Source organism: Coenobita brevimanus, chromosome 43 (genome assembly GCF_032717465.1).
Source record: "Coenobita brevimanus isolate Jiangsu-jjx chromosome 43, ASM3271746v2, whole genome shotgun sequence".
NCBI classification, from domain to species: Eukaryota; Metazoa; Arthropoda; class Malacostraca; order Decapoda; family Coenobitidae; genus Coenobita; species Coenobita brevimanus.
The window spans coordinates 18,122,697-18,194,785 of record NC_136996.1 but is presented as its reverse complement, the minus strand read 5'-3'; positions in this window follow the sequence as shown (position 1 = coordinate 18,194,785).

The following is a 72,089-nucleotide window of genomic DNA, read 5'->3' as shown; positions in this document are numbered from 1 at the left end:
AATCAGGACTGGCTAATAAGGATTCGCACAGTGATGCAGTATCTCCTTCAGAGGTTCAAGGAGGTTTACACCCTGGCCGAACATCTTAGCCTGGATGAGGGATCTCTGGCTTGGAAGGGGCGGCTCTCCTTCCGTGTAAATAACCCCATGAAGCCCCAAAAGTATGCCATAAAACTATACATCTTGGCTGAGGCAAGGAATGGTTACATTTGGAATTTTGAAGTATACACAGGGGAGAAGAAGTCTCTATAGAATACAGTGTGAGGCCTCATTGAACATTTAAAGGGCAAAGGATACAAGTTGTATATGGACAATTATTACAACTCTGTATCACTGTGCAAACGCCTCTTCACAGAGAGAGTATATGTGTGTGGCACAGTATGACTGGCAAGGGGAGCACCGAGGGAGCTGCAGGACATCAGCAGTGCTAAATGCCTTCTTGATGATGGACTGGAAGCTAGGCACAAGGGAAATGTAATGGTGTTGCTGTGGAAGGACACACATATTGTAAGTATGGAGTCCACCTTCCACAGTGACACCACTGTCCCTAAGCAGGTGCATGGGAAGGTCAAGGGTCCAGACGGGAGATTTCACCACATTCTGAAAACAGTGAACAAGCCCGGCATGGTGGAAGACTATAATAGGCACATGAGCGGGGTGGATCATTTTAACACGTCACGTTCCGACCACTTTCGCACCTCCGACACTCCCCAGTCCCAACTATTTTTGGAAAAAAAAATTTTTGGCTAAAACCTCCGCTTTTGGTGAGAAACATCCAAAATTCATAGAGAAATCGCTCACCTGAGGTTTAAAATACTCGATACAGGTAGGAGTACCTCCTTACCTTACAGGGTTTTCTATGAGGCTGGCTGCAAAGAAAACGAGTTCTATGGAAGGATAACTATTCCACACCACTCCTAAACGGTATTTATTTATTTATTTGGTACGAATTTATATGTAGTATGAGAGTATATTGGTTTTCAAACAGTAATATAGGCATTATAAGCATTGTTTCACTCACTAACTCATCACCATTCCTGACCTTTTGCCACATTACCTGATCATCATTTTCTGACTGTTTCTTCCTCTAATGCTATGTAAACTTTGTCCTCCACATTGTCGTCGATTGGGGAATCACTCTACCCCTGAATGTCTTTATTGGCCAAGTCACTGGTAACAGGTGAATTGCCGAGACAATGGTGTGCAGGGGGGGGAGGTTATGCAGTGTAAGGCATTGTCCCTGCTTGGCATCTTGTAGAGGAATAGAGGAAGGTGTCCCGTGTATACGTACGAAAAATCATGCGCAAAAATTGAAAACTTTGCAAATTAGGGACCTTGCAATTGCAAAACGTACCAGTACATCGACGGGACTGGCAAATGCAAAATGTTGCAACGTACCCATACGTCGACGGAACATCTCAGGTTAATCATATGATCCAATACTACCCCACCCAAAGGATGATGGTCAAGTGGACCAAGAAACTGACCTTTTATTTCATCCACATGGCCCTATTCAATGCTTACACCCTCTACAAAGAGAACACCAACAACCCTATGACTCTCCTGAAATTCCAGGAGCACATATGCCACAAACTCCTGGTATTCCGGGGGGAGGAGTGGCCGGCATCGGGTCATGCCCTTCATCATGCCCCTGACCTTCCCTCACGACAACATCCACCTGTACCTGCAGCAACCAGTCCATCAACTGCAGCCTCCACTCTACTTGCAACTATCGCTCCACCTCCTGCAACCACCACTCCACCTCCCACAGTAGCTGGACCATCAGGAATTACTCGGCCCAGTTACTGACATGACCGCTCCACATCCCGCAGAAGCTGGCCCGTCAGAAGTTACTCGGCCAGCTTCTGCCATTGCACCTCCAGCTGGAGTACGGAGGCAAGTAGATGGGGAAGCACCGCCATCCAAGCTCCGTCAATATGTGTACGACAGGACACACTTGGACGCATCACTACACCATACCCTGGAGAGAATCCCCGACAGGAAAAGGCTGCGTGTGTGTTGTGCTATTTGAACAAGAGGAGAAGGGACACCAGCTATATATGTACTGTTTGCGATGTGCTGCTCTGCACAGGACTGTGCTTTCTTCAGTATCATACTGCTGAAAGCATACAGCAGTGAATCACATCGCAAAAACACACACACACACACACACACACACACACACACACACACACACACACACATACACACACACACACACACACACACACACACCGAGGAACGATTCAACCGAGGAGGACGTGCGACATCGGCGCTCCGTACCAAACCAACACGGCCAGTGGCATTACCTAAATTAGTATCTTTGCATGAGTCAAGCTCTGTACTAGGTTAGACTAAATGATTTTTCATTATTAAAAGGAAAAAAATAAGTTTAAACAAGACTTGTTCAAACAGGAAAGAAAAACAAGACGAAAGAATATGCTGCGTCATCTGAGGTTTCTTTAGACTACAACAACACTGGGATTGTAAGTATATACTTTCCACTTTTAGTATTGCAAAATGGAGACATACTTTAGTAAAGCAAATTTGGAAAAGAAAAGGGATAAAAGTAAAAAGCAAAATGATGATTTCTACCAAGAACTGGTTGAAGTGGAGACTCACAATAGACTGGTTGAACGTGTAAACAAACTAGAAATGGCTTTCAAAAATGAAATTGATGAAATAAAGAAGCAGTTGCACTTGCAAAAGGAAGAAATAGAAAAACTAGGAAGGGAGGCCAATAAGAAAGACACAACCATCAGTGAACTAACAGTGGAATTGAGTACACTTAGGAAGAAAATGAGTGAGATGGCAAGTACAGTAGTCAATCACGAGATTGTTATGGAAGAGTTAAAAAATGACAGAGACAATTAGGCAAGTAAGCAGTCTTATTGACCAGAGCAGTGATATTGAGGAGAAGATAACACAGGTGAATGAAGCTGTGCAAAGCTACAAAAATGATGTGGAAACCACGTATGCTGAAATGGTGAAAGTAAAGAAAGACTTAGAAACAAGGGTGGAGGAAAAAAGCATTAAAAAGGAAGTGAAAAGAATCCAAAGTTAGTCAGAGATTCAGTAGATATAAACAAATCTATAGTAATCACTGATATAGAAGAGGAAGAAGTAAAAAACAAGATCACAAGAGACAAAAAGGAGATGGCAAAGGTAATGAGCTTATTGAAAGAAGTATCACAGGAAATCTGTAGTAAAGACATAGAGGAACACAAAAGGTTAGGGAAATATGAGAAAAACAAGACAAGACCTCTAAAGGTGACTTTCCAGAGTGTAAACACTGTGGAAGAGATACTAAAAAATGCAAAGAATCTTATGGAAAAAGAGGAGTTCAAAAATGTATGGATAAAAAGATGCCTAACACAAGAGGAACTGGAATTACTGAAAGAGAAAAGAGAGGAAGCAAAAACAAAAAATGAGGGAAGATCAGAAGAGCAGAAGAAGAAATTTTTTTACAAAGTAATAGGATTGCAGGTACGAAAGTGGTACACAAACAGGATGGAATAAAAAGGAGGAAGGTAGTAGAACCATGTCATGACAAGTATATAAACAAGATGATAAAGTTGATATACTCAAATGTGGATGGAATGGTATCTAAACTACTAGAGATGAATGATTCTGTCAGAGAAAATGAACCACAAATAATATGCCTAACTGAAACAAAATTAACACCAAGGATATCCAATGACATACTAAACTTAGAGGAATACAATATATGGAGAAGAGACAGAAATTTAAAAGAAGGAGGAGGAATTATAATATTAACTAAGAAAAATCTAAAAGTCAATGAAATAAAACTAGATATACCATCACAAGTAGAACTGATTGCAGTAGAGATCAACACATCTGAAGGTAAAGTAATTGTAGCCAATTTGTACATGCCACCCAGATCAAACACATGGGAAAGAGATGAATATGAGGACCTGGCAGAGAGTACAATTCTGAGTTTAAGATCATTACTACATAAAATGGAAGAGAAATCGGAAAGAATTATACTAACTGGGGACTTCAATACAAATATAAATTGGAATACTCTAGATATAATTAGCCAAGAAAGCTGTTGGGACCAAAAGCTCCTGGATCTCGTACAAGAGTTCTTCCTAACGCAACATGTGAGGGAAACCACCAGAAAACGAGGACTTGATGTACCTTCAATGCTAGATCTAATATTTACTAGGCAAGAAAATAATATTGACAGTTTAATATATCACCCTCCACTCGGCAAAAGCGATCATGCAGTACTAAATTATAACTTCAGGATAGCATATGACATAGTAAACAGCAATGACAGTTACAAAAAGAGCCTAAACCATAAAAAGGGAAATTATCAAGACCTAAAGAAGTATTACTTAGAAGTTGATTGGGAAAATGAGCTTAGAAGACAAGATTTAAATGCTGTATATAAAAATTTCTGTGAATATTATGAAATAGGAGTCCAGAAGTACATCCCACAGCACAAAGAAGCAGATAAGAAAATAGAGAAATGGTTCAATTCAGAATGTAAAAAATCAAAAGAAACAAGAGATTTGTTGTGGAATAGATACAGAAGACATAATAGTGAAAGGGCATATAAAAATTACAAACAGGCAAGAAACGATTATACAACAAAAAAGGAGGGAAGCCCAAAAACAGTTTGAGGAGGACATAATAAATAAAAGTAGTGATCAACCAAAGCTGTTTTACAGCTATATCAGAAGCAACACCAAAGTAAAAGATATAATACAATCCATTACGGACGAGGGAATCACTTATACACAAGAGAGGGATATTTGTGAAGCACTAAATAAGAATTTCCAATTAGTTTTTACGGAAGAAAAAAATTTTAAGAGGGACTATGTGGAACATACATGTCCACACATACTACCAGATATACAAATAGCAGAAAAAGTAATACAGGAGGAGTTAAGTAGATTAGACAGAGGAAAAGCAAGTGGTCCTGATGAAATTTCATGTTGGGTACTACGAGAATATGCAAAGGAGTTAAGTAAACCATTATTTTTAATTTTCAAGAAATCCTGGAGTCAACGTAAACTACCTGATATTTGGAAAAAAGCATATATTATCCCCTTATTCAAGAAAGGAAATAGACAAAATCCACTCAACTACCGACCAGTATCACTGACCAGTGTTGTAAGCAAGGTATTAGAAAAACTTATAAGAAAAGCTTGGGTAAATCATCTAGAAGAACACAGTATGATAACAGAAAGACAGTTTGGTTTCAGAAAAGGAAAATCATGTGTTATTAATCTGTTGAGCTACTATGACAGAGTAACAAACACAATACAGGAAAGGGAAGGATGGGTGGACAGTATCTATTTAGATTACAAGAAAGCTTTTGACACAGTACCACACCAAAGACTTTTATGGAAACTGTACCATCAAGGAAGAATTCGAGGCAAACTGTTTTGTTGGATGCAAGACTTTCTCATAAAAAGAGAAATGAGAACAGTACTAAGAGGAAACTACTCATCATGGAAAGAAGTGACTAGTGGAGTACCACAGGGTTCAGTGCTGGCACCAATCATGTTTTTAGTGTATATAAATGATATAAACAGTAACACTGGAAATGAGAGCTATCTGAATATGTTTGCAGATGATGCAAAAATACAAAGGAGAATTACTAACACAGACTCTTGTAAAGAGCTACAAGAAGAATTAAATAAACTTCATGAATGGAGTAGTGCATGGCAAATGGAATTCAATGTGGACAAGTGTCATGTAATCAAGTTTGGTAAAAGTGGAAAACGATCTGATTGGGATTATAAGTTAGGAAATAAAACTCTTTACACATCAGAAAGAGAGAAAGACCTAGGTGCGATCATCAATAACAGACTATCTCCGGCTGACCACATCAGAGAGAAGGTAAGGAACATGTAGACACTCCTTGTACATATGAGAATAGCATTCACATACATAAATGAAGACATCCTAAGAAGGATAATAACATCATTCATTAGACCAACCCTGGAATATGCATCAGTAGTCTGGAGTCCTCATCTCAAAATGCACATAGACAAGATTGAAAAAGTTCAAAGGGCCGCTACAAGATGGATACCAAGCTTAAGGAACCTAAGCTACAAAGAAAGACTAAATAAACTGAATCTACCAACACTACAGGAGAGAAGGAAAAGAGGTGGCATGATAATGCTATATAAGTGCATATCAGGGAAGGAGAAAATAGACATAAATGATTACTTAACATATGGAGAAGCATCAGCAAGAGGACACTGCAAAAAACTGCATAAGAAGAGAGGTGATAGAGACGTAAGGAAATTCAGTTTCCCAAACAGAGCAATTGATCAATGGAATGCACTACCGAATGAAATAGTGTGTGCCAAAACAATTCACAAATTTAAGGATATGTACGATAAATATGGTTTAAGACACGGGACAGTACGAGCTTGACTCATTCCTGTAAAGATACAATTAGGTAAGTACACACCAATTTGTACATGCCACCCAGATCAAAGACATGGGAAAGAGATGAATATGAGGACCTGGCAGAGAGTACAATTCAGAGTTTAAGATCATTACTACATAAAATGGAAGAGAAATCGGAAAGAATTATACAAACTGGGGATTTTAATACAAATATAAATTGGAATACTCTAGATATAATTAGCCAAGAAAGCTGTTGGGACCAAAAGCTCCTGGATCTCGTGCAAGAGTTTTTCCTAACGCAATATGTGAGGGAAACCACCAGAAAAAGAGGACTTGATGTACCTTCAGTGCTAGATCTAATATTTACTAGGCAAGAAAATGATATTGACAGTTTAATATATCACCCTCCACTCGGCAAAAGCGATCATGCAATACTAAATTATAACTTCAGGATAGCATATGACATAGTTAACAGCAATGACAGTTACAAAAAGAGCCTAAAGTATAAAAAGGGAAATTATCAAGACCTAAGGAAGTATTTCTTAGAAGTTGATTAAGAAAATGAGCTTAGAGGCCAAGATTTAAATGCTGTATATAAAAAATTCTGTGAATTTTATGAAATAGGAGTCCAGAAGTACATCCCACAGCACAAAGAAGCAGATAAGAAAATACAGAAATGGTTCAATACAGAATGTAAAAAATCAAAAGAAACAAGAGATTTGTTGTGGAATAGATACAGAAGACACAATAGTGAAAGGGCGTATAATAATTACAAAGAGGCAAGAAACGATTATACAAGAATAAGGAGGGAAGGCCAAAAACAGTTTGAGGAGGATGTAATAAACAAAAGTAGTGATCAACCAAAGCTGTTTTACAGCTACATCAGAAGCAAAACCAAAGTAAAAGATATAATACAATCCATTACGGACGAGGGAATCACATATACACAAGAGAAAGATATTTGTGAAGCACTAAATAAGAATTTCCAATTAGTTTTTACAGAAGAAAAAAATTTTGAGAGGGACTATGTGGAACATGCATGTCCACACATACTACCAGATATACAAATAGCAGAAAAAGTAATACAGGAGGATTTAAGTACATTAGACAGAGGATAAGCAAGTGGTCCTGATGAAATTTCATGTTGGGTACTGCGAGAATATGCAAAGGAGTTAAGTAAACCATTATTTTTAATTTTCAAGAAATCCTTGAGTCAGGTAAACTACCTGATATTTGGAAAAAAGCAAATATTATCCCCTTATTCAAGAAACGAAACAGACAAAAACCACTCAACTACCGACCAGTATCACTGACCAGTGTTGTAAGCAAGGTATTAGAAAAACTTATAAGAAAAACTTGGGTAAATCATCTAGAAGAACACAGTATGATAACAGAAAGACAGTTTGGTTTCAGAAAAGGAAAATCATGTGTTATAAATCTGTTGAGCTACTATGACAGAGTAACAAACACAATACGGGAAAGGGAAGGATGGGTGGACAGTATCTATTTAGATTTCAAGAAAGCTTTTGACACAGTACCACACCAAAGACTTTTATGGAAACTGTACCATCAAGGAAGAATTCGAGGCAAACTGTTTTGTTGGATGCAAGACTTTCTCATAAAAAGAGAAATAAGAACAGTACTAAGAGGAAACTACTCATCATGGAAAGAAGTGACTAGTGGAGTACCACAGGGTTCAGTGCTGGCACCAATCATGTTTTTAGTGTATATAAATGATATAAACAGTAACACTGGAAATGAGAGCTATCTGAATATGTTTGCAGATGATGCAAAAATACAAAGGAGAATTCCTAACACAGACTCTTGTAAAGAGCTACAAGAAGAATTAAATAAACTTCATGAATGGAGTAGTGCATGGCAAATGGAATTCAATGTGGACAAGTGTCATGTAATCAAGTTTGGTAAAAGTGGAAAAAGACCTGATTGGGATTATAAGTTAGGAAATAAAACCCTATACACATCAGAAAGAGAGAAAGACCTAGGTGTGATCATCAATAACAGACTATCTCTGGCTGACCACATCAGCGAGAAGGTACGGAACATGTATACACTGCTTGCAAATATGAGAATAGCATTCACATACATAAATGAAGACATGCTAAGAAGGATAATAACATCATTCATTAGACCAACCCTGGAATATGCATCAGTAGTCTGGAGTCCTCATCTCAAAAAGCACATAGACAAGATTGAAAAAGTTCAAAGAGCCGCTACAAGATAGATACCAAGCTTAAGGGACCTAAGCTACAAAGAAAGACTAAATAAACTGAATCTACCAACACTACAGGAGAGAAGGAAAAGAGGTGACATGATAATGCTATATAAGTGCATATCAGGGAAGGAGAAAATAGACATAAATGATTACTTAACATATGGAGAAGCATCAGTAAGAGCACACTGCAAAAAACTGCATAAGAAGAGAGGTGATAGAGACGTAAGGAAATTCAGTTTCCCAAACAGAGCAATTGATCAATGGAATGCACTACCGAATGAAATAGTGTGTGCCAAAACAATTCACAAATTTAAGGATATGTACGATAAATATGGTTTAAGACACGGGACAGTACAAGCTTGACTCATTCCTGTAAAGATACAATTAGGTAAGGACACACCAATTTGTACATGCCACCCAGATCAAAGACATGGGAAAGAGATGAATATGAGGACCTGGCAGAGAGTACAATTCAGAGTTTAAGATCATTACTACATACTGTAAAATGGGAGAGAAATCGGAAAGAATTATACTAACTGGGGATTTTAATACAAATATAAATTGGAATACTCTAGATATAATTAGCCAAGAAAGCTGTTGGGACCAAAAGCTCGTGGATCTCGTGCAAGAGTTTTTCCTAACGCAACATGTGAGGGAAACCACCAGATCTAATATTTACTAGGCAAGTAAATGATATTGACAGTTTAATATATCACCCTCCACTCGGCAAAAGCAATCATGCAATACTAAATTATAACTTCAGGATAGCATATGACATAGTTAACAGCAATGACAGTTACAAAAAGAGCCTAAAGTATTAAAAGGGAAATTATCAAGACCTAAAGAAGTATTTCTTAGAAGTTGATTGGGAAAATGAGCTTAGAGGCCAAGATTTAAATGCTGTATATAAAAAATTCTGTGAATTTTATGAAATAGGAGTCCAGAAGTACATCCCACAGCACAAAGAAGCAGATAAGAAAATACAGAAATGGATCAATACAGAATGTAAAAAATCAAAAGAAACAAGAGATTTGTTGTGGAATAGATACAGAAGACACAATAGTGAAAGGGCGTATAATAATTACAAAGAAGCAAGAAACGATTATACAAGAATAAGGAGGGAAGCCCAAAAACAGTTTGAGGAGGATGTAATAAACAAAAGTAGTGATCAACCAAAGCTGTTTTACAGCTACATCAGAAGCAAAACCAAAGTAAAAGATATAATGCAATCCATTACGGACGAGGGAATCACTTATACACAAGAGAAAGATATTTGTGAAGCACTAAATAAGAATTTCCAATTAGTTTTTACTGAAGAAAAAAATTTTGAGAGGCACTATGTGGAACATGCATGTCCACACATACTACCAGATATACAAATAGCAGAAAAAGTAATACAGGAGGAGTTAAGTAGATTAGACATAGGAAAAGCAAGTGGTCCTGATGAAATTTCGTGTTGAGTACTACGAGAATGTGCAAAGGAGTTAAGTAAACCATTATTTTTAATTTTCAAGAAATCCTTGAGTCAAGGTAAACTACCTGATATCTGAGGAAAAAAAATATATATTGTCCCCTTATTCAAGAAAGGAAATAGACAAAATCCACTCAACTACGGACCAGTATCACTGACCAGTGTTGTAAGCAAGGTATTAGAAAAGCTTATAAGAAAAGCTTGGGTGAATCATCTAGAAGAACACAATATGATAACAGAAAGACAGTTTGGTTTCAGAAAAGGAAAATCATGTGTTACTAATCTGTTGAGCTACTATGACAGAGTAACAAACACAATACAGGAAAGGGAAGGATGGGTGGACAGTATCTATTTAGATTTCAAGAAAGCTTTTGACACAGTACCACACCAAAGACTTTTATGGAAACTGTACCATCAAGGAAGAATTCGAGGCAAACTGTTTTGTTGGATGCAAGACTTTCTCATAAAAAGAGAAATGAGAACAGTACTAAGAGGAAACTACTCATCATGGAAAGAAGTGACTAGTGGAGTACCACAGGGTTCAGTGCTGCCACCAATCTTTTTTTTTGTGTTTATAAATGATATAAACAGTAACACTGGAAATGAGAGCTATCTGAATATGTTTGCAGATGATGCAAAAATACAAAGGAGAATTACTAACACAGACTCTTGTAAAGAGCTACAAGAAGAATTAAATAAACTTTATGAATGGACTAGTACATGGCAAATGGAATTCAATGTGGACAAGTGTCATGTAATCAAGTTTGGTAAAAGTGGAAAAAAACCTGATTGGGATTATAAGTTAGGAAATAAAACCCTATACACATCAGAAGGAGAGAGAGACCTAGGTGTGATTATTAATCACGGTAACCCAACACCACTGATTAATATATTAGCCTGGTACATGTGTGTCACACGTAGCTTTCCCAGATTACCACCTGGCTGGCCGGACAACTGTGATGTAGCAAGGTGTATTACTAAGGTGAACCGCGTAACTACAATAAAAACAATAATGAATGTGGACAAGTGTGGTGTAGCAAAGTTAATTACTCAGGTGAATCGTGGAACTACAGTCAAAATGCAAAAATGTATGTTGGCAGAACACATACTTTGTAAAACGGATAACATATTTACAATTAGGATAACGGATTGACCGAGCAATGACTTGAAAGAGATTGATAGAGCAAGATCGCAACATGCGATTCAGAGATTCCGTGCCACTGGATGCAACAGGCTAACAGCCCGTAGATGGGAGTGGAAAAAAGATGTGAGAGGCCTTCGTCCTACTATGGACTAACTCAGGGTGATGCTGATGATTAGTAAACCCCTTCAAGGCGGGCAGGCTATCCCATATATATCTTATTCGTTCTATCTACACGCAATTTTATTAAGCTTATGAGAAACTTCTCGAATTTGACGGGTTAGATGAAGCTTTCATTAATCTTTTCGGTAACAGAAGTTTTCAGTAAATTGTATATACTTGTCTGAGATATAGGATGAGTACAAGCAAATATATATATATATATATATATATATATATATATATATATATATATATATATATATATATATATATATATATCATCGGAGTGGAGAGTGGAGAATGAGAGCCATATTAAACACGTACAGACATGAAACCTGCATGCATCTGTGTGGATTTTTTGGGCTGTGTGATGATGTCTGGATTTTACAAAGTTTAATGATGTGTGAAGAGGGTTGTAGCCCATTCACCTGGATCGGGTTTTATTATTTCTCACTCTGTCAGGTTTCTTCTTGCTCTCTAGTCACTGCCTCACCCCATCCTGAAGTGAGAAAAAAAAATAGAGGCCATGATGATGATGATGATGATGAATATATACACATACAAATATATACGCCTCTTTTTCTTCACTTTCCATTTTGAACAGAAATTAAAGTGCGCAAATTTCTTAGGTCATACTGTAAAACATATTTTTTTATATGCTTTGTAATTAAAATTAGGCTATACCACTTTCTTTGTGTATCTGCATAAGTATCATAATCGAATTTCCTTTTCCCTTCAGCCGTATTATAACATAGCTTCGACTCGCACCAGAGCTTCCTTTCGTATCCCCTCATCTTACCTTCGTTTACTTCATTCACTCGGTCTCCTGGTCATTGTTCATTTTCATAACCTTAGGGTAAACCACATTCCATCTGCCTGCTACATTCCCTCTGCACAACCATTCTTTATGGACCATATTTTCTTGGTGTTTAGTGTTTGGTGGTCGAGAATTTTTATCCTCATTTATGGAGAAAAAAATGCTCCCTCACAGCATGTAATTAACTGTCTGGCTTTAACCGGAACTGAGTACTGAAGCTGCCGCGACATAAAAAGGTTAATGGCGAAGGGAATAACACTCTTATGATTCACTTTCCGTTGAATTAAATAATCTGGCGTTAGTTGATGTACACTTTTTCAGTTATTCTGGCCATGAAGGTGTCAATACTTTATTTCAAAGGTATCAGCACACTTTATATATTACTTCTGGTCAGCGTCAGGCGATTTTATATAGCAGACGGAAACACGCAGCCGGCAAAGGGATAACAATTGTGGATGATCTTTCTTCCCCAGTCACGTTTAACTAAGCATGATCTGTCGTTGTTTCTTCTATTACTGAGCTGAACTCTTTCCTCATATTATTGACTAACCTTACCTTGGATGATACTGGTGTTGTGTTTTCCACGTATGCTCATCTATTACCCATACATGCCTGATAAACCTTCTCACAAGAAATCCATGTATGATGGATCTTAAGTAAATGATGCATCGATAATTTATGTCTGTGTTGATGCATACATATATACATTCATTCACATATACATACAAACATTACCTACATACAGTCAGCCTAACTTAACAGCAGCCTAGATTAACCTATCCTAAATTAACCCGCCCCATTTTAAACTCGTTTCACGAATTGATTAGGCACTTCACAAAATGACTGATTTTACGAAATGATATATACTGGAATAGAGTGGGTCATGGTTACATGGTAAAAAATATTATTTCATAAGTTATTTCGAGCAGCTTGTCAATCGATCCAAATTAATGAGAACAGTATCCTGTGGAAGTTTCGATCCATTCTCAAAAGGTTTAAGTGTCGCGTTGTTGGACCTGTCTTGTATGACATACGTTGAGTGTAACCAACTCCTTTTTTGAAAAATCAAAACACATGGTTGTAATCAATTTTTATTGGGTTTCTGGCCATGAAAAGAAAGAACAACTCTTCTACTTTCCTGTGATATACTTACTTTAGTAATTATTGAAAAATAAAAATGTTTTATGGGTGACTAAATGAACCTAACCAAAATTGCCTTTTTTTTTGTCGTTACTGAATAAAAAATTAATTACTCGGCCCGTATGAGGATTTAAGATCTGAGATAATATATGCTGCTTCTCAGGTCCCGTGGCCGTATCCTGTAAGTGGCTCACACTTCTGGCTCATGAGGGTCACTGTGGGAAGACACCCTGAAAAGGGCTAAAAAAAAAAAAAAAAAAAAAAAAAGGGAAATTTTCACTATACAAATTTTTTTATGACGTTATGGTTCCCTGTATATACACCCTAATGACTTTGTAAATTTCGTTTGACACTAAACTATGATTTTAAGACCCAAATGATGAGGACTGATACTTTATATGACGATAATACGACGATAATATAAGACACAATGTTTAGTTTTCTTTTACTGACCTACATCCCCTCACAATCGGTACACAGGGTTTAGCTGTGGCTGAGACACACTGAGAGGTCACACTTGATGCACTGGTGTTCACAAGAGTCTCTAGTTCTATGTCTGACAGCAGTGTCTTTCCTTTTCCTTTTCCTTTGTCCTTTGCCTTCGATATATTCTTTATATTCACTTTAGTCTTCACTTTAGTCTTTTGTTCCACTTTTATCTTAGTCTTTATATAATATTACTTATAATCAGCAAAAAAAATAAAAAAAAAATAGGAAAAACCCAATAAAATAATATAGTACATAAAGTATAATATAAAGTGTAATATATGTAGTATATATATAGTATTTCTATAATATATAATGTAAATAATATATATAATATATAATAACATAAGATACATAACAAAAAAACAGTCATACACATATATTTCCAAAAAAATAATGGCACACTCCTATAGTAGTTTTACTTGTAGAGCATACGCTAAGTCCTAAAATCGTGTGTCGTGCACAGCATACGATAGGTCTGATGGACTAAAAACGCAAATAAATCCCACAATGGGAAAACAAGAGGGAGCACACTTACTTCACACAATAGGCCTAGGCAAACACTTCACATACCTGGACGGCCTGGCCAGCATCTTCAAAGGAAGACAAGGTACCATATGTTTTACAAAAACAAAATCCCAAAGTGGTGAAGAAATGCCTTTAAGGGTTGTGTGCTAAATAACAAATGTCGTATATTTCACTGCAGTGATTAACCATGTATGTGTACATATATATAGTGGCACATATATTTTATACATGTCTGCTTTAGTGTATATTTTCTGTTCTACATAACTCCACAGAATCGTATTAACACTATTGGCCTACTCTAGCAAGTCCCCCTTATTAGCTGTTTTAGGGTATTGTATAGTTGACAGTGCTCTTTGACTCCCTGGAGCATGCATTGCATCTGATCCTCCTTTGTCCTTTCTCGTCCTCCCTCAGCTCGTGAATTCTGTGAGCATCGAAACGCCACCCTCAGCAGTATCGCTGAGTACCATGAAGCTATCCATGCGTTCCTGTCATGCCGTATAGGAATAGGACATTGCTCTGGATCGTCCGATAGTAATTCAGAGCCAATTTCCAGTATGATGAACTTTTCCTTGGTCTTGGTGGTGAACAGCACTGAAATGGTTTTTCCAGCTGCATCTGCAGGAGGAACACGGTGACCAGGAGTGTCTTGACTCTCCACTGTGAAATATTTCCAACCATTTTCATTATATCATCAAAAGAACCACCTACACCCCATCAAAAACTGACAAACCAACTTTCATTTCCGAAGTCCCATAGGTGTTTTCTAAACATCTTAATGGCTGCGTCTCTGCTGAAGTGGAAGTTTCTGCAATAAAGATCCATACGTGGAGCAGTGGAAGGTTTGTCAGCGGAGAACCAATTTCGAACGTAGTGCTGGACGACAGCCAATCACAGGTTGCCAATACTGTTCCAGAAACTGTCCGTCTGGTTTTGTCTGCGACTGGTGGGCTGGCGATGGTCTCTCACTTCGGTAAACTGGTGCTTGATTAGTTACAGTTTTAACCCTCTCGCGCACCATAAGTTTTCAATAAGTTTTGGTTCCCCGCACAGAACCAAAACCCCGCTTATGCTGCCTCAGCTCGCACGGAAAGGAAAGAAATTCTATGGCTCAATTTACCCTCGGAAAGTGCTTATATTGGTTTAAATCTCACCCCATCATATTCACTGATGTCTGTACTATCGTATAAGAAAAAAACATAAAAAGATGATTATATGCACAGAAATGAAGCCTGAATAAACCTTATTTAGGTGAAAACTAGCTTCTCATAACTTCCCAACATCATCGTGAAAAAATTTACCTGGGACGCACAGTTGCAAAGGACATATCTATATGCAAAATTTCACGATCTTTCAAAAAAGACAGGTTTCGAGTTGATCCGTCCAGTAGTTTTCGAGTTAATCGAAAAAAAAAACTACGAATATCGCCTAAAAACGTCTGATTTGTTTATTATTTCCCATGTTATTAGTGTCACTGTAACAAACATAAATGTAAATTCTATCTAGTTTTGTAAGGAAGCCCATGATATAATTCACAGTGTTATAATCCTTACTGTCATTGAGAAAATGAATTTTGAAATTTATGATGAATTGCACGTGGTGACAGCACCTACGCTCCAGCCCGTAGACTATGTTCGTCTTACGTAAAATTTCCCCAAATAATTATTTGCACACATAGGTTACTTTGGTTTACAAAATTATGCATAAGAAATCATCAGCTTGATCATGCTTTCTTCAGATTTTTGATGCGACCTATACTTTACGAGTAAAGTGACTGAGATGATAATAGCAGTGAAATGCACCACATTTTCCCTACGAGAAATATACAGTAAATGCATAATTTATACCTTACAATACTATAGTAATCAACTAGACAAATATACTGGTTACTCACGTCCTCTAGCAGTGCTGTAGTGTTTTTTTTTAGAGGAGATGGAATTGCAGAGAGGAGGACAGATACGATCACAGTCTGTGTGTATGTGTGTGTGTGTGTGTGTGTGTGTGTGTGTGTGTGTTTGTGATGTGTGAATGTCTGTGTCTGTCTGTCTGTCTGTACCTGCGCATGCAGTGTGTGTGTGTGTGTGTGTGTGTGTGTGTGTGTGTGTGTGTGTGTGTGTGTGTGTGTGTGTGTGTGTTTGTGATGTGTGAATGTCTGTGTCTGTCTGTCTGTCTGTACCTGCGCATGCATGTGTGTGTGTGTGTGTGTGTGTGTGTGTGTGTGTGTTCTTACCTAATTGTTCTTACCTAATTGTATCTTTACAGGAATGAGTCAGGCTCGTACTGTCCCGTGTCTTAAACCATATTTATCGTACATATCCTAAAATTTGTGAATTGTTTTGGCACACACTCTTTCATTCGGTAGTGCATTCCATTGATCATTTGCTCTGTTTGGGAAACTGAATTTCCTTACGTCTCTATCACCTCTCTTCTTATGCAGTTTTTTGCAGTGTCCTCTTGCTGATGCTTCTCCATATGTTAAATAATCATTTATGTCTAATTTCTCCTTCCCTGATATGCACTTATATAGCATTATCATGTCACCTCTTTTCCTTCTCTCCTGTAGTGTTGGTAGATTCAGTTTATTTAGTCTTTCTTCGTAACTTAGGTCCCTTAAGCTTGGTATCCATCTTGTAGCGGCCCTTTGAACTTTTTCAATCTTGTCTATGTGTTTTTTGAGATGAGGACTCCAGCCTACTGATGCATATTCCAGGGTTGGTCTAATGAATGATATTATTATCCTTCTTAGCATGTCTTCATTTATGTATGTGAATGCTATTCTCATATTTGCAAGCAGTGTATACATGTTCCGTACCCTCTCGCTGATGTGGTCAGGCGGAGATAGTCTGTTATTAACGCGGCCTTAGGCAGTGTCGCACCAGGTGCTGTGTTGTTGATTCTTTAGAGTTCAGTCTGGTGGAGCCGAGTGGGACCTGTAGCGCTCTGTGTCAGAGGCCGTATCTGTATATTGATCCGGTGTGGTTCTCGCCTCTCACCGCCTCGCATACTAATGATCCTCCCCTCATTCTCTATTTCTGCACGATACTCGTCAGCCGTCCACTGTTTTTAAGGAGGAATAGTAATATTTTCAACCATATGGATTCGAGTAACTTATCATTAATTTATTTATGGTACTGCCGGCGATTTTTTCAACTTGGAAGACACTCTCACACTGAAGTAGTTTATTATAACTATTGCTAAACCCTTCAGCTCCAAAAGTCTATCCGAAGATCAATGAAATCGTCATGAGAGAGCAAGAATTAAGTGTAAAAGACAACCTTAGGATTTATAGGTTAAGGCAAGAAGAAACAATCTAATGGTGACAATCGCAAACAGTTATCCTTTGTACTAGTAATATAGCAAGAATATTAGAATCAAGATCCATTGAATTCCAGTTGAATGGGCACTTCGTTTAACAAGCTTTTAATAGGTAAAGGTATTGTCAAATAAAAGAAGACAGTTCCAGAGTTAACCGATTCCAAACATGACAGACTGAGCACAATATTGTTACGTCCTCGTTCCACACTGCCACAGACTCCAACAGCAGTTCTTCAGAATATGAAGGGCGTCTCCGAAAGAATCGTTCTTCATAGGGTCTGCCTTTCAATGCACACGAGTTCAAACTCAAGCGTCGTAATAACACAAGCTTCTCAGGTTTGTTGTTTTTATTTACCAAGCAATTACACTGTATGCTTGCCAACTACACTTCACTTCACTGTCATCTGACTTATCTCAAGGCCACAGATAAAATTAAACTGACTGAAACTCTTCCATTCTCTCCACCGTCCTTGCTCGATACTCGAATGTTCTATTTCGTACTCGTAGCAACAACAGTTCTCTACTCCAGAGCTTTCTTACGTTATATGCCACTCTAAATCCTTAAGCATACAAACTGAAATTAAATTACATAATTTAACAATAAAAAAAAATAGAGAGAAAAAGAGAATACAAACGACAGTAATGCATAAATTTACCAAGTACCTCTGCTCGCAACAGTAGGCTATCTGGCAACTCTGACTAGTAACTGAGAGGAGCGAAACATTGGGATTTTCCAGTGGGACTCCTGCTTCTCAAAACTACCCCCTCCCTAATCCTTTTATCCTGACAAAATTACACACAATTGAAAAACATAATCCTTAATCCAATCTAAACATCTAACTGTACACAATATACTCCTTCAACTTAACAGGTCTTCTCCTATGCCACTTCTGAGGATGTCCCTGCTCCTGCATGCAGTCCAGTCCTCCTGGAATGATTTGGTCCTCTTCCTGATTCACTTCTTCCCTGGGCAAACTGATGCCATCCTCTTGTACTTCAGCTCCTTGGTCCTCCTGAACATCATAAGCTACGGGTGTGCACGATTCCTCTGGGATGTCCCAACTATACTGTCGTGGCCCATGGTACTGACACAGACGATTTACGCGTACCACCTGTGGGCAAAGCTTCTTACCTCCCTGAATCAGGTATGTTATGTCTGGTAGGTTGTCCATCGCAGTGTAGAGCACATCCAACACGCTCTGCAGCTTCGGTGACTGTCCTTTCTTCCGCTGAAGATTGTATAACCAAACTTTGTCATCATTATTGCAGCTCACCTCACTTGCCTTGGCACCATGCCTACACTTCATCACTTCGTCTGAAAACCTCAGAACTTCTCTAACCTGATGATGAACCTTAACTAGTCTTTCCTGAAGATGGTTCGCATAGCTGAAGGTGTTAGTAAGACGATCCCCACCAGATGGTCTTCCCATTAGCAGATCAACTGGCAATCGTAACTCGTGGCCCAGCATGAGTTTTGCAGGGGTGCAGCCAGTAGACTCGTGGGATGCAGACCGATATGCCATCAGCAACGCAAGTAATTTCTGGTCCCATTCCATCTGTCCCTCTACACAGTTCTTTGCCAGTTCTTGTCCTAGGGTCCAGTTGAATTTCTCCACCATATCCTCTGACTGTGGCCTTAGTGGGGTCGTCCTGGTCTTCTTGATTCCCAGTAACTTGCAGAACTCAAGGAACACAACAGACTCGAAATTTCTTCCCTGGTCTGAATGTAGCTCTTGTGGCATCCCAAAACGATAGAAAAACTGGTCAACCAGCACCTGAGCAACCGTTGTGGCCACTTGATTGGGGATGGCATAGGCTGTGGCGACTTTGTGAAGTAGTCCATGACAATGCATACATACCGGATTCATCTTTCAGTGAATGGCAGAGGTCCAGCAATGTCCACCGTGAATCCTTTCATCGGTGCACCCACTTGGTACAGCTGAAGAGCAGCGCAATCACGATTCTTGGGTCCCATCTTGGCACAGCATACATCACAGGCCTGACACTACTGTTCAACATCCTGACAGATGCCAGTCCTGTAGAACCTCGGTTGCAGCTGACTTAGAGTTTTCTTTACTCCCAGATGCCCACTAGTAATCTGGTCATGTGACTTCTAATACCTCAGACCTCATTTTCTTAGGAACCACTAGTTGTCAATACTTGCTGAGGCCATCAGGTGTGTCCCATTAATGCTCCAGTGGTCCGTTGTTCTAATGAAGAAGGTCCGACTGGCTCCAGTAGCTCTTAGTTGCAGGACTGAACCTGAAAACTTCTTCCGAAGATGGTCGCACTGTACTCCACTGCAGGCACTCTAGCACTGGCTGTAAATCTGTATCCTCCATTGACATAGTCTTCAGTTCTTCTTCAGTTAACACTGGCCCTGTCACTGCAGACGGCTTCGTTTCTTGCCACGATTTTCTTTCCTACTGCACTGCTTGCCATCTATTCATTCGTTTACTGGCACACTATCAATTGAAGTTCTCTTGCAATTTCTCGGTGGTGGGTCTACTTTGGAAAACCAGCTGGTTGTTGCCTCTTGATACCAACCTTTACTAATTTACTTGCTTATTTCTCATCATCTGCAGCCTTCTTTTTGGCATCCTTCTCATTTGGACAGTCATAACTGAAGTGTCCCCAACACCCTTTTGTGGCACTCATAAGTTTCATTGCATTGTTCTGTTCTTTCTCCTTATATCATTTGTAACAATCTTCCATCTTGAGTCCTGGCTTCCCGTAGAACCAGAAACCTCCTTTGCTCATCTCCTGTTCCCTCTTCCACATGTAATCGTCCTCTTTTCTATGTCTGGCTTTTCACAATACCAGCAACCTCCATCAAATTTCTCCTCTTCACGTACCTACCCCTTTCTTGCTCTGAATCCTGCACTATGGCTTGTCTGCAAACTGGACATACTGGACCTGACGTAGGACTCAGATTGCAGAGCCCTGGCTAGTTCTTCTTGCATGCTTCTTGGTTGTGCCTGTTTCACTTGCACTTTCAACTCTGCACTATCAAGAGCATCAATGAAATTGTCCTTCAGAAGAATAACCAACAGGTTAAGTGCTGCACCACGGTACACCTTGTGTGTCATACTCCCCAGGTCATGAGCAAGCTGCTGCAGGGATTCACCTTGAGCCCATACTCAGTTCCAGAATCTTTCTCCGTAAACCTCAGTCTAGTTCATGGTCCCGTATCATTGCTCGAGAACTTCTACTAGGGACTGATAACTGTTCCTCTCCTCTACTGACATCTGACCAAGAATCTCCCTTGCGACATCCTTGAGGCTAGTATCAAACCGCACTGCCCTCTGCCTATCATCCCAATCATTCTGATCGCCAAGTAATTGAAACTGCGCACGGTAAATTTCCCAAGATAATTTGCCAACAAATTCCTGAAGTTTTTTAGTTGGCCCTCATTGTAGTTAAGCACTTCACTAGTTCGGGGCCTAAAAACTGAGGCATCGTAATTCAGTCCAGGACTCAAAACTCTTACATTCTGATTATTCAACCCTGTAATTTTACCTTTTGATGCTTCAGAATTTGTCATGATTCAACATACACTGTTCATTCTTTTTTTTTCATATGCTTCCAGTACACTAACCTGAGGCGCAGAAGTGCAACATTTCTCTACAGCCTCGATTTTCTCTCTACTTATCTTCAATTGGTCGTCTACATACTGTACTGTCTGCACTCCATCACGTTATTGCTTACCTAACGCTTCTACTGCTGTAGCTCAGCGTATACTTCCTCCTTCAGCTGTTGCTGTTCTTCCTTAATTTCCCACATTAATGCTTCTTGCTGTCTCTGCATCCTCAGTATCGACTCCTTCTGTTGCTCTTGTAATACTAATGAAGCCATTCATACCGCTCTTTTTGTTCTTCACTTTGTGCTCCTAGTTGTTCTCTTTGTGCTTGTAGTTGTTCTCTGAGTTCTCTCTTGAACTCCTTCTGTACTTCTTTTGTGCATCTAGTTGTTCACTGATTTCTTTCCCAAGCTCTTTCTGTCCCTCATTTTGTGCTTGCAATTGTTCACTGAATTCTTTCTGTCCTCCAATTTGTGCTCATAGTTGTTCAGTTTGTGCTTGGAGAAACTTCATGATTGCAGACAGAGATGCATCCTCCTGCCTAGCTCGGCTTCTTTTCTGTACACCTTCCAGCTCCATGTCGAAGATTTGACTCACTGCAGCACTTTTTGATCCCAGCTTCTGACACTTGTTATGTCCTTGTCCCACACTGCTACAGACTCCAACACTAGTAGGTCATTATAGGAAGGACGTTACCCAGTGAACTTTTCAATGGGGTTTGCCCTTACACAAGATCAACTCGGGAGTCGTAATAACAGACGTTTCTCGCGTTTGTTGTCTTTATTCACCAAGTAATTACAAAGTATGCTTGCCAACTACTGTACACTTCACTGATTCCACATGTACCGGAGCTACAGTACACTAACTTCGCAAGACCACAAGTAAAACTAAACTGACTGAAACTCCTCTGTTCTCTCCACTGTCCTTTTATAACCTTGCTCGATGCTCGGATGTTCGACTATGCAATAATAGTTTTCTCCTCCAGACCTTTCCCACATTATGTATCATTTTAAATGCTTTAGCATACAAGCTGAAATTAAATTACATAATATAACAATCACCTAAATAAAACATTATAGAGAGAAAGAGTATACAAATTGATGCATAAATTTACAAAGTACCTCCACTTGCAACAGCAGACTATCTGGCATCTCTGACTATACTCCATTTCACCTAGTCTGGCACCATCAGTGATGTCCTCAACATATTTAGCATTGATAAGCGTTCTCAGTGCTGGATATATCTTTTTGTATTGCCTTTTATATTAATTCTCGAGGAAATAAGTAGAGGTTCACCCAGTGCAAATGATTTACATGAACACTACAGGCGTTGATGACATCACTGATGGTGCCAAACTTGGTGAAACGGAGTATAGTATCTGAACAGACGAGAAACATCAAGAATTTTTCACTAGCACTCCTCCTGCTCAATAGCATCACTGGGAGTTTTACAGCAAATAACGTTAAAGAATGTAACCAAATGGGTGACTTAATCAAGGCTTCATTGAGAAGCTCAGTGGCCACTGCAACCGCGATTATAAAAGGATAGAGATCTTCCACTATGACTAGAAATAATTTCATTTGTACTGAATGTTCTCAATTCTCTGACTCAACTTCTTTAACTCACTTTCTGGCACCTTGCCAAAATTCTTTCGTATAACTTTGCTTCATCATTCTTCTCTCCTCTTTTCCTCCCTGGTGGCCCTACAGCTGCTGTTCCTGATAAAGCAGAACTCTTCGCTTAGAGACTCCTCCAATTCCATGTTAGACGATTCTGGTGCTGTCCCTTCATCATTTTCCCTCGCTGACTTCCTCATGGTCTGCATTAACATTTTTTCATTTGATGCATTTGATGCCATCACTGGCTTCAATACAAACAAGGCATATGGGCCTGATTGGGCCTCTCCTGTTGTCCTTAAAGACTGTGATTCTGTGCTTACATCCTGCTTTTTTAAATTACGTCGCCTTCGCCTTTCAACTTGTATCTTTTTTTCTTAAAGTAAGTTTACTAACATTCAGCAAGTCACAGAAAAGAGTGACCATTCCCAGCCCTCTAACTATCGCACAACTGCTTTAACATCCTGTATTTCAAAAGTTTTTAATCTGTACAAAAAATAATAATGCACCTTTCCTATCACAACCCTCAATCTGATCATCAGTAAGGGTTCTGCCAGGGATGCTCCACTGGTGATCTTCTCACCACCTTTCAGACTCCAGGCCATCCACGTTTGAGGACTTTGGCAAAAGCTTTCCCATTGCACTTAATATCTTAAGGTTATCAGTCGAGTCCGGAATGAATCTTTGATTTCCAAAGTACCCCTAATGTTTCTACCATTCTGTCTGTGCTTTCATCTCCAGCCTTCTTTCTACTCGTTTTATAGTTGATGTTGTAGACGGTCACTGTTCTTCTCCTAGGGCTATCAATAATGATGTTCCTGTGCACTCTGTCCCATCACCACCTCCCTTCTTTTTATTCCTCAGTGACCTATGTTGTATATCTTACGCCATCCACTCATATGCCAATGACTCCACCTTTCACCTTTCCATCCGATTCTCGCAGCACCCATCTCAGCAGTTACTTCAACAAACACAACAAACAAGGGAGGAGGCTATACCACATTTAATGTCTGTGTTGGCTCATACATCTGATTGTGGTAAAAGTAATTTTGTTGTTTTAAATTTCAAAAACACAGTTCTTACATCTTTCTATGTCAAAATCTTCCACAGGAGGATACTCTAATTTTTAACAATATGAATGTCATTCTTACATCATGTCTTAACTTAAATGCGGTTTCATATTCCCGGGGTTTATCATGGAAAGATCATATTACCTCTCTTGTAAAATTTGGGTCCAAGAGATTAGGTGTGCTTAACCGACCGTGTGCCTTCTTTACCCCTGCAGAGATATTGACTTGATTCAGGGCTTTATTTACACTACTGTAGAGTAAAATGCATGTGTGAGAAGGCTCCACACATACAAGGTAGAGTCAAAGGCTTTTCGTCACATTAAGTTCTCTTTCTGGTTCCCTTCAACCATTGTCTGTTCACCGCACTGTTACATCTTGTGCTCTATTCTATTGATACTTCAATGGTCACTGCTCCTCTGAACTGTCTGATTGCATCCCTCCACCACTATGACGGGTGTGTAGCATCCATTTCGCAGTAAACTCTTATCCCTCTTCTGTCCAACACTCTAATGCAAGAATCAAGCATTACTCCCAGTACTTCATGTATGCTACAGGTCAACGCTGGAACTATCTTCCACTGTCTTAAATTCCTACTTCCTATGACTTCTAGTCTTTTCAGTGCAGTGTACCCAGGCATCTCGAAATGAACGAATCTTGAATTTGCCTCTGTTTTCTTGTTTAAATTTATCTTGGAGGAAATAATCTTGCAGACTTCTAGCGTTTGATTCCTTTCTTCCTTGCATAAACAAGAAGAAAAGAGCTTGAGAGGAGTAATTAAGTTGATTTTTATGAGACAAAAAGCACTTGACTTCATTCTTTGTAGAAGAGCCATGTACAGTATGGTGAATCCCATTCTTCCACCCCCCCCACTTCTCTCTCTCTCTCTCTCTCTCTCTCTCTCTCTCTCTCTCTCTCTCTCTCTCTCTCTCTCTCTCTCTCTCTCTCTCACACACACACACACACACACACACACACACATGCGAACTGTACTCGGCAACAAGGAAAAAAAAAACATGATGTTGACAGCAGCAGGACAGTGTCATATGAAGCTTCATACTTAAATTATCAGGAGTGGTGAATGTTAATCCCTATTATCCAGTTCAATACCTTTCTACCAAAGACCTCCCAAGGTTGAAGAGTAATGTCTGACTGAATCAAGAATGCACCGATAAAACGCCTTTGTCGGCGGGGTATGAGAGAGGCCATTTAAATCCGAAAGCATTGAAATGTCACTTTATACCCCGCGGATACCTAGAGTATAGTGATGGCTACCTGCCTACCAAGTTTCATGCCTTTACGACAAACTGTCTGGCCTGTGGCCCTCTTTTGAAGCTTTTCAACTTGTACTTGTCGCATGTCACGTGCACCACCGGGGTGTGATGAAACGTATCAAAAACAAATTTTAAAGAATGGGGCTATTATATGGTGCAAACCACGCAGTGATTGGCCCTCTTGTTGCTGAGACATAAGCTTCTCAAAAGCGTTACGGTCGGGCCTGGTCGGGCCGATAATATGTGTGAAAATACCACTTCTTGACGAGAGATTCGCGAGAGATTCCCCCTCGTTCGTAATGATGTACGGTACACGTCACTGTAATGCAACGTTTGATGAAGATTGTAACTCTTCACTCCACTTTCTCTTCACTTTTACTAAGTATATTACCATCTCAACCTTGATCACTGGGCTGTTGCAAGATATTAACAATGAAATGTGTTGGTAGGCACGAAGAAGTCCAATGGAAGGAATGTGGAGGCATAGTATTGTCTTCTACCACTGAACTACGGGGAAAAAGTTGCAGATGGACGAAAACTTCCAAAAAGCAAGTATATGAAAAATTACGAGCGAGTGAGCGAAGCGAGCTAGCTATGTTTACTTTCCGCTAAGATTCCCCCTCGTTCGTAATGATGTACGGTACACGTCACTGTAATGCAACGTTTGATGAAGATTGTAACTCTTCACTCCACTTTCTTTTCACTTTTACTAAGTATATTACCATCTCAACCTTGTTCACTGGGCTGTTGCAAGATATTAACAATGAGTGGTGAGTGTAGCCTATACACTGTATATACACTGTATATGGCTAGTGAGGGAGTGATCGCCCTCTACCTACACAGATCAAAAGCCCTCGGGAGCAGGGGGGTGGTTGCTTTCTCAGGCAGAGGAACTCCTTGAGAGTGAAATGGCTGGGAAGCATGCCGGCACGTGACTGGCTACAGCATAGCTGGGTCTTTCGGGTGTGGGCAATCAGGCAAGTTAGCTGCCTACTGCGACTGCAACACAATGGCGAGGTGTTCAGGAAGTTAGCCAAAGAAACCTTGATGGACTCTGAAAGAACAATAATGGCCCCCAGTCCCGTGCAGCCCTTAAATGGGCAGGGGGTGCTAAGAATCTCACGGTTGCCTCAGTTACAATCTAATTCCTTTGTCAATGGAAAAAATACAATTAAAATTGGTAACTGGAATGTGAGAACGCTAAATCATGACGGTAAAATCGATGAGTTAGTGAAAGTTTTTCAAAATTACGGACTTGATATTTGTGCTCTGACAGAAACTAGATTAACTGGAGTCGATAAGTTGGATTTGGAGGATGGTATACGTTTATTGATATATGGCCGACAGGACGGAATGCATTATCAGGGAGTAGGATTGTTGCTGGGTTGTAAAGCAAATAAGGCTTTATGTGAGTGGGATCCTATAGATGAGCGATTGCTATACGCACGGTTTAAATCAAATCATGGCAACATCAGTCTGTTTGTGTGTTATGCACCTACTAATGATGCACTCGATGAAAGGAAAGACACATTTTATGAAAAGTTGCAAGAAGGAGTAGGAAGGGTACCTAGACATGATGTTTTGATCTGCGTTGGAGACTTTAATGCAGTAATGGGCTGTTCAAATGAGGGATTTGAGGCATGTATGGGTAAGATGGGAGTTGGTAGTAGGATGAGTGAAAACGGAGTGAGGTTTGGAAGCTTCTGTCTAGCAAATGACTTAGTCATCGGGGGCACACTCTTTCAGCATTGCAATATACACAAGACAACTTGGGTGTCGCCGTGTGGAAAATATAAAAATCAGATTGATCACATCGCTATCAGTAGGAGGCATAGAAGTTCTCTGCTAGATGTTCATGTTAAACGGGGAGCGGATATTGGTAGTGACCATCAACTCAGCATTGCAAAAATAAGGTTTAAACTAATCAGAAGAAGGAAAAATCTGGTGTTGGTAGATACGATATTGTTAAGCTGAGAAGAGAAGGAGAAGAAAAGGAGGAATTCAGATTAGAATGCAGAAATAGGTTTTTGGTGTTGGAAACGTTGGAAGAGGGGGAGAGAAGTGTAGATGAGATGTGGGAGGATGTGAACAAAGTTTTGCATGAGACTGCTGAATGTACGATTGGAAGGAGACATAGATTCAGGAGAAAGAAATGGATATCAGAGGAAACGTGGGATATGATAAAAAAGAGAGGTGAGGCTAAATTGAGGAGTGAGATGCAATGCGTTGATGAACGAGAGATTGAATTAGCAAGAGCTGCGTACTGGAGTTTGAATTCAGAAGTAAGAAGGTTAGCTAGGAGAGATAAAAGAAGATGTGTGGATGAAAAGGTTGCAGAGACTGAAATCCTAATAAACAAAAATGATGGACAGAGTCAAAGAATAGCATATGAATCGATTAGAGAACTGAGTGGTAATGCAGGTAAACGCAAGGAAATACCAATTAGAGACAGGGAAGGAAATTTATTGACCAAAGATGGAGATATTAAAAATAGATGGAAAGTGCATTTTGAGACAGTTCTTAATAGACCAATACCTCCAGAAGAGGATATACCGTCTGCTCAGGAAGATTTAAATATAGAAACAGGAGAGTTGAGGCTTGCAGAAGTGGAGAAAGCAGTAAAACAGTTAAAGAATAATAAGGCACCAGGGGAGTGATGGTTTATTTCCGGAAATGTTTAAAGTGGAGGGGGATAGATTAATAATGATCTTGACCAAGCTATTCAATAAGATATGGGTGACGGGGTTACTACCATCAGTTTGGAAGAATGGTGTAATTGTTAAAGTTCCGAAGAAAGGAGACCTGAGTGAATGTGGTAATTGGAGGGGAATCTCTTTGTCACCGATAGCTTTGAAAGTTTTCAGTAGAGTGTTGTTAAATAGGTTGGAGCCGGTGGCTGAGGGTATTCTGAGGGATGAACAGGCTGGTTTTAGAAAGGGACGTGGTTGCAATGATCAGATCTTTATAGTTAGGCATTTGATGCAGCAAGTTAATGAAATGAGAGTACCGTTAAGTCTTTGTTTTGTTGATTTTGAAAAGGCTTTTGATAGTGTTTCGAGAGAGTCTATGGGGAAGATCATGAGACATTATGGAATACCAGAGAAGTTTGTGAGGGTCATTATGAACATGCATGAGGACACATTTTGTAAAGTGATGGTTGATGGTTGTCTGAGTGATTCGTTTGAAGTCAAGTCCGGAGTAATTCAAGGTGGTGTTCTATCGCCTTTACTATTTATATTGGTCATTGATTACATTATGAAACGTGTTGGAACAGAAACCGGTGCAGGTATACTTTGGGGAGAGAACAGGAAACTTTTGATTTAGATTATGCAGATGATATAGTTTTGATTTGTGATGGGCCAGAAGAGATGCAGAGAGTGTTGGACTGTTTGGTGAGTGAAGGTCGCAAGGTGGGTTTGGTTATTAATTGTGGAAAAACTGAAATAATCAATATGAATATGGAAAATGCGCAGGAATGTGTAATTGGAGGTATGGTTGTAAAGCAAGTTGATAGGTTTAAATATTTAGGTACTTATTTAGCCAAGGATGGTTCTTTGAACTTTGAATTCGAGGAAAGGTTAAAGAAGGCTAATCAGGCAATGGGAATGCTTAAAAATATTTGGAATAATAACAATTTCTCTGTGCATACAAAAATCAAACTTTATAAGGTAATGGTTAGGAGTATCTTAATTTATGGACACGAGTCTTGGTACAGCACAGTGACTATGGAAAATAAATTCTTGGTGTTTGAAAATAAAGCACTTAGAAGAATATTAGGAGTTAAGTGGTGGGAAAGGATACCAAATAGTAGAATTAGAGAAATAACGGGAGTGCAGCCGATCGATGAATATGTTAGATTCTCACGATGGAAGTGGCTAGGACATGTGTATAGAAGACAGGGAATAGTACGAGGTACACCAGGGTGGGTGGCACCTGGTAGGAGAGGTAGAGGAAGGCCAAAAGAGACGTGGGTGAGGACAATGAGACGGGAAGCTGGAGATGAGTGTTGGGGAGATCTTGAGGAGTTAGCATAAGATAGGATGTGGTGGTGTGAGTTCATCGAGGCCCTATGCATCCCCGAGGGTGCCACAGGAAATGATTGATTGATTGATTGAAGTTTGGAAATGAGCTACCCGGCCCGACCCTACCGTCACGCTAAGCAGAAGTTAATAAATTTACTCCTATGTGACGCATAGTTGAAATTCTTTCTACACATGATACATTCATTCAGTAAATTTAGTTATCATCTAAAAACTCACCCGTAAAGACATAGGAATCCTGGGAATCTCGTTTTCCAAGTGAGTGTTTGACCTAATCAGTGAACTACTTCCGGAATCAAATTTAAAAGATATTCCGTCGTAACACTGATCTTTTTGGCATCAGCCTTTTCAACTGAATATCGGATATTCCGCCTTCAATTTGACATCAGTGGGAGATTCTGATAACGTGGCGCTCGCTCCTCGTCACACGTTCACAAAGCATACATTATTGGTAATAAAGATGTTAATACTTTCGTGGTCGGCACAGTTGCAGTATTTTGTTGCAGTTACCCCCAACATGATTTTTTTCAGTTGAGAGTGAGTATCGGAGCCTGAGAATGATAATGATGTCGCCATTAACCCTCTCGCTCTCAAAGCAACCTTCTTATTAATTTTAATCCCAGTTATTTTGCATTATTTTATTCAGCTAAAATAAATCATAGGAGCCAGAGTGTTTTACCACTGCAGTGCGTAACAGGAAGTACTACAAGATAACCCAAATTATATGACGGTCCTATTCCACTCCATCAGGTGATTTCTTGTGTGCTGTGGGGACGACCAAGTCAGACTTATGTACAGTAAGTATCCTGTATCATGGACACATTTCCTACCGTTACTACCACACCCACACACACACAGCAGCAGACTGTGTCGTCTTCACGACACGTAAATCCTGTCAGGTTTCTAGTTGAACGCTAGTTGCGGATTATCCTGTACGTAAAGAATTATCCATGGTGGCTGCTGCTCGCTCATTAACCCCTTCACCACGATGATGCATAGTTCAGTGTATTCTTTCTAACACCAGGCGATTGCATTCAGTTTTAGGAAGGATCTTCAGTAGTTAAGGAATTAAGTGAGGCTGTGTGTAACCCTTCAAATTCCAAAAATCTTTCCTGTGTTGAATAAAATAGTATTATGGTAGCAGGAATACAAGGGATAATACGTCATCGAAGTGAAGGGGTTTCAAGCTTTTGTACTCATGTCATAAACTATCCAGACCAACGAGCTTTTGTTTATTTTATTATTACTTTTTCTGTACGAATATATCCTGCATTCGAATACTGAAGTGCTAAGGAGATTAATTAAAACTTCACGGTGTTGGTGGCCAAATGTAGTCAGATTTGAGGATGCATAAGTATTAGAGAGACTCATTCACATCTCTTAATTATCACTCATGAAATTTCACTTAGCCACGACATAATGTTTTAAGTTATGAGAGTGGTCTAGTTCCGTCAGATGAAAACAAACCCTCTACCTGCGATTATCCGCCCATAAAATGAAAAGAATCGTCTAGAGATGGCATATATATAGGCTATATATATTGTTACGGAACAGAGAAAGATAATGTACACTTTAAGTGAGAATACTAAAAATCACTACTGTCCCGCAAAGTTCCAGGTTCAAAACAAAAGAGTTAGGTAAAATTACAAGTTAAAGTTTAATGCTCAAACTAACAACAAAACATTCAGGACTCATAAGGATAATGTAATGGCAAAAAACAGGTTAACTATATGGTTAACTGCAATAGCCTCTATTAACATGAAATTAGTAAGAGTAAATTTACCTAAGTCAGCCCTGATAAAATGAAAATACACTGGGTAATGCTCAGTTAATGCAAGATAAATTATTACAGATACAAAATAGTATTAAAACTGGCTGACAAAATGAATCCTACATAAACCATAAAAAACCTCACCAGGCCTACAAATCAACACCTTATGCTATACAGTACAAGGAAAAAATGAAATAACAGTTATACTCAAATTACACAGCTGCTAGATGGTTGGAGACTTCCGGAGCACTCACAACAATAACTGTACAGGGAAGGACAGAGATGTGAACAAAATGAGTAGATCTAAGTGGCAATGATGCAAAGACTGAGCTCATTATATAGGGGCCAGCAGAGCTTGATACAACTTGTAAGAAGGACACGCAAATGAAGCCATGGGGACAAAGAGTTGACAATCCCGCTCTGAACAACAGAAAGGACGACTTACTCTAATATAACGGTAGAAGGGGGGGACTGGGGCAGAACACGCTCGTGATCAAACAGGCAGCACACTGTACGTTAGAATTACACAAAGGATGATGAAATTATAGGCTATATAACACCTCCCCACAAAGAAAAAGAAATTTACAAAGGAAATTTCTTATTACTCTAAAACAATCTGTATATGGCATTACAGAACATGCAAAAGTCTTTCCTAGTGTTACAAAACATGAGATCTCCCTAGCACGTTCAGTCATATGTACTTGCCAGTATCCCTTTAACAAATCAAACTTACTTATGTACCTAGCCTTTCCGATCTTGTCTATGCAATCTTCCACGCGAGGGAGACGGTAAGTGTCTGTTTTGGTTATCTGATTAACACGTCTGTAGTCGATGCAAAGCCGCTGTGACCCACCTGGCTTAGGGACTAGAGTGACAGGAGAACTCCACTCGCTCTGACAGGGCTCAATCATCTTGTGGTCCAACAGGTAGCCAAGCTCCTTCTGGATGAGAGGAACTTTCACTGGGTTCAGACAGTAAGGAGGCAATTTAATTGGCTTTGCATCTCCAACATCGACATCATGCATCAAAGCAGTGGTTCTTCCTGGAGTGGCACTGAACACTTGCGGGTACTCCTGCAGTAATGCCGAAAACTCCTGCCTTTCCTCGGGAGGTAGATGAGAAAGCTTAGTCTGGAGATCATTCATGATATCAGGATTCTTCCCCAAACTATCACTCAGGCTCATACTGCAGGGGAGAGCTTCACTTGCAGACTCGGGTGGAACAGCTACAGTGCAGACTGGATTATTTTCGTCCCGCCTGTGATATAACTTTAGCATGTTGATGTGACATAGTTGCTTGTTCTTTCTACGATCTGGTGTGGCGATGACATAGTTGACATCACTGAGTTTCTTCTCCACGAAATAAGGACCACTAAACTTGGCTTGAAGAGGTTGCCCATGAACTGGTAGCAGAATCAAAACCTGATCTCCTGGCTGAAAGTGGCGTAACCTGGACTTCTTATCATACCAAGTCTTCATCTTCTCCTGAGCAGCTCCTAAATTCTCTCTCGCCAGCTGTAAAGCAGTGGACAGCCGTTCTTTGAACTTCATCACACACTCCAGCAGGTTGACGTCATCTTCCTCCGACAGCCAGCATTCCTTGAGTAACTTAAGGGGTACTCTTACTTCATGGCCAAACAGTAGCTCAAAAGGTGAGAAGCCCAGTGATTGATTTGGAGATTCTCTTGCAGCAAATACAATGAATGGAAGACCTTTATCCCAGTCTTTCTGATGTTCCAAACAGTATTTCTTGAGCATCGATTTGAGTGTTTGATGATATCTCTCCAACGCTCCTTGGGTCTGGGGATGGTAAGCTGAAGACGTGATCTGGGTGATGCCCACCTCTTTAAGAGACTGCTTGAAAACATTTGACATGAAATTACTTCCTCGGTCTGACTGTACCTCCTTGGGCAGACCAAACTTTGTGAAGAACCCTAGCATTTCCTTAACCACGTTCTTTGCTGAGATATTTCTAAGTGGAATGGCTTCAGGATAACGAGTAGCCATATCAATCAGGGTCAACACATAAGAAAATCCTGAAGAAGTCTTAGGAAGAGGGCCCACAATATCCACCAACACAAGGGTGAAAGGCGCCTCAAAAGGAATAATGGGAACTAGAGGTGCAACCTTTTCGGTCTGATTACACTTCCCTACAACTTGACAGGTGTGACAAGACTTACAATACCAGGAAACATCCCTGAAGATACCTGGCCAGTAGAAGTGTTTCAAAATGCGTACCACAGTCTTCCTCACTCCAAGGTGTCCTGCCAAACTGGAATCATGAGCCACTCTAATGATATCCTGCCTACAAACACGAGGGATGACAACTTGATGTACAACCTCCTATTCACAGTCGGCTGATGCTGTTGGGGGTCTCCACTTCCTCATAAGTACTCCTGACTTTATATAATAACAAGTAGAAGCACCGGCTGACTCTTCCTCACTGCAAGCAGAGTTAGCTAGACCTTTCAACTCAGGGTCAGCAACCTGCAACTCAACCAACTCTTGACGAGACAAATTATCAACACTACGGGGTACTGCCTCATCTGGTGAGTGGTCCAAATTAGCAAGAAAAGTGTCAGCTAGGATAACATCATCATCATCATTATCCTCTAAGTCACAAGTAACTTTAGACTTAGCCCTAGTGACAGCACATGCAGGGAACACATCAGGGACATCACAATCCTGGGACGCAGCCACTGGCTCACTAGACAACTGAGGAGCTGGACACACTTGACTTCCACCAATATCATTTCCAAGTAAGAAAGTTACACCTGACATTGGGAGTGTCTCAACCAACCCAACCATAACGGAACCATTAACAAAACCAGACTCTAAATTCACTCTGCACAGAGGGACAGAGAAGTAATTATTCCCTACACCTTGTAAGATTACAGCTTCATCAGAGGAATTAACATTAGAGCCTAGAACACTGGTCAGCATAAGGGATTGGCAAGCACCTGTATCACGATATATTTGAACTGATTTCCTGTCATTACTGTCCAGAGGACTGACAAAACCATCAGACAGGAAATTAGCACATGAACTCTTGAGAGTGTCACCCACGTTACTGCTCAAAAGAGGAGCTCCATCATGAGAATTTAAGTTACCCCTCAAAGCAGGTTCAGTTAACTCAGTTAAAGAATTCTGGGAACTCTCAAGAGTGGACACTAGACCAATTGACTGAATATTTAAAGACTCCTTTTTGTTCACATCATGCTGTCTCCTGAAACATTTCTCCGTAGTATGACCAAGCTTACTACAATAAGTACATTTACTTTTCTGAAATCTAGAGGTGAAGCTGGTATTTACTTCCTGAGAAACATCATCTTTATTCTCTTTCCTGTTACCTGTACTCTGAGTGGAGGCAACGTACTTACTCTCAGCTTTCCCTTTTTCTTTAGAATATCTCTTGTGAGAACATATTCATCAGCTAAAACTGCAGCATCAGACAAATTATCTATTCTTCTCTCATCAAGATATAGGCTTACATCTTTACTAATACACCTTTTGAAGTCCTCCAGCAAAATCATCTGCTTAAATTTACCAAAATCAGAATCCACACTCTTAGAATTTAACCACTGCTCTAACAGATCTCCTTTGATTTTTGCATACTCAACATGGGATTGCTTATCTTGCTTATAAGTTGTCCTAAATTTTACTCTATAAGTTTCAGGAACAAGCTCATAGGCCTTAAGAATCAAGCTTTTAACTACATCATAATTATCAGATTGATCCTGAGGCAAAGATGCATAAGTTACTTGAGCTTTACCAGTGAGAACAGTTTGAAGGAGTACTGGCCAATACTTTTTGGGCCAATTAAAACCTGTAGCTACCCTCTCAAACAACTGAAAATACTTTGTTAAATCAGATTCATTAAAAGGAGGTACAAGTTTAACATTTTTAGCCACATCAAAATCATCAGAGCAAGATGATCCAGTTCCACCTTGTTTCATGCGATACTCATGGTCTGCCTGACTCCTAGCAAGTTCAACTTGTGCGTGAAACTCAGCCTCCTTAACATCAGCCTACTTAGCACGTGCTTGAAATTCAGCTTCCTTCACACGAGCCTCCTGCAGGGCTAGCTGTAACTTAGCTAATTCAATCTGCGCTCGCTCATTTGGAGGAGTTACATTAAACAGGCTTTCATTAATCATGTCAACAATTTGATCTTTAGAATGATGAGAGTGAACAGCAATTCCCAATTGTTGAGCAACAAGCTTAAGTTCATTCTTTGTTCTGTTTTCTACATCACACACTGTTTGCACATTTGACAAAAAATCTTTGGCTTCATCAAGTGTAGTAATAGTAGACATCATGAATAAATCACAGTCACAAAATATCAAGCAATATCCTTATGATAATATCCTGAATATCCTGGCGAGGTCGCCAAATTTATGTTACGGAACAGAGAAAGATAATGTACACTTTAAGTGAGAATACTAAAAATCACTACTGTCCAGCAAAGTTCAAGGTTCAAAACAAAAGTGTTAGGTAAAATTACAAGTTAAAGTTTAATGCTCAAACTAACAACAAAACATTCAGGACTCATAAGGATAATGTAATGGCAAAAAACAGGTTAAATATATGGTTAACTGCAATAGCCTCTATTAACATGAAATTAGTAAGAGTAAATTTACCTAAGTCAGCCCTGATAAAATGAAAATACACTGGGTAATGCTCAGTTAATGCAAGATAAATTATTACAGATACAAAATAGTATTAAAACTGGCTGACAAAATGAATCCTACATAAACCACAAAAAACCTCACCAGGCCTACAAATCAACACCTTATGCTATACAGTACAAGGAAAAAATGCAATAACAGTTATACTCAAATTACACAGCTGCTAGATGGTTGGAGACTTCCGGAGCACTCACAACAATAACTGTACAGGGGAGGACAGAGATGTGAACAAAATGAGGAGTAGATCTAAGTGGCAATGATGCAGAGACTGAGCTCATTATATAGGGGCCAGCAGAGCTTGATACAACTTGTAAGAAGGACGCGCAAATGAAGCCATGGGGACAAAGAGTTGACAATCCCGCTCTGAACAACAGAAAGGACGACTTACTCTACTATAACGGTAGAAGGGGGGGACTGAGGCAGAACACGATTGTGATCAAACAGGCAGTACACTGTACGTTAGAATTACACAAAGGATGATGAAATCATAGGCTATGTAACAATATATATATATATATATATATATATATATATATATATATATATATATATATATATATTCTTTAGGGCGAAGGGAACAAACTCTAATGAAGACTATCACTTTCTATATAACAATTATTACATTACTCATATTTAATGTTTCTAGTGTATAATTACGGAGACAGGAGCGACGATTTCAAAGTAAATATTAGCACGCACATCCACCACTTCTATACAACTTCAGGTATATCATTACCGGTAATGAAAATTACCGAGAGACCGAAGGGAATGAGTGTGAGTGGTTCTTTTCCCTCGACTGTCACTCAACCAAACTGCTGCGTGAGATCAGGTTGTCATGGCGGCACTGGACCGAGCTGAAGGGTATTAATTTAATGATGTAGTGGTTAACGCAGGAGACTCAGTGATTATATACCGACGTGGACATTCCTGAGTGCGGTCGTGTGCAGGAGAGACCTTAGGATTGGTAATTACATTATATGGAGTATGTTGACAAGAACACATAGAAAGTAATAGTGGACAGGGACCATGCTTGCAGGCTAATAGAGACAGGAGACATGTCTGCATGATGTACAGATATCGAGATTATTATATGTGGTGTGTTCACAAGGACGCTTAAAGATTAAGAACTGAGAGTGAATCATGATTTTTCTTTTCTTTCTCTCAATAAGATCCACACGGTGGTTGGATCGTGTGTGGCAGGGGGGAAAACTCAAGCGTAAGTATATGTGCAGTGTGTTGACAAGGACACGTAAAGATTAATAGCTGAGTGAATCATGCTAACATTCATTTCATTCTTTCTCTCTCTCTCTCTCTCTCTCTCTCTCTCTCTCTCTCTCTCTGAACGTTAATGTTCTGGTCCTTTTACATTACACTGTTTTGTTTCCCTGCATTCCTCTCCAGCTAAATGCCAGCTTTAAGAACATTATGACAAGGCTTGTCGGCCTTCCCAGTCAATGTGTGGCAGGTGTGCAGTTCAGGGTTATGATGCTGAACACTGCACATCCGAGTCTGTATGTTGCTTTCACTGCAAGGGTGCTCACCCCACCTTCTCAAGGGTTTGTCCAGCTGGACGGAGGAGAGAGAGGCCAGCACAGTGAAAGCAGCGGAGGGTGAATCCTATTACAATGCTAGGGAGGTGAGGGAGCTGCATGCGACTCCCAAGCCTACTGTCGCCTATGCATCGCGGTTGTGTCACTTCCCGTGATGTGCACAGTGGAGACTCCGACTGACCCTGTCCCCAGCACTCTTGTCATTCGCCCTGTCCCCTCGCCTGCTCCTCCTGTGCGTTGCAACTCTATTCCTGATGTCCATGTTGCAACTTCATACTCGTATTCTCAGGCTGCTGCTGCTGCACAGTCACTATGGCCGAAACCAAAGTCTGACAAGTCCAGTATGATTAATTTGATCTCCCTTACCAAAAAGTCTCATCCACATGTTCTTCCTGCTCCTGCTCCATCGAGCGAGAGAAGAATTGGCTCTTCCTCAGGGGAGTCTGGAGCCTCCGTATTGAGGATAGTATGGAGGTTTCCATTAGGAAACACTGGAATAGCTCCCCTGGTAGTCACTCATCTGCTGATGGGCGGCATTAAAAAAAAAAAAAAAAAAGCACACTACCCCCCTCGTAAATATTCACTGTGTTACAGTGGAACTGTAGGATTCTTGGGAATAAATTATACAGTATAGTGATCCTGCTATCGATACACAGGCAAGACATCATTTGTTTACAGGAGAAATGCTTGGTGGATCAACTTGATCCTCCACAGTTCAGATGTTATCACTCATACAAAAGATATGATGGTCACGGAGTTGCTACGTACACACACGTCACACCCACATATGGGAGTGGTTCCAAATTCTACTCTGTCGTGTGCAGAGTAGAATCTTATAACACGTATCTCTCTATTTGCTCTCTCCCCTGTCCACCAAATGGCCCCATTGATAGTGAAGCTTGGAATTCTACTTTTGATTACCTTTAATGAAATGGGTTAGCATTTGGTTATTTTAACGTCCATCACTATCAGTGGGGTAGCTTAAGGATCGATGGTCATGTGGAGCAAGTACCCGACCTTCAGTTCAACCTCTGTCCCCTGAGCGATGGTAGAACGACTGGAGAAGACCATCGTACTGGTAACTTTTCGGCTATTGTCTTATCCCTGCCCTCCTCAGGTATACGTCAAGATTTCTTGTGGGACCTTTATGGCGACTCCTTGGGAAGTGATCATTTAACCATCTGTCTTTCTTATACATGCAACATTATTCCAGACCCTCCATCTCCAAAAATGTACAAAAAAGTAGATATGGGATCCTTCTTAATGATCGCCAATTTAGATCGATCTGAGCAGACCATAGAAGTAAAAGTCCAAAATTTAATTAAGTCCATCTTACATGCAACTGGAACTGTTATTCCAAACACTTCTCCAGTTCATGCAATGCTCACTGGTGGATGTTGGATTGCCGACAAGCATTAACCCTTTAACCGTGGGGCGTCACTTTTGTGACGCTCGGCCACAATGGATCATACCGCGGGGCGTCACTTTTGTAATTCTGTGTTATTTTGAATTATCCCGGGCTCTCAAGTGGTGGCTTGTATCATCTATCAGTACTGCCAATGTCCAACACTAGTCAGCACTCCAAATCTCATCTGTACTCCCATCCATTGTTGACATTTTAGCGATTTTCCCCCCTTCGTGACTCCCCTCCCTACCTGCCCTCCACTACCCTGTCCTCTCACCTCCCACGCCGCGCTGCGCTACGCAAATTTCCCCCACATTTTTCCACAGATTTCATCCATTGAAATAAGCCCTATGCCCTATACTTATACAAAATAATATATACCAAAAAAAAATAAGGTAAGTGATAGTGTTATACACCAGGAATTGGCTAATTATCACCTGACAACACCTCACGTGCATTCATTCGCTACATTACCACGGTAATTTCCCCTTTGAATTATGCCTTGTAATCGATGTCTGTAATAAAAATATATATCAGAAAGGAAGGGAGAAGCCTAAGTGACATTTACATTCACCTGGAACTACCTATTTCTTTATGTATTGCCAAGATTTTCTACCTATAAAAAATTAGCATGTAAGTTAGCAACAGTCAGCCTCAGTGTCATTGTCAACCCTTGCCTTCTCAGATAAGCCGCGGCATTTAGTTCCTTGTCCTCCGCTGTGGTCAAACCATGTTGCACTCGCGCCCCGCCATTACTGCCGCTTCTGCGCCCATTGCAAAGGGCCCCGTGACCTCTCCCCCAAGAAAAGTAGTGAGGGAAGCAGGAAAGGACTTAGTGACTCTGCAGTGGCACGTGAACTAGCAGAATTGTCCATGGTGATGATGGACAGTGATTTTGACGATTCGGGTGAATCGTGTGATGAGCCGGGTGAGGTAATCGTGCCAGAAAGTGCTAGTACGAGTGCTTCAGTGTCGGAAGTAGTCTCTAGCTCCAAGGGAAAGGAGCCGTTAGTGCAACAAGGCAAGGAATTTGGGAAGGGAGTGAAAAGGTGGCATGTTAGCCCCAGAACAATGCCCCCGCATGACCCAGCCCGCCATGAGTCCCAAGTTGATTCACCTCCCCGTTCCCCAAGCCCCACTTCACTCATTTCTTCCTCATTGTCGGCTGAGTTATCTCCGGAGTCTTCATCGTCGGAGTCACCACCAGCACCAACAGTGAAGGCAAGCCGTAGAGGAAGAGGTAAATCCAGGACTTGTAAAAGTAGAGTTGGTAGTAGGGTAAGGGCTGCTAGTGCTGTACGGCAACTCAGGGTCAGTGCGAGTGACCTTGAACCTGATAAATCTGCCTCACAGCCACCCACCACCACCACCCACCCTACACTGCCACGACAGGGAATCCTGGACGCCTTCGCGTGGACGGAAGGGTCCGATTTTGTGCCTGAACATTTAGTGTTTGATGAGAGCTCCTCAGGAGTTCAGCCTGCCTTCACTGTTGACGATAATGCTGAGTGTGTGGACTACCTTTTGGCCTTCCTAGATGACGAAGTCATGCAGCACATATGTGATGAGACCAACAAGTATGAATCACAACGTGCTGCAAGTGGTATAGGTGCAGCCAAGATGCAACAGTGGTCCATGCTGGGAGTGCAGGAACTGTATGTGTTCTTTGCCCTCATGCTTCTCATGCCACACTCCAAGAAGCATGAGTTGGAAGAATACTGGTCCATGGACCCCTTACTACCCTCACTCACCTTCAATAAGTACATGCCCAGAGATCGCTTCCGGAACATCATGGGAAACCTGCACTTTGCCGACAATGATGTACCTTCCCAAACCGACCCACTCTGGAAGATCCGGGAGATTCTGAGCAGAATGAAGAATAAGTTTATGTCATTCTTCCACCCCTTTCAGAAGGTTGTCATTGACGAATCCTTGGTTTTGTTCAGAGGACGTCTTTGGTTTGTTCATACATTCCAAGCAAACGCCATCGCTTTGGAATTAAGTTCTTTGTACTGTGTGACTGTAAGACGGGGTACATCCTTGACTTCGTCATTTATCCAGCCAGCACTGTCGATCTGGATAAAACACACCCCCTTGCCTTCTCAGGCTGTGTAGTGAATGTGCTCCTTGAAAAGTATTTTGGTGGGAATCATGTGCTGTATACAGACAACTACTATACAGCACCGAAACTTGCCAAATACCTTTCTGAGCACGGCATTGGCTCCTGCGGCACTGTCAAAAGTAATCATGCCCACTTCCCTAAATTCACAGAGGCAGGAACCTCGCAGTGAGGAGACGTGCACCCACGCAAGTCTGAGAAGATGCTTGCAATACGGTGGCATGACAAGAGGGTCGTGCACATGCTCACCACCGTACATAAGGGGGAGATGACAGACAGTGGGAAGGTCGATCGTAGGACAGGCGAACCTGTGATGAAACCTGATGCTGTGTTGGACTACAGTATCAACATGCGGCTAGTGGACAAGTCCGACATGATGATTGGTGAGATCGACTGCCTCAGGAAGAATACTAGGTGGTACAGGAAAGTTTTTCTGCATCTCATAGATATGACGATGCTGAACGCCTTCATCCTGTACAAGATGAAGGTCAAGCCACCCAAGTCCTTCTCCCTGAGGTTGTTCGCCAGGACTTGTGTCCAGCAGCTGCTGGAAAGATATGGTAGGGTGACAGCAGCAACTCCAAGGCGCCATCCAGTAACACTTCCTGACCAACTTGAGCAGAGGGCGTATATGGATCGGCACAGACTGGAGCTAATGCCTGCCACAGGGAAAAGGAAGGCTGCGATTCGCAGGTGTCAGGTGTGTGCACATACCACCCGCCGCACACCTGAGCACAAACGCACCTCTTGGCAGTGCGCTGAGTGCCAGGTTCCCCTCTGTGTTACCTGCTTCTTTGATTGCCACAGCCAGAAGCAGTTCTAACAGTGCAAGTGTGAAACGAGAATAATGTGGAAATAATGTGTAAATAATGTGTAAATAGCAAGTGGAAGCAATGGATGTTCAGTACATATGATTGAACAGTGTATTATAGTTTTATCTTACTGAAAGTGACAGTGAATAACATAGTGTAAGTAAAATAGAAGGGTAAATATTGAAAATAGAATAGAAAATGTAAATAGCAATGTAAGTAATTAGTAATATAAGAATATGAGTACAAATACTTTATGTTATAACAGTGAAAGTGAATCCGTGGCTCTCTACGTATTTTACTGAATGAAAAATTGAATGACTTCAGTGACAATAAACTAATACTACTGAAGGAAACTTATGGAGAAAGACTCCAGATATATATATGTGTGATATAGTAATAGAAATATAAAGTGTGAGGGGTTTTATGAATAATAAATGACAGAGTACCAAGAGCGAACTAGCGCAAGTGCGACGATCAGACGCGCTCGTAATTTCCATTGCCTTCACAGTGTTTTTTTTTTTGGAATATGGATCCCAAACTACTTGAAAATCATAGAGTAGTGTTTATAATGTTAATATCTGGCTGTGGTAATCATATTACGGGTTGTCGGGAAGTGTAAAGTGGAGACTTCGTTACCCAACTTCAGAGGTCTCCACAAGTCCTACGGTAACCGACGAAGGCTCAACAAACATTCCAGGAGAAAGCTGAAGGTATGTGCCATAAGCATATATAATTTTAACCCGCCCCGTCCCGACCACTTTTTCACCACTGGTACCCCCCAATCCCGACCATTTTTGGACCCAAATTTTTTTTGCTAAAACTTTCACTTTTGGTCAGAAACAATGGTCAGTCACGAAGAAATTGTTCCCCGGGGTCCATAAGTGGCCTAAACAGGTATACCTTCGTCACACCTGGTCTGAGCCTCTAACGTTTTCTATGGTATTATAAGTCTGGGAAACTAATGAACGTAAGTAGATATGTATTTACTACAAACATAAAAACATGTGATAAAAGAGTAAATTGGATTTTATACAAAAATAGAGCTGAAATAAACATTGTACCATCGTGCGAAACGAGCAAAATCGGGCAGACTGGTCACGATGAATCGCTAACATTCCTGAATCATGATACATATCATTTTTTCTACTTACATAATACATCTACAATAACATTATACCATTTTACATTTTACTGAACTGTTTTTACGTATTCACAGGCCTTTTGATAACATTTAGCTTAATGTTAGCGCTTATTTACATAGTGAGTGAACTTGCTGTGACTGTTGTTTCAACTCGTATTGTGTTTTTTCTACTTACATAATACTTTCCTAATAACATTATACACTTTTCCACTTTTGAGAACTGTTTTGAGATAGTTTCAGGCCTTACGTAAATATTTAGTGTAATAATAGCGCATAATAACACAGACGGTAAAGTCGCTATGGCTACTATTTCAACTTACAACCTATTTTTGTACTTATATAATTCTCCACTAACATTGCACATGTTTACACTTGATATAATTGATATCACATAATTTCAGACCTTACGATTCTACTGAGCGTCATATTATCGCATACTTACACAGTGAGTGTTATCGCGATATCATTTGTTTCATCTTACACTAGTATTCAACTTATAAATTACCTTACTACTAACATTACAACCTTTTCCACTTTATATAATTCCTATCACATACTTACTGACCAGAATGTTCTACTGAGCGTAATATTTTCGCAGATTTACGCAGTGGGTGTACTCGTGACATCAATTATTACAACTTACACTATTTTTCAACTTATACGTTACATTCATGCTAACATTACACCCGTTTCCACTTTATATTCTTGCTGTCACATATTTACTGACCAGTGTTATACTGAGCGTCATATTTTCGCAGATTTACACAGTTGGTGTAGTTTTGATATCACTTCTTTCAACTTACACTATTTCTCAACTTATACATTACTTTCCTGAAAACATTACACCCGTTTCAAATTTATATATGACTTAGCACCTACTGACTGGCCTTACCATTATAATGAGCGTCATATCGCCATCCCACACAGTTTCAGTAGTGTAGGAAGTTATGGTACTCTTTGAAACATGGCTGAAGGCACAACGCAACATTGCACTCGACACGCTCGTACCTTGTGTCTTTTCTCTGATTGGATGGTCTGACTGTCGAGTGCTTGCATACATGGCAGCGGTGCTGGGGTTTATGACGGTTTGGGTCGGAAGGGATTGTGCTAGGATAGTGGCGTCCTGCGAGGCGTAGGGGAGTCTGGGCAGCCATGGGGGTGCGGGTGCGGTGTGTGGGTCTGTCCTGGGCATGATTGACGATTATTTCACGTGCCAGCTCCCTCACAAACCCCTCAAAGGTCTCGGATACTCCGGTGGTCATGCCGTGCAGGTAGTGTGCGTTCAGGACCGTGATGTCGAGGAAGTGGAAAAAGAGTTTTTTGTACCACTTCATCGTGGTCCTGGCACAGTCCACACTGGAAATCATCGAGTCTGACTGATCCACTTGCCTCATGTTCAGATTATAGTCCACTACAGACTCGGGTTTCCAGACATTGCACCTCCTCTCGCTATGGTGATCCACGGAGTCTGTGCAGTGCATCAGGGGGCTGTGAACAGTTGATAGGAGGCAAACTTCCCTGTTGTGGTTCCACAGGGTGGCAAGGATGTTATTGGCCTGGAAGAAAACCACCTCATTCTTGTCAAGTTTCCTCCCTATCTTGACCATATGGTGACGGTTTCTCTTGACTGTACCACAGACTCCGGTGTCGTGTTGGTGGAGGAACCTAGCGAGAAGAGGGCTAGTGTACCAGTTGTCCAGGTACAACACATGACCACGATGAAGGTACTCCTCTATCATTGTCTTCACCATGGCTCCAGAGAGTCCTATACTACGATCTTCTGTTATATCTGTCTGTGCGCCCGTGTACAAGACTATGTCTTGCACATAACCAGTCTTACAGTCACACATAACAAAGATCTTGAACCCGAAACGGTGTCTCTTGCTGGGTATGTACTGCCGAAAGAAAATATTGCCTCTCCACAACACAAGACTCTCGTCTATGACGAGCTCTCTGTAAGGATAAAATGAGGAGCGGAACATTTCCCGTAAATGATCAAATACCAGCCTAATTCTCCTCATTTTATCTGTGTTATTTGCATTGGCTGGATCTTCTGCATCAAAAAAGTGGAGGCGGCCGAGAATATGCTGAAATCTGTTACGACTTATCACCTTTCCAAAGAAAGGTGTGAGGATCATTGGGTCAGTTGTCCAATAGGCAGGAATTTGGTTTTTTCGTACCACACCCATCAAGAGAACCAGGGCAAAAAATAAGAACATCTCTGAAATTGTCACGGGATAGTCATATTGTTGGGAATGCCTGCTCGTGGTTCCCAAACTTTCACTTTCACGGTGCTGTATTCATGAAAATATATTGGTCTGTTCCACTATGCGCCCCACAAACGCCTCCCCAAAGAACAAGTGGAAAAAATCCACCCTAGAGGAACCCACATGCACACCTGGAGCCGTGCAACCAAACCGCCACTCCTCAGTGAAAGGGTGAATGATGGGAGTAAAATTACTCCCATCTTCCCAGTTCCACGAGACACCACCGTCTCCAGCCACGTCCCCATCGTCCCCTTCGTCAGGGTGGGGAGGTGAGGGTGGTGGGGGAGGTTGGGGAGGTGGAGAGCGATGCCTCTCATCACTCGCACTTCTCTTCCCTCTCCCTTTTCCTTTACCCTTTCCCTTCCCTTTCCTTCCTTTCCCCACATCCTGGGGCTGTGGGGAGGAAGTTTGGGAATATTGTGGGGCGAAAGACGTGCTGGGGAGTGGCTCCACCTCCTCTCCCCTAGGCCTACGTGCACCACGTGCTCGTGCTGCCTCCCTCACACCACTTTCCCTTTCACCCCGCACTCCCACCACACCACTTTCCCTTTCACCCCGCACTCCCACCACACCACTTTCCCTTTCACCCAGCACTCTCACCACACCACTTTCCACTTCCCCAGACAAAAGACTTGCACCATACCTGATATGTCTTCTCGCTCCACCTTCTAATCCTCGGGGTGATATTTTTTCTTTACCCAACCACAAGGCGATATCACGTCCTAAGCCGCCATCATCCTCATCATCCTCATCCTAGTCCTCATCAGATTCGGGATGGAGAGATAGCCGTGCACGTGGTTGGGGTGCAGGCTGGCTGGCCTTCCCTTGCCTTACGGTATGTCACATACCGCTTTTTCCGGGGCGAAGTGACCTCTTCATCACTGCTTGTTATTTCTTCCTCTGGCTGGACGTAATCGCGATCCACCACATCATCGTCAAGTGGAGAATCACTATCTCCAGTGAAGGCTTCCAGGGCGGATGCAATTTCGTCGTCTGAGAGACCTTTCCACGCCATGTCTGACCTGGGTCACTGCTAACAGGTGAGTGACCGAGACAAGGGCGAGCGTGGGTCACGCGGGGTCTGGGACGCTGCCCGCCTGGCGGCAGGTAGGGGAGGCTTGGGTACGTGGGCGAATCGAAAATCTCAAGCGAATTTTGAAAATTGTGGAAATTATGAACCTTGCAATTGCAGGACGTTGAAGTACGTCAACGGGATTGGCAGTGACAAAACGTGAGGACGTGGAAGTACGTCAACGGGATTGGCAGTGACAAAACGTGAGGACGTGGAAGTACGTCGACGGGATGCCGCGGGTTAATATTCTAGGACTAATAACTGATTTTTGGCAAATATTTTTTGAGAGTCTGTCGGAGCCCGAATAACCCCGCGGGACACGCAAAACATTGGTAAACATGCCCGCAGTGTAGGGGTTAAGGAAACGTATAGGAGATAAAGACTTTTGACAGTCAGCTAACAGAAGAACACTTTATCGCATACAAACAACCAAGAGCTGAGGTAAGGGGAAAAATTAGAAGGGCTAAACGTGACCCCTGGCGATCTTTTGTGTCCATGGTGAATCATTTTACCCCACTAATTAAAGTCTGGTCCACTGTCAAATTATCAAATAATACATGTCCTAACATCCCTGTGACCGTTCTGTAGGTAGATAACACCATCCATGACGATCCCGTGGATGCAGCTAACATCCTTGCCAGGAGTTTTTCTCATTTAATTTTGACCTGCATTTTCAAGACCATAAAAGCACTGCTGAGCTACAAATATTGGACTTTGCCACAGAAGTCGAAGACTCCCCACACAAACAAGAGTTTATGATAGATGAACTGCTCCTTGCCTTAACACCTGATGTCCTGATCGCATCAATTAATGTGATTTGAGTTTTATGTCAAAATGCCTAATTGCGTCAATTGAGCGTGGCCTATAAAAAAATGCAGAGCACTTCCTCCGCCCCAATTATGACGTACATGGCTTCAGGCCAATGAGAACTCACCCCTGAGTGGCGTGAGGGGGGATCAGGCCAACCCGGGTGGTGCGGGGGCACTCCCACCTCTGGGCTGCCTCCATGCCACCCTCTACCCCACTCCCTCCTTGTCCCCCATCACCCTCCCACCACCACCTGTGTCCTTTCCCACTCACTTTCACCCCTCCTCCCACCCCACTAGCCCCATCCCATCCCTCCCTCCTTGTCCCTCACTAGCCTCCCACCCCCTACAGACCCCCGAGAGGCATCAGGCCACCAAGATGTTACAGAACACACTGAAGTGCTTTTTTTTTTTTTTTTTTTCATATAAAAAGTTGGTTATTTTTCCAACCCCCGTACCTATAGGCCTACTCCCTACAGCCTACTTTATCTCCCCACAGCCTAGTAACCTCCCCACACCTACATACACATGTTTTCATGGCTGGTGTGACAAAACACCTTGAAATGACCTGTTTCAACAAGAAAAATATGTATTTATAAAAATTTTCACGTTTTAGTGTGTTTTCGAGGTGTAACTATCATAAACTTTTCTAAAACTTGATGCGTGATTGTGTGGTAACCATTTGGCCTACGGGGGTGCAGATTGCATTGTCAGGTGTGTAAATTCTTCCTCTTTCGTCAATTTGCCCTTGGTGAAAGTCACCAAAACACCTCCGAATTACGGTTGTGGGAGGTACCCTGCCTGAAAAAATTGTGGTCTTTAGGGGTTAACCCGCCACATGCCAACAGACTTTGGACCCTCATGAAGCCGTGGTGCTGGCCAACTTTTTACCTTTTTTTGTGCTAGATAGGTTAGAAATGATGAGGAAACATGGAGAACAACGATAAAAGTACTCACAGAAGCCATTTAGGTTGATTTTGAGGTCAATTCTCCCTAAGCAGCCGGCTGTAAACTTTGGAGGAACACCCGTAGATTTCACCACCCACTGTCGCCACAGAGCAAGAGGAGGCAGAAGCTTTGCATTTTCTGCATTGGAAACTGCTACTCGAGCCAAGGACACTCTTGTTGGGTATATAAATGATATAGGAAGTGTCCTCAAGCATAGTTATGTAAGTTGGCGCATTATGACAAGCAGGTGAGTGAATTGGATTGCCCATATAATGTTCGCAGTATTTCTTATGCTACCTTTCTGAGGCAGAAAGTCTGTGTCCACACGTATTATACTGTACATTATATCTGTTTTCCACAAAACTTATAATTCCTTTCATAGTCTATGCACTCTCAGTGTGTTTTCTCTCACACTATGTGCACTACTGTTTTCTTTTATCTGAGTCTGGCTGAATGTAATCCCTGTCAGCCACATCGTCATCTATCACTTTCCCCATCATAGGGCACCTCTAGGAGAGAGTCAATCTTGTGCTGGGCTAGGCCACGATGTGCCATGGTCCTTATTCATTCACTGTCAAAACTGACGTGGCGGGCTCCCACGCTGGCCCAGGTGTGGAGTGATGACTCATACCTGGCAAGGTGAGGCCTTGTGAGGCACGGGAATATTCCAGATAATTTCGTGCCCTCTAATTTGAATGTTATAATTTTGGCAAATACTTCGTATATCAAATCACCAACATACATGTATGTTGCTGGCACGGGGCGGGTATAACCCTGTAAAGACATCAGTCCTGGACCAGATATTATCATGTATGGTATGATTCAGCATCTTAATCAAGACAACGTCATTAAGCTGTTAGCACTGTACAATTGGCTTTGGGCATCCTGAACGTTCACAAAGTCTAAGCACTTCATGCAAGTCATACCAATACCCAAACAGGCTGGTCATCTTATGAATCCCACTTAATTTCATCCTACTCCGTTCCCTTCTGTCTTTGTAAGGCAGCGGTTCTTAACTTGGGGATCATGACCCCCAAGGAGGTCGTTTGGTTTTTTTCAGGGGGTCACGAAGTGTTTGGGGAAAAATAAGTAAATTTCATATATATATATATATATATATATATATATGTAATATCATTTGGCTGCGAGGTACAAGTGCGCTAGCTCGTTGAAAACTGCACCACATGGAGTGCTACAGCAGCTACAGTTAATCATGTGTTTTTCAGTACGACGTTTGGGCTGCAGCTGCACACAACATGGCGACAGGGATGGTAAGTTGTCTCAAACATTCTCGTATTTTGATAGTTTTTTTCTGCATGTTGTGCCATACCTACATCTTCTGTAGGAAATAAGTGTGTGAATATGTCAAAAAAGCCTGACAATCTGTAATAAGCTGCTTTTATGTCAGTGAAGTCTAATATTTTACATAGGGCTAGGACCGCTAGGCTATTATCATGTCGTGGTCACATTTTTTGGCTAAAAAGACCTTTGATGTACTTTTCGTGAAAGTTTTTTTTTTTTTTTTTTCGATGTCGCGGGTATCACTTGTTATGATATTACATCAGCTATCCTATGTCCACTCACAGTGAGAAAATATGCTTATCGTGAGCCTGATTGTCCTGACAGAAGATTGAATGTTTACCGTTAATGTTGTATAATGCATAGCGGACCTCTCCCGCCTGTTTCCTTCCTCTCTTCCTCAACAATACACAATACAATACAATATATATATATATATATATATATATATATATATATATATATATATATATGTAAATCTAACTGATCTGATTAAGTGAAAGATATGGTGAAGAAAGGTAAAATTAAACAATGTGGTACAAAAAAGAACAATATTTTTTACCTATACAACAAGCATAATCAGTTTATTACATGTGGGATTTTTGGTTGAGTCATAGAGGGCTCTGTGATGCTGCACAACATGGAAGATCAGCTGTCGTTCTTCTTCATTCTTTGTCAGACCACTGTTGTAGTCTATTGTCAGTTTGACTGCCCACTCAGCAGAATCATTGACCACTTTGAGGTGGGCCATGACATCAGCCATGTGGCAGAAGTCATTGATGTTTTTTGGAGTATCCAGCTTCAAACACTGGAAGAGATTTTTCGACTTCTGGGTGACAAACTTAGTGATTCTCAGATCTGATGTCTTATCATTCATCCTCATGTTCAAATGGCGCAGATCTTTCTTCCTCGACAGTGCTGTGGTCATTTTTCAGCATTTCCTGCTTTTCCTCAGCAGAGACTTTGTCAGAATACATGGCTAATGGAGCCAGGTCCTCAGTGAGGTACCAGAGGTGGCTTTTGACTTTGTCCAGTGTCTTCTCTGCTACAACAGGCTCCACCTCTTTGAATTCTTCAATCTTCTTCAGGAGATTTAGGTCACTGATTGGAGTGTCAATAGCATTTGGGACTTCAAACCAGTGCATCACACAAATGGTGATGAGGAAGACAGATGCGTTTGATGGCCTCCTTTTGATGCCATGTGAAGGGGAAGGAGGCTGTATCCTTCAGTTGATTTCTGAAAAGGAAGATCTTGAGGCAGTAAAGGCCTTTTACCACGCAACGTGCTCTGTGATAGGCATCTGGACGATGAGAGGTCATCTGTGCTGGTTTCTTCCCGAGGAGAGCCAAAAACAGCTGGAGGAGCTCAAGGTAATCATCACGAGGATGCGCACGATCCATTTGGCTGAATAGGAAGTGTTCAATGTCCTCGGCTCTGTTGGCAATCCACGAGTGAGATTTTTCATCTAGTTCATCATCGTAGGGATCGAAAGAATCTGTCAATTTTGTTCCAGAACTCTTTGAATCAACAAAAGAGAGGAATTTCAAGACCAGAAGAAGAGAAAAAGAGGTCAAAAATCCCTGCCACTATGAGTTCACACATGTGGTGCCTGCATGCCAAGAACAACAGCGGGACTTGGAGACCTTTTTGAACGACAAAGCAAGCTCCGCTGTGGACCCTGGTATTAGACGCTGTAGTATCAAAACAGAGTCCTGCAATCCAGGGCTTCACTTCTGGCCATTCATCTAGAGTCCTTAGCACTGTTGCTCCCATTGCTTCGCCTGTTCCAGCAGGGAACTTTGGATATCCAGGGTCATCTCTGTACCAATCCCTGTAACAACAATTGCCAGGCGATCACTGCGGCTGCTACCATCGATGTTGGGCAAGGGCTTTCCATCAAAATGGAGAATCAAGGGTGTTTGTGGCTGGAATTCTTTTTTGGTCTTTTCAGCGATCTCAGTCCTTGATTCCTTCCGAACAGTAACGTGAGTTCCCCCACATCAAGCCCTGCTGCGATCAAGGCGGGAGTTACCACTTGCATTGCAACTCATGCTGAAATGAGGCATGAGTTTGGGAAGGCCAAAGAATAATTGCAGAGTATGGTATAGTTCCCAACAGTAGTGGAACTGAATAAGCACTTTGTGTGTGTGTGTGTGTGTGAGTGGACAAGATATTTTTAGAATTCTAAAACCTTTCTCCTCAAACATGAGCTGGGCTTGGAAGCACTTATGGGACTGTCTACAGATGGGGCCCCTTCCATGACCAGTTGCACATCCGGCCTCAAAGCCTTCGTGAAGAATGTTGCCCTGCACGTCTCCTTCACCCATTGTATGATTCATTGCTATGCTTTGGCAATGAAGACTCCCATCTGGACTTCAGGAAATGCTTTCAGATGTGGTGAAAATTGTGAACCATATCAAAGGCAGCACAATGACTTCAAGGATCTTTAAAGCGCTCTGTGAAGAAATCGGTGCCGACTTCACTGTACTCATATTTCACACAGAAGTATGGCGGCTGTCACGTGGTAAGATTCTGGATCGCGTACTGGAACTACGAGAGGAAATAACGACACTGTTAGGAAGAGGACGTACTGAGAAGGAGAATCTTCTTCATGAAAATATGATGGACAGTGATTTCATAACAAGGCTGCCTGCTTGGCTGATTTCTTCTGCCAAGTGAATTCCCTGAACCTTTCACTCCAAGGAAATATCACAATTTTTGCACACAGCTCGTGACAAAGTGGCAACATTCAGGAGTAAGATTCAACTTTACCAGAAAAGTGTTCAGGATGGTGACACTACTTTCATCCCACAAATAACGACTCTTCTGGATTCTATGCCAGATACTGAATGCAGTTTCCATGAGGAGATCTCAGCTCATCTTCTGGCAGTGAATGAAGCCATTGAAAGTTATTTCCCTGGACTGGATGACCGCTTTACTTATACTTGGATCTACAGACCCTTTTCAGTGGAGGAGAGTGCCATCAGTGATACTGAAGTTGCTGCAGTGGTAGAATTTCTTCGAATTCGTGAGGATTCTCAGCTGAAAGTCGACTTCACTTAACAAGAACTACCGACTTTGGGGGTAAAATTGAGATAGGACTGTCCCATTCTTTTGAAGAGGGTCTTGACCATGCTGATCCAATCCCCCTCAACCTATTGCTGTGAGGCTGGATTCTCAGACATGGTGACGCTGAAAACAAAGGCACGTAATAGACTTGTTATCGAGGCTGACATGAGGTGTTGCCTGTCGAGCACTGTTCCTCGATTTGATCGACTGATGGCTGCAGAACAGTTTCAACCTTCCCATTGATTGAATGAGTAAGGTAGTAATTTTGTATGATGTTTAATAGTCCTGTGGATTTGTTGTTTTGTGGCATTTTCAAGGGTTTTGTTTTTGGCATTTTCAATGTAACTGAGTTATCATATTATATTGTTTTATCTTACCTTTCCACGAAGTTTAGCTTTAAAATTTTTATTGTGGGGGTCACGTAACTGCCCTGGAGTTTCTCATGGGGTCGTAGGACGGAAAAGATTAAGAACCACTGATGTAAGGTCATGGAATGAATGGTTAATAAAAGGCTTCTTTTTGTTTTAGAGTCGAAGAATTTGTTAAATGATCGACATTGTGACTTCCGTGCATACAGCATTTCGCTAGATCATTTAATGAATTTCGAACATTGTATTTCAGAGGCATTTCCAATAAAGAATTCATGATAGGGGTGTTCTTGGATATCCATAAAGCCTTTGACATGACATGGCAGCACAGTATACTAATGAAGCTTTATGCTTATGGTTTAAGAAGTAATTTGCCTATTTTTATTTCTAATTTTTAATGGTGCCTCAGTGAAGTGTGCTTAGTCCCACCTTGTTTAGTATTATGATAAATGATATTCTGTGATTAGCTCCCATCCCAAGGAATCTTAAATATTCACTCTCCACTGAGAATTGTGCGACATGGCACTCTTCCCATAATGCACAATTTTCGTCTGGACTGCTTCAAGCAGCCCTTGATTCCACCCATCAGAGGGCCTAGCAGTGGGGATTCAAGTTTTCTGTCCCTAAGTGTGCCACTGTAGATTTTACCTCTCATATCGTCCCTGATTTGCATTTGACTTTCGATAATCGTCCGGTACCTTTTCCAAATTCTGTGACGTATTGGGCCTTCACTTGGATCGTCAGTTCAACTTTAAATTTCATGTTAACAATCTGCTTACTCGTTATCATAAAACACTAAATGTCATTAAGTACCAAGCAAACACTACTTGCAGAGCTGAGAGAAAATTTTCATTAATGCTGTATAAGTCCCTTATTAGATCTAAACTAGACTATGGCTCAGAGGTGTATTGGTCGGCATCTGATGCCACGCTGAGGAGGCTGCATGTGTTGCAGAATAAATGCTTATGAATGTGTCTTGGAGCCTTGTGGTGTACACATAAAACTTGTATGGAAGTGGAAACGAATGTACCTTGCCTCCGTATATGCCGAGACCATCTGACATTTTCACATAGCTAGAGAACAGCCAGGAAAATTGATATCGGCAATGTGGTCTGTGCCCTCCTGCATTGACACCACCATCTTATGTGGGGCTTTGTTGGCCACTTGCCGTTCGCCTCCACTTACCAACTCAAGAGCTTGGTTTGGGCCTCAGTTACTGTGACAAATTGATGTCTAAAAATATTGTGTTTGGGGAGCCCTAACATCACTGTCAGTGTTTCATGGCTCCCAGCACCAAAGACCAAGGCACCACAGGCGGAGGTCCACCACTTGTTGCGTAACATCACCATTTGTTATTTGGGATCCCTCCTGCTGTACTCCAACGGTTCCAAGTCAAGCGAATGTGTGGGTGCTATTGTGTGGTCGACTGAATGTTCCCTCAGGTTTTGGATGCTGATTTATACATCTGTGTTTACCTCTGAACGTTTTGCAATTGACAAAGCCATAGACTATGAACTAAACCCTAGCTCTTTAAGGTCCACCCCAAGCTTCCTTGAGAATTTCGATAAAGGCTCTTAGTCTGTTGAACTAGAGGTAAATACAAGACATTTTTACTCCTAAACGTTTTTCAAATTTTTTTGTTATTTATGCTTCATTGCACATCAATGAAGTAGCCCAATCGGGGACCTCGGGCAACTTTCGACTGATCACACTCATTCCAGTTGGGCTCTCGTAGGCGGCTTGTGATGCACCACCCTCATCCCAGTTGGGTTGTCGTGGACGAGTCTCGACGCACCACACTGAGCTCATTTGGGCTGTTGTGGGCCTTGTCAGAAAACTATGACCACTTTTTGCCAACCCATTTATCATTCATATAAAAGATCATTCGAACTGATATGCAACTTACATAATAATTGTAGGCTTCATTCAAATATTCTTAGCATAATCTTTTCTTTTTCTATGTTCAAAGTAATTATTTTACCCTTCTTTTCTTTTTACCTTACTTCAGATATTGCAAATGAATATGTTACCATGTAAGTATTTTTTCTTTTATCTCTGGTAAGTTTTTATTGTTTTCCAGGTATCAGTGAAGGCATAAGTGAAAAGTATCTGTCAGATATTTTATTACAAAATATTACTGTACAAAAGTATAAAAGTACATACAGAACTGAATGTCCATCAATTACCCTCTCTTCTGAACATGACTACAGATTCTTGTGGAAAGTTGTGAAGTAGGTCCTCTTGTCAGATGGACATAAGGTGACTATGCATGCCTTGCACATCTACTGGAATCTGTGGATGTCGCCTTTTTGTGAACAGTGCTTGCATGTCTGATGCATACTGACATGATGGGAGATATGCAGCTTCATTGCATTTTGGCATTTCTGGACACTCGGCACTGTCGCCCTTTGACCACGCCTGGGATGTGGCACTGACGCTTGGGAAAAGGATGCCCTGGTGAGGCTGGCTGAAGCCTCCTTCATACACTTGGCTGTATTGGAGATCCAACCGAAACTCCTTCAGGGGCATGGAAGGCACTTCCAAATCCTTGCAATCCCTTTTGAAGAGCACCCAGGCATTGTGGATTCAGAGGTCGAGTATGTTGCCAAAGAGCTTCGTGTAGTACCTGCGTGCACGCATGGGGGTCTTGTACAGGTGTGACAGCATGTCGCTCTTGTCAATGCCACCCATCCTCTCGTTGTACTTTGTAATGACATCAGGACATGGCACCTATTTGTGAGTCTTGGTGGCTCGGTCATAATGTTTGATGTGGCCCATGGGCTCCATCCTTGCATCTGTTGAAAGGAAAATGATGACGTTTTTGTCCTTCCACCTTCCTACCAGAATGCCATCAGATGAACAGAACTCCAGAGTGCCTCTTGATACTGTCTTCTTCTCCATATCCTTCGTCTTTGTGAAAGGGGGGGTGTCCATTGCAATTCTCCCTGGCGGTTCCAACTATCTACAGCCATACTGACTCCTCAGGTATTCTGCCAATTCAAGGCTGGTAAAGAAATCGTCAGCATACACAGTTGAGTTCCTGGGGTCCATCAGACTCCGTACCAGGGTGATAGTCTTGGAGCTGACTTTCATCTTCTCTTCCTCTGCCAGCTCCGTGTGACTCACGAACGTTGTTTCACCCTGGTACATAAGGATATCATGGACGAACCCATCGACGCTTCCACAGTAGAAGAGCTTGTATCCACTTATCTGGCTTGCTTGCAATGTACTACTGCAGGTTGCTTGCCATGTCCCCTTTGTAGGCCGCCGTAACCTCATCAATGCAGTTAACTGGTGAACGTGGCACCGTCAAGAACTCCTTCGTGACGAGAGTGAAGACAGGGCGAATCTCCAAGAAGCTGTCCTTGGAGGCCCTGGCTTGGTCATTGTCGCTGAAGTGCAGTGTTGCCCGGATCAGCATGAACCGACTCTTTGACATGTATTCAACCACTTGTGGCACCCTTGTCTTCTTGGCCCAGTAGTCGTTGATGCTAAGGAGGTGGATGATGCCCATGTAGGTCACCAAGCCAATAAAGACTGCCAACCCATTGGAGTCAATCACGAAGTTACTTCAAAGATTCCGCTGTCATGTCTGGAAAACAATGTGATCGATGAGGTCCTTCTTCAAGAAGAGCTAGAAGTACTCGTATGTCTCTCTTATGAATGAAGGGTGTTCGTGAATGTAGTCTGGCATGGGCGGGATGTTGATGTCTTCACCCTTCGTTCAGTTTCTAATGCAGGGCCTTTTCCTTTGAGGCTTTTTTTTTTTTTATATGTCCGACTCTGGGCATAGGCTTCAGGGCCTTTTCCTTTGAGGCTTTTTTTTTTTTTATATGTCCGACTCTGGGCATAGGCTTCACAGCCTGCTATCAAGGCCCAGTAGTCCTCCTACATACCATACACCTCTACATGTCACCACTTCGGCGGTAACACCCACCGTCCATATTGAATACATGCTAGGGCTGTCTCATACAGGCCTGGTGTATTGGTATTAGCGGGGGTACTTGTACGACATGTCGGCAGGGCTTCTGGTAGATCATTAAAGACTGATTTAACGACATTCAAATCCTTAAACTATTCCCTGCCCCAGCGGGGATTCAAACCTGGGTCCAGTAGGACAGCAGGCCACCTCTCTACTGATTGAGCCATCGTCCCCCTCAGCCTTCTTCTTGTCCTCGTCTGGGATCTCTTGAGATGTCAAAGGAGCGGCTGAAAAATGGGAAAACAGCTGGGATTGATGAGGTGTATGCAGAGATGATTAAGTATAGTGGAGAGAGAGGAAAGAAGTGCTTGTTGGAGATACGTAAGAAGGCATGGATGAGTGAAACTGTGCCAGCAGTAGAAAACGGCTGTGATTGTACCCCTGTACAAAAATAAAGGTGAACAAAGTGAGTGCAAGATTCATCATGGCGTAAGTTTATTGAGTGTGGCAGAAAATATATATGGAAGATTTATTATAGAGAAAATAAGAAGGATATCAGAAGTCCTAGTGAGTGATGAACCAGGTGGCTTTAGGAGTGGCAGAGGATGTGTAGATCAAATATTTAAGGTAAGACGGATAGTGGAGAAGGCATGTGAGAAGGACTATGGGGTGTTTATGGCAAAGTAGACAGAGAAGGATTGTGGAAGGTTTTGTGCATGTATGGTGTAGATGGTAAGCTCCTAGGTGCCGTCAAGAGTTCTTATGATGGTAGTGAAGCATATATAAGGGTAAATGGGCATCTAAGTGAATGGTTCACGATCGGTGTGGGCTTGCGAAAAGATTGTGTGATGTCCTCATGGTTGTTCAATATACAAGTATATATAGATGGGGTGATGAGAGAAGTAAAAACACGAGTGATGGAGAAAGGGATGGCGTTGGTAATGAACGGTGATGGATGTCTATCTATCTATCTATCTCTTGCCATCCGCCTTAATCCCTTAAGGGATGGCCACAAACAAATCGCCTCCATGTCGCCCTATCCCCCACCATTTCACTGCCCTGCACCCAGCTCACACACACCTCTCTCATATACCTCTACACTCCATCCCTCCATCTCATCCATGGCCTCCCCCTCCCTCTCCCCCTCTCCATCTCACTCTTATAAGCTCTCCTCGTTAGTCTCTCTCCATCCTCTCCACATGGCCAAACCACCTCAGTGTGTTTTTCCTAATGCTTCCTATCACATCCACATCCACACCACAACGATTCTTCACCTCCTCCATTGTCAATCTGTCTCTCCATGTGACTCCACATGCTTCTCTCAAATAACTCATTTCCATAGCTTTCACTCTTGACTGTCCCTCCAACAAGGTCCATGCTTCACTTCCCTACGTTAGAGCTGGTATCACAATACTGTCATGTAGTAACTTTTTCACTTCCATGCTCACCTCCCTGTTTCTTATCACTGCTTTCAAGGAACCAGCAACCTTTCTTCCTTGTTGAACCCTTTCAAGCACTTCACCCTCAAGACTTCCATCTTTACTCATTACACTACCCAAGTACTTAAACGGACTCACATTTTCCATTTCCTCTACATCCAACCTCACTGAACATTCACTGACTTCACCTTTCTCAAAGACCGTAACTTTACTCTTCCCTACATTCACCTTTAGATTCCGTTTCTTACATACTTTCCAGAACTCATCCACCAAGCCTTGCAGCTCCCCTTCGTCGTCCCTTACAATAACAACACAGTATCATCTGCAAACAACAGTACACTGAGTTTCCAAACACTGCCCTCTCTCACTAGGGCCGCTCCAACATCCACTGCCCTACCTTGCATCTCTTGTATAACCCCATCCATATACAGACTGAACAACCATGGAGACATGACACACCCCTGTTTCAATCCAACCTTCAAACGGAAAAATTCATTCAGTTCACTATCCACATGGACTGCAGCCTTAGCACCCTCATACATTCTCTTCGCGGCATTCAACAACTTCCCATCTACTCCATAATATTCTTAATACTTTCCACTGTCAGGACTCCATATTATAATTACAAATCATAATAGATAGATAGATAGATAGATAGACAGAAAGATAGAAGCAGGAAGTCAGAGGATGAGATAGGTATTGTGTCATTAGGTACTACCAACTGGTTAGTATTTCTTTGGCGTTTTGGTTGTTTCGGGTTGATCTTGTATCAAGTATTATTGACTATTGTGAATTGTTCGAGTGGGACATGCAGTTTGGGTAATTGTATGCCATCTCCACTTTCTAACTTGTATATAACTTTAGACCATATTGGGTCAAGTCTTTGTGCTTTTGCCACATCATCGTGGTTTGGGATATTTCCTTTGAAATCTAATGCTGCGACCTGAGTTGTGTTCGGGTTCCTAGATAATGCGTCAGTTACTGTGTTCATTTTAGCTTGTATATAGTGAATATGTGCATTGTAGTTTTCGACTGTACATTTCCATCTTTCTCTCCTCCCAGAGAGGAGTTTTTCTTTAAACATACCCACTAGTGGTTTATGGTCGGTGAAAAAGTGTATTTCGTAACCATATACCAAATCTCGAAACTTTTGTAATGCAAATACCACTGCAAGTGCCTCTAAGTCTGTAGTGCAATAATTTTTCTCTGCACCTCTTGTTTGTCTGCTGGCAAATACAATTGGTTGATTCTTTCCTCTTTTATCTTCCTGCATCAGTACAGCCCCTAATCCTTTAACAGATGCGTCTGTACAAATAATAAATGATTTTGTGAAATCCGGGTATGCCAAACAAGGTGCATTTGTTAGTTTAATTTTTAAATTGTTAAATGCCTTTTTTTGTTCTTCTTCCCATTGGAATATAGCATCTTTTTTGAGTAGTTGGAATAGAGGAAAGGCTATATGAGAGAATTGTGGTACGAATGACCTATAGTACTCAGCTAGACCTAAAAATTGTCTAACTTCATCAGTCGTAATGGGTTCAAGAAAATCTCTCACTGCCTGTATTTTGTCGTCATTGGTATGAATACCATTAGAACTTAATTTGTGGCCTAAGAAATCTATCTATCTATCTATTGCCAGACGCCTCAATCCCGTTTGGGGTGGCCACAAACAAATCGCCTCCAAGTCGCCCTGTCCCCCGCCATTTCACTGCCCCGCTCCCAACTCACACACCCCTCTCTCATATACCTCTCCACCCCACCCCTGCATCTCATCCTCGGCCTCCCCCTCCCTCTTCCCCCCTCCACCTCACTCACATACACTCTCTTCGTCAGTCTTTCACCCTCCATCCTCTCCACATGGCCAAACCACCTCAGTGTGTTCCTCATAAAGCTTCCTATCACATCCACATCCACACCACAACGCTCCTTTATATCCTCATTCGTCAGTCTGTCTCTCCATGTGACTCCACAGGCTTCTCTTAAATAACTCAGTTCCACTGCTCTCACTCTTTACTTGTGTCCTTCCAACAACGTCCAAGCTTCACTTCCATACGTTAGAGTTGGTATCACTTTTTCACTTCCATGCTCAATTCCCTGTTTCTTATCACCTTCTCTAGAAACTTTTCCACTAAAGATCTAAGAATGAATATCTGATCTACACAACCTCTTCCCTTACTAAAGCCTCCCTGTTCTTCTCCAACTAATTTCTCTGTTCTTTCTCTAACTCTGCCAGTAAGTATCCTACCATACACTTTTCCTATTATACTAAGAAGACAAATGCCCCTATGATTACCACACACTTCTTTTTCCCCTTTTCCTTTGTACAAGGGAATAATTATACCTGACTTCCAATCTTCCGGGACTCTACCTTCCTCCCAGGCCAATCTGCACATCTTCCACATCCATTCTACTACTATCTCTCCCCCATGCTTCAGCATTTCACCACACACTCCATCGATTCCTGGGCCTTTCCCCGATTTAACTTTCTTCATTGCTTCCACAACTTCTATCCTACTGATTTCTTCATGTCTTCTCACCTCCCTTCTTCTCCCAGCCATTCCTCAGCCACTTATACTCGCATTACTTCCATCCTCTATGTTCAACAATTCCTTAAAGTGTTCTCTCCATCTGCTCACTTTTTCTCCCTTCTCCACTAGTAATCTACCATTTTTATCTTTCACTCCCCTGCTAACTTCACTTCCACCCTGTCTTACTCTTTTCACCTCTTTCCAGAACATTTTCTTACAGTCCCTTCACTTTACACTCAAATTCCTTCCAAATTCCTCATCCACTCTCTTCTTACTCTCTCTTACTAATCTTTTCACCTCTCTCTTTCTTTCTACATATAACTCTCTCTTCCGCCTCTCAACTTCTTCCACGCCCCTATTTCTCATCCATTCATTGTATGCTTTCTTCTTTTGTGCCACAGCCTGTCTCACCTCTTCATTCCACCACGCTGTTCCTTGCACCGCCCTCCGTCTTCTCTTCCTTCCACACACCACATCACATGCTGCACATATTTCTTCTGTAAATATACTACACACACCTTCCACGTCTCCCATCTGCTCCAATTCATATTTGCAACAATCGTTCCTCCACTTCTCTCTTATACTCTGCCTTTTTCTCATCCTCTTGTAACCTTTCCACTCTCCTTGCAACTACTCCTTCCTCTCGTCTTTCCCTTCTTCTCTTCCTCCATCTTAATTGAATCCTAATTCTGGCCACCACCAAGTAGTGGTCAGAAAGTCCACTCCCCCAACCTCAATAAGCTCTTGCATCCATTACACATCTTCGCATCCTTTCATCCACACACACATAATCAATCATTGCCTTCCTTTCATTCAGTTCACCACCCACCCTTCTCATCACTCGCCATTTATACCTGTGGATCATTTTATGCCTGAAGAGGATATTGGCTATCACCAATCCCTCCCAGCACAAATGTCCACTAACGCACTCCAATTCTCATCTGTCTCAGCAGGCACACCCCACTCACCAACTATTCCATCCACCTTCACATTCCCAACTTTACCATTCATATCACCGATCAAACACACTCTCTCATTCCTTCCAAACTTTTCCTTAAAGCAAAATTTGCATTTAGAAAGCTTAATTTTTAAACCAGCATCACTAAGCTTTTGTAAGAGTAAGTCTAATATCTTGAGATGTTCTGTAATATTTTTCATTGCGATAATAATATCGTCAAGATAAACAAATATTCCTTGTTCTAAAATTCGGGACAATACGTAATTCATAAGACGATGGAATGTGCCTGGGGCTGTCCACAGTCCCATCGGCATCCTTGTATATTGGTAGTTTCCTGTTTTTGGAAAAGGCAGTGTATTTACGTGACTCCTGTTCAACCTGTATTTGGTAATAGCCATTTAGGATATCGATTGTGAAAAATATATTATTTTCCGGTCCAATATTCTGTAGGACGTCGCTTAGCAATAGCATGGGAAATCGGTCTGGGATTGTGTGATTGTTTAGTTTACGGTAATCTACTACCGCACGCATTTCTCCATTTCGTTTGGGCACGTACAATAATGGGGCATTCCACGGGGAGACTGATGGTTCAATAATTCCAAGTTTTAACATTTCATCGACATACTGATTTGCAAGTGTACGTTGAGATTGTGGGATGCTGTAGGCTGGTACGAAAATTGGTGGTGTGTCACCTATGGATTTATTTATAGATCCATTAATTGAGGCTTCTACTCTGGGAATCCAATCATCCCAGCTTGCATGATATTCATTGAGAATATGTCGTAGCACATCTAATAATTTTTTGTTTTGTCTCTCTACTAACCCATTAGATGCTGGGTGATAGGCTAAAACATTAACTTTTTTGATGTTGTATTGTTTACATATTTCTTGTAAGATATCAGAATTAAATTCTCCTCCATTATCACTTATTAGTACCTTTGGGGTAGTAAAGCGACAGATTACATTATCTGTTATTGCCTTTGCTACTGTTTCTGCTGTTTTATCTTTAATTGGGGCTAAAATGACATAATGGGAAAAATGATCCGTTGCTACGAATAGGTATTGGTTATTATTGTATGATAATGGCATCTTGAGTAAATCAACAGCGACAACGTCCCATGGTTGATGTGGTACAGGGTAATTACCCATCCGTGCAGGTGTGATTGGGTATCCTTTGTGTTTTGCACATGATTCGCATCTGTCTATATGATTGTTTATATCTTTTCGTAATGAAGGCCAGTAATATAACAGCTGGGCTTGTGTGAATGTCTTATCCTTTCCAGGATGTCCTGCATGTGGGCTATCGTGTATCGTTCCTAATACTTGGGGTATCATGTCATTTATCTTAACTTTAAACTATTTGTTTTTCTGGCACATATGCATTTTACTACAATAACCAATTTACAAACTGTATTACAGTTAAATAGTTTAACTTTAGTGCATTTATTCAGATGTGTATACAACTTGTTTAAAATGTAATATTACTAAAACATTGCAATTTACCATGAATATTATATGTATACAATATTATAATCAATATTATGTACTAATAGATTAGCATATGTCAATGATAATTACTGTCGGAGGGCCTCCAGCGCATGACCGAGCAGTGTCAGGACTCCATATTATAATTACAAATCATAATAGATAGATAGATAGATAGATAGACAGACAGATAGAAGCAGCAAGTCAGAGGATGAGATAGGTATTGTGTCTACGAGAATCGAGCAATGCTAAACATGCTTACACACTCTAATGCTTGATAGGCACACGACAGCGCCTCATGACCATAAACACACATACACACAGGCTTTTAGAACATTTCAACAACAGTGTAACACACGTGACACGACCCCTGCTACACCAGAATTTAGGAAGCAGAGCTCAGAAGGAGGTTAGCAATAGAACCGGCAGGTAGTAGGGAGAAGGAGCCTAGCAACATGGGCGAGAGGGTGGAAGAAAGAGAGAGAGAGAGAGAGAGAGAGAGAGAGAGAGAGACAGGGAGGTTAGCTCGCGAGACTCTATACTTCACTCGTGTGTGAGAGACTTTGTTAATATTTCCAAGACAAATAAAAATAGTCCCATACTCATCTTTACCTCTCCTGTCATTGCATGACAAATGGGAACAATGATTATCTACGTACAAAACTACTCACGTATAACAACCGCTCGTCCATGAGTCTAATGTATGTATAACTGATCTACAAAACATCACTACAAGAAGCTACAAAGATACTGTAAGATATGGTAAGATTGTCTATCCACCCTGTCATGTGGTTTCTCCAAATCCATGAAAGCAGCATACAACTTCTTTCCCTTCTCTAGAAACTTTTCCACCAAAGATCTAAGAATGAATATCTGATCTACACAACCTCTTCCCTTCCTAAAACCTCTCTGTTCTTCTCCGGCTAATTCCTCTGTTATTTCCCTAACTCTGTCAATAAGTATCCAACCATCTACTTTTCCAATTACACTAAGAAGACAAACGCCTCTGCAATTACCACATACTTCGTTTTCCCCCTTTTCCTTTGTACAGGGGAATAATTATACCTGACTACCAAACCTCCGGGATTCTACCTTTCTCCCAGGCCAATCCGCACAACATCCTCATCCATTCTTTTACTATCTCTCCCCCATGCTTCAGCATTTCACCACACACTCCAACAACTCCTGGAGCTTTCCCCATTTTAACTTTCTTCATCGCTTGCACAACTTCCATCCTACTGATTTCTTACTGTCTTCTCACATCCCTCCGTCTCCCAACTATTCCCCAGCAACTTATACTCGCATTACTTTCATTCTCTATGTTCAACAATTTGCTAAAGTATTGTCTCCATCTACTCACTTTTTCTCCCTTCTCTCATAGTAATCTACCATTTTTATCTTTCACTCCCCAACTACCTTATTTGGCACCCTGTCTAATTCTCTTTACCTCTTTTTAGAACATTTTCTTACATTCCCTCCACTTTACACTCAAATTCCTTCTAAATTCCTCATCCACTCCCTTCTTACTCTCTCTTACTAATCTTCTCACCTCTCTCTTCCTCTCTACACACAGATCTCTCTTCTGTCTTACAACTTCTTCCACGCCCCTGTTTCTCATTCACTCATTATATGCTTTCTTCTTTTGTGCCACAGTCTCTCTCACCTCCTCATTCTACCATGCTGTTCCCTGCATCCCCTTTCGTCTTCTCATCACCCCACACACCACCTCACATACTGCACAGATTTCTTCTGTGAATATCTTGCACACACCTTCCACATCCCCCATCTGCTCCAATCCATATTAACCCAGTCGCTCCTCCACTTCTCAGTGTCTCAAATTTGTTGTATGCTGATGTTGCAGTATGACTTACAAATACCGGACAAGAAGTTTGTAGACTAATGCAGTTTTGCTAATGTCTGTGAGCGTCGTGCCTTGAGAGTAAATGCCGAAAGAGTAAAGTCTTGCTTATTGAGAGAGAAGGTGAATCCCATTGTGATGTCACAGCGAATGAAGAAAGACTGGAATTGGTGAGAGAGTTCAAATACCTGGGTACAGTCATAGAACAGAGAGGAAAATGTGCAAAAGAAGTGGAAAGTAGAGTGACACAAGGAAGGAAAGTAGCTGGTGCTATGAAGGCCTTGAAAAGAAGCAGAGGCTTGAGTGTTGCAGCTGCACGAGACTTTCATGAAAGAATGTTAGTGCCAACTTTAACATATGAATGTGAGACTATGATGTGACTTGAAAATGAAAAGTCAAGAGTAAGAACAATGGAGATGGGACTCCTATGGAATGTATGTGGAGTACAGAGAGTGGATAGGATACGAAATTATGTGATTTCAAAGATGTGGAGTGAGGAAATCTCTGGACACCAGAACCAAAGAAAGTATACTGAGATGGTATGGTCATGTGGAGAGAATGGATAACAATAGAGTGGTGAAAAAGGTATATCAGAGCAAATTTAAAGGAGAGAGGAGGCGAGGTAGACCAAGGAGAGTGTGGAGGGATATGGTGGATGAGTGTGTGAGGAAGAGAGGTTTGGAAGTCGGTGAGGCTAGGGAACTGACAAGACATCGAGCTGGCTGGATGAATGTTGTGAGAAGAAGTGTATGATCAGGTCTTTGGCATCCCTTTTAAACGTGACAGCGTCCGAACTGACTCAGTCGGATACGTTTGTGTGTAGCTAAAAATGAGGTGAATGTTTTTTGCGTATCAGATAGAGCCAGGATTCCGGGGGCTTCAATGATGAGTGAATGAAAACGTGGCCCATTGGACTGGGCAAGCTTGGGCTGTCTGGACGTTGCTACTCCTCACCCTGCCCTAGGGTGGGAAAAGAGGTCCAGATGTTGATGATGATGATGATGATGATGATGATGATGATGATGTCACAGGAGTGAACGTAGCTGCAAAGAACAAAAGCAGGTAAGTATGGAGTCAAGTAAACATATCGTAAGTATAAGAAATGGTTAGGAAAGCATAAATAGGGTAAATATAAAGGATATAAACAAGGTGAATGTAACAGAAATAAGGGATGTACAACAGAAATCAATAAGGTATAACACAAATAAATAAGGTAAGAGTAACAGAAAATAGGTAAGTATAACAGAAAATAGGTAAATATAACAAAAATAAGGTAAGTGTAACAGAAATAAAGTAAGTATAACAGAAATAAGATAAATAAATAAATAAATGAATAAGGTGAATTCTCTATCCTCCCTTCGTTTTATTCTTTCCTCCACCTTCTCACTTTTTCTCCACTCTTACTAGTCTTACCTAAACTGATATCATAATGATAAAGTTATGTACATACACAAAAGTCATCTGGGAAGTCTAGCATGCCCAAAATTAATTGGCGAGACATGTTACTATGATTTAAATAACCGGGGATGTGTACGCAAGAATTTAAAAGAACAGACAGCTGTCACCAGTGATTCATAACAACGTGCTCTCAATGTCGAAGGATATGGAAGGTCATCCTTATCGTGTAAGCCTTCATCCAATAGGGCACTTACGTCCAAATCGGGGTCGGCAACATCGTTGTCAATGTAAACTTCAGCATCACTATCAGTTCCCTGTACCGGAGCAATCCATCGCTGACGAATCTCTCCCTTTCCCCGGCCGGACGATCAAAAAACATGTTGGCATCCAACTCAAAACAATGAAATATGAATCAGTCATCATATATGATTACCGTCATTACCGAAATAGGTATAATTACATAATAAAATAAGTAAACCTGACATAACTACAACCAACTATATATATATATATATATATATATATATATATATATATATATATATATTTATACACATATAGATAGATAGATAGATAGATAGATAGATATGTAGAGAGAGATATATAGAAAGATAGATAGATAGATAGGTAGATAGATAGATATAGATGTAGATATAAAGATATATAGATATATATATAGATCTATATATATATAGATAGATAGATAGATAGATAGATAGATGTATGTATATATGTATAGATAGATAGATTGATAGATAGATAGATAGATGTATGTATATATGTATAGATAGATAGATTGATAGATAGATAGATAGATGTATGTATATATGTATAGATAGATAGATTGATAGATAGATAGATAGATAGATAGATAGATAGATAGATATAGATAGATAGATAGATATAGATATATATAGATATACATATATATATATATATATATATATATATATATATATATATATATATATATATATATATATGCAGAGACTTCACTTCATCGTGAAGATATGTATGGAAACTAACCACAGGAGAAATGAAAGGAGCGACAGTGAGTACTTTCGTATATTACATCTTCAGACAGAGTGCGACAGAAACGTAGAGGGTAGAGGTCTTTTATGCACACCTGCAGCAGGTAGTGGCACACAGAACAATGGATGACCTGAATTTTTACCTGCGCCTTAACTTAGGGTCACCTGCAGCAGGGAGTGGAACACAACAAAGGATGACCTGAATCTAAAAATGCACGTGACAAAGGAGGAGAGAGTAGGAGGGGAGGAAAGGGGAGTGGGAGGGAGGGGGGAAGGGGAGAGGGGGGACGGAGGAAGGGATAAATACTGCTGCTTAACTTAAGACCTAGAGGATTAATGATTGGTGTGTCCCACACAGGTGTGACTACACCACCAGGAGATGACAGGGAACAATCACGTGTTAGTTTGGGGGATACTGCTTTAAAATTAATTCATTTAACAATTTATCACCCTTAAAATGACAATAGCTCATGGTTACATTCTTTTCATATGTGCCAGAAATTAGAGAAGATTCTATTACATTTCTTTCATCTAAGCTTTTTGATCTTGCTAGAATCTTGGAGCCTGTCCAGTCAATATGGTGATCACTGGATGCTTTGTGCTGAAATAAACCACTACTCTGTTGTGCTGTCCTTACACTGTATTTATGTTGTGAGATTCTAGTTTCCAAATCTTTTCCAGATTGTCTTATGTAAAATTTGTTACAGCTTTTACACGGGATTTTGTAAACAACGCCTGAATTACTGAAAGGGCTGTTCTTGATGAGGGTTTTATTGATGGTGTTCTCATATTTGAATACTACTTGTACATTGAGTTTCCTCAGTATGTGAACAACATCATGAAAATTTTCATGGAAGGGGAGGACAAGGGTTCTTTGAATGTTCTGGCGATCTGGCTTATTAGTTTTCCCTTCAAGGAATCGTTTCTCGGTTGTATTGTGGCACTGAGTTAGTATGCTTTGTGGATATTTTACCTTCTTTCCAATACTCTGAATCATTTTTAGTTCATCTAAAAATTCTGGGTCTGAAATTCTATATGCTCTTAGGTACATGGATATGAACACAGATCATTTTACATTAATATGATGGTTTGAATAGTAATGAACATATGACATAATATTTGTAGGTTTTCTGTATACCTTAGACTTCAAAACATTTTGGTCCCTGATAACTTTTACATCCAAAAATGGCAATTCATTATCCATTTCCATCTGATGAGTAAATTTAATCGATGGAACTAACGAATTTAAATGCAGGAGAAATTCATCAATGGGAACACTGTTAGGCCAGAAGCACAGGATATCATCAACGTATCGGAGCCAAACTATGTTTTGCTCCTTGATGGAGGTCAGTAAATGTTTCTCAAAGTACTCCATATAAATATTTGCCAGAACTGGGGAGAGGGGATTACCCATGGCCATACCAAATTTTTGTGTATAAAATTTACCTTCAATGGTAAAAGAAGAGTTCACAATGCACAATTTTTTAGCTTGATAAATTTTACACAAAAATTTTTTTATGTAAAATTTATCAAGCTAATTAAATATACATATATATGTATAATATATATATATATATATATATATATATATATATATATATATATATATATATATGTATAATATATATATATATATATATATATATATATATATATATATATATATATATATATGTATATATATATATATCAATGTATCCAAGAGTTGGTGGGCAAGGCATTGCACTGGGAGGGTACTAAGCGTATCGCCCTCCACCTATCGGCTCATAGTCGCGAAGCTCATAGGTCCGGGGGTTCCCTACTTTATTAAGGTTTGAAATTTCCCAGTTCTGTCCAATACTCTCGACACTGGGCTCCAATGGGTTAAAGAAACTGATAGATTTGCCAGTCAATAACCCATTGGATCCAAGAGTTGGTGGGTGAGGCATTGCACTGGGAGGGTACTAAGCGTACCGCCCTCCACCTATCGGCTCATAGTCGCGAAGCTCATAGGTCCCTACCTGGGAGTTCCTTATTTTATTAAGGTTTGAAGTTTCCCAGTTCTGTCCAATACTCTGGACACTGGGCTCCAATGGGTTAAATATATATATATATATATATATATATATATATATATATATATATATATATATATATATATATATATATATTGGTACATAGCCTATGATTTCATCATCCATTGTGTAATTTTAACGCACAGTATGCTGCATGTTTGATCACGAGCGTGTTCTGCCTCAGTCCCCCCTTCTACCGTTATAGCAGAGTAAGTCGTCCTTTCTGTTGTTCAGAGCAGGATTATCAGCTCTTTGTCCCCTATGGCTTCATTTACGCATCCTTCTTACAAGTTGTATCAAACTCTGCTGGCCCCTATATATATAATGAGCTCAGTCTCTGCATTATTGCCACTTAGATCTACTCCTCATTTTGCTCACATCTCTGTCCTCCCCTGTACAGTTATTATTATTGTGAGTGCTCAGGAAGTCTCCAACCATCTAGCAGCTGTGTGTAATTTGAGTATAACTGTTGCTGCATTTTTTTCTTATACTGTGTAGCATAACGTTAATTCTTAGGCCTAGTGAGGTTTTTGCAATTTGTGTGGGGTTCTTATTGTCAGCCATCATTAATAATATTTTGTATCTGTAATAATATATTTGGCATTCACTGAGTACTATCTGGTATCTCATTTTAACAGGGCTGACTTAGATAAATTTACTTATGCTATTTTCGTGTTAATAGAGGGTATTGCAGTTAACCATATATTTAACCTGTTTTTTGCCATTACATTATCCTTATGAGTCCTGAATGTTTTGTTGTTAGTTTGAGCATTAAACTTTAACTTGTAATTTTACCTAACTCTTTTATTTTGAACCTGGACCTTTACGGGACAGTAGTGATTATTAGTATTCTCACTTAAAGTGTACATTATCTTTCTCTGTTCCGTAACATAAATTTGGCGACCTCTTATCAGGATATTCAGGATATTAACATAAGGATATTGCTTGATATTTTGTGACTGTGATTTATTCATGATGTCTACTTGATGAAGCCAAAGATTTTTTTGTCAAATGTGCAAACAGTGTGTGATATAGAAAACAGAACAAAGAATGAACTTAAGCTTGTTGCTCAACAATTGGGAATTGCAGTTCACTCTCATCATTCTAAAGATCAAATTGTTGGCATGATTAATAAAAGCTTGTTTAATGTAACTCCTCCAAATGAGCAAAAGCGGATTGAATTAGCTAAGTTACAGCTAGCTCTGTAGGAGGCACGTGTTAAGGAAGCTGAGTTTCAGGCTCGTGCTAAGCAGGCGGAGTCTCAGGCTCGTATTCAGGAGGCTGAATTTCAGGCAAATGCTGAGGAGGCGGAGTCTCAGGCTCGTATTCAGGAGGCTGAATTTCAGGCACAAATTGAACTTGCCAGGATTCAGGCAGACCATGAGTATCGCATGAAACAAGGTGGAACTGGATCATCTAGCTCTGATGATTTTGATGTGGCTAAAAATGTTAAACTTGTCCCTCCTTTTAATGAATCTGATTTAACAAAGTATTTTCAGTTGTTTGAGAGGGTAGCTATAGGTTTTAATTGGCCAAAAAGGTATTGGCCAGTACTCCTTCAAACTGTTCTCACCGGTAAAGCTCAAGTAATTTATGCATCTTTGCCTCAGGATCAATCTGATAATTATGATGTAGTTAAGAGCTTGATTCTTAAGGCCTATGAGCTTGTTCCTGAAGCCTATAGAGTAAAATTTAGGACAACTTACAAGCAAGATAAGCAATCCCATGTTGAGTATGCAAAAATCAAAGAAGATCTGTTAGAGCAGTGGTTAAATTCTAAGAATGTGGACTCTGATTTTGGTAAATTTAAGCAGATGATTTTACTGGAGGACTTCAAGAGGTGTATTTATAAAGATGTAAGCCTATATCTTGATGAGAAAAGAATAGATAATTTGTCTGATGCTGCAGTTTTAGCTGATGAATATGTTCTCACTCACAAGAGATATTCTAGAGAAAAAGGGAAAGCTGAGAGTAAGTACGTTGCCTCTACTCAGAGTACAGGTAACAGGAAAGAGAATAAAGATGATGTTTCTCAGGAAGTAAATACCAGCTTCACCTCTAGATTTCAGAAAAGTAAATGTACTTATTGTAGTAAGCTTGGTCATACTACGGAGAAATGTTTCAGGAGACAGCGTGATGTGAACAAAAAGGAGTCTTTAAATATTCAGTCAATTGGTCTAGTGTCCACTCTTGAGAGTTCCCAGAATTCTTTAACTGAGTTAACTGAACCTGCTTTGAGGGGTAACTTAAATTCTCATGATGGAGCTTCTCTTTTGAGTAGTAACGTGGGTGACACTCTCAAGAGTTCATGTGCTGATTTCCTGTCTGATGGTTTTGTCAGTCCTCTGGACAGTAATGACAGGAAATCAGTTCAAATATATCGTGATACAGGTGCTTGCCAGTCGCTTATGCTGACCAGTGTTCTAGGCTCTAATGTTAATTCCTCTGATGAAGCTGTAATCTTACAAGGTGTAGGGAATAATTACTTCTCTGTCCCTCTGTGCAGAGTGATTTTAGAGTCTGGTTTTGTTAATGGTTCCGTTATGGTTGGGTTGGTTGAGACACTCCCAATGTCAGGTGTAACTTTCTTACTCGGAAATGATATTGGTGGAAGTCAAGTGTGTCCAGCTCCTCAGTTGTCTAGTGAGCCAGTGGCTGCGACCCAGGATTGTGATGTCCCTGATGTGTTCCCTGCATGTGCTGTCACTAGGGCTAAGTCTAAAGTTACTGGTGACTTAGAGGATAATGATGATGATGATGTTATCCTAGCTGACACTTTTCTTGCTAATTTGGACCACTCACCAGATGAGGCAGTACCCCGTAGTGTCGATAATTTGT